At 45.1% G+C, this 72,089-nt stretch overlaps 13 non-coding genes across 13 annotated transcripts; all 13 read right to left on the bottom strand.

Moving 5' to 3' along the window:
• Positions 1–23,462: 23,462 nt before the first annotated feature.
• Positions 23,463–23,534, bottom strand: Trnat-agu (transfer RNA threonine (anticodon AGU)). Its single transcript has one exon. It is a non-coding gene; the product is annotated as a tRNA-Thr (tRNA).
• Positions 23,535–24,975: 1,441 nt separating this feature from the next.
• Trnat-agu (transfer RNA threonine (anticodon AGU)) lies at positions 24,976–25,047 on the bottom strand. The gene has a single exon. It is a non-coding gene; the product is annotated as a tRNA-Thr (tRNA).
• A 1,454-nt stretch (positions 25,048–26,501) lies between these two features.
• Positions 26,502–26,573, bottom strand: Trnat-agu (transfer RNA threonine (anticodon AGU)). The gene has a single exon. It is a non-coding gene; the product is annotated as a tRNA-Thr (tRNA).
• A 1,450-nt stretch (positions 26,574–28,023) lies between these two features.
• On the bottom strand, positions 28,024–28,095 carry Trnat-agu (transfer RNA threonine (anticodon AGU)). Its single transcript has one exon. It is a non-coding gene; the product is annotated as a tRNA-Thr (tRNA).
• A 1,450-nt stretch (positions 28,096–29,545) lies between these two features.
• On the bottom strand, positions 29,546–29,617 carry Trnat-agu (transfer RNA threonine (anticodon AGU)). Its single transcript has one exon. It is a non-coding gene; the product is annotated as a tRNA-Thr (tRNA).
• A 1,478-nt stretch (positions 29,618–31,095) lies between these two features.
• Trnat-agu (transfer RNA threonine (anticodon AGU)) lies at positions 31,096–31,167 on the bottom strand. Its single transcript has one exon. It is a non-coding gene; the product is annotated as a tRNA-Thr (tRNA).
• A 1,450-nt stretch (positions 31,168–32,617) lies between these two features.
• Positions 32,618–32,689, bottom strand: Trnat-agu (transfer RNA threonine (anticodon AGU)). The gene has a single exon. It is a non-coding gene; the product is annotated as a tRNA-Thr (tRNA).
• A 1,430-nt stretch (positions 32,690–34,119) lies between these two features.
• Positions 34,120–34,191, bottom strand: Trnat-agu (transfer RNA threonine (anticodon AGU)). Its single transcript has one exon. It is a non-coding gene; the product is annotated as a tRNA-Thr (tRNA).
• Positions 34,192–35,638: 1,447 nt separating this feature from the next.
• Trnat-agu (transfer RNA threonine (anticodon AGU)) lies at positions 35,639–35,710 on the bottom strand. Its single transcript has one exon. It is a non-coding gene; the product is annotated as a tRNA-Thr (tRNA).
• Positions 35,711–37,148: 1,438 nt separating this feature from the next.
• Trnat-agu (transfer RNA threonine (anticodon AGU)) lies at positions 37,149–37,220 on the bottom strand. Its single transcript has one exon. It is a non-coding gene; the product is annotated as a tRNA-Thr (tRNA).
• Positions 37,221–38,646: 1,426 nt separating this feature from the next.
• Positions 38,647–38,718, bottom strand: Trnat-agu (transfer RNA threonine (anticodon AGU)). The gene has a single exon. It is a non-coding gene; the product is annotated as a tRNA-Thr (tRNA).
• Positions 38,719–40,146: 1,428 nt separating this feature from the next.
• Trnat-agu (transfer RNA threonine (anticodon AGU)) lies at positions 40,147–40,218 on the bottom strand. Its single transcript has one exon. It is a non-coding gene; the product is annotated as a tRNA-Thr (tRNA).
• An 8,597-nt stretch (positions 40,219–48,815) lies between these two features.
• On the bottom strand, positions 48,816–48,887 carry Trnat-agu (transfer RNA threonine (anticodon AGU)). Its single transcript has one exon. It is a non-coding gene; the product is annotated as a tRNA-Thr (tRNA).
• Positions 48,888–72,089: the final 23,202 nt, after the last annotated feature.

The following is a 72,089-nucleotide window of genomic DNA, read 5'->3' as shown; positions in this document are numbered from 1 at the left end:
AATAATGAGAAGAGGTTAGGGACTCTGGTTTGTGAAAAAGGTTGTTGCAAACCAAGAATCATACTTTAAGAGTTATGAAATGTATGTAAATGCGTGAATGTATTACAATGCCGACGAAAATATTTTGGACACTGTTATATCAATAGGATTTTGTTTCTACACATGTGTATCGCAAATTCTTGACCTGTGAATTTTTTTTATATGACACTGCCACTTTAGCGGAAACTGGTGTAAATATTTCGATAAGACAGTTAAGTGTCCACCTGCACGTAATGCGTCGTGGGCACCCAGCTGCGCGACAACCACCTGACAAAAAGAAAGCCATTAGTGTGTGCTTTTCAGAGGCACAAGAAAAAAAGGGGAGGCCATTATCCTCGCTATTGACATTCCTTTGCAGAAAGCATTGCAAAAACGACACGCTCATTACTTGGAAAAGATAATTACTTACTTCTGCACATCTGATAATGACAAGCGTCTTTCTACAAGAGTTGAGAGAATTTGTACTAACTTATGAAATGTCACATGACTATTGAATGATATTTTTATGCTTTGCCTTTCATAGTTGCTTATTTCATTTGATATCTGGTTTCCAGCTGTGTTGCAGCATTGGTTTTATAAAATAAAATTGAATGCATTTGCTAATGTGAACACTTTCTGTCAACAGATCTATTAAATAATTATTTCATGATCCACATTCTTCAAAAAAGGAGCTCTTGGAATGGAATGAGCAATAAGAAGCGACTAATAACAGTAACTGTATATATAATTTTCTTTTCAAGTACTTGGTAATTTGTTGTAGCATTTGTTTTTGTGGTGCATGACTTTAACTGCATAGACATTAAGATGTGAATGGACATTGTCCTTATCTGCATTGTTGTCTTTAGTGTAACATTTTTTCTGCTTGAGCTTTGTCATATTTAGGTATAAGTTATAGCATTTGCTGCAGCTGTTTGCCATTCATAGTGCTACTGAATGTCACTTTGTAGTACTATTTTTATTGTTTGCTGCGCATTGCCTTATATTAGTTGTAATATTGCTGCCTTTTTTGCCAATTTCCATTTTTTTATCATTGCTGTTTGTGTTAATTGTTTTGTGCTGCTGCATTGCCTCGTCCCTTAGTTTAGCATCTGAGCTCAGTAGATTTAAGTTAGCTTAAGAGGGGTAGACTATATAAGAAACTAACTATGATGAATTGGAAGAAAAGCATTGAGAAGCTTTAAGAAAATGGTTTGGCCCAAAAAGTAGTGTACAGTGGAGGAAAACTATTTTTGAAAGAGGATGAGAGCAGAATACAGAAAGCATGCTTGGATAGGATTTTTTTTGGCTTGAGCAAATGTTGAAATAAGAGGTGCGATCTATGGAATGAAGTCTTGGGATGGACTCCAGTACCAAATGGTATCCTGAAAGCAAACCCTGTCGTTTCCTTTTGTGTTATCCCACTATGTGTTTGTGTACCCTTGTGTATTTATTTTCTTCCTGTCTCTGTGTACTGTTTCATAGAATTTTTTCTGTTCTAATACTAAGATACATTCACTATGATAAGGAATACTGTTATCCTCAAATAAAATTTGCATCAATAACATGTTATTTACTTTATAAAGACGTTTAAACATTGTTTATTCTGTTTTGTACTAATGCTCATGTGTGAAATTAATGTTTCAAAAGTTATTCTGATCTTTTATGTATGTACTTATGTCGTAATTTTGTAACATTGATGTATTTGCTATTTCGATTCTTTTGTAACGCCTGTACTACTGATAATGTTATCTGTATTGTTATGTTCTTTAATGATGTATTTTGTACCTTTGTTATTGTATTCTTATGTTATAAAATTGTAATTGACACCAGTTCATCAAATTAAGTAACTTGTAAATTACATTTCACTGCACACGTTTCTGTTGGTCATAGTATATGGACAATATGTGAGAAGTAGAGACTGATAGTGTTTGCACGTGTGTTAATAATTCAGTAAGGGACTGGATAACAGCATTGCTGGTTCTAAGGACAATTCCAAAACATCGTGAGTCGACAAGTTATGGGTTATGACCTTGCTATATTATCCGCAAGACCCTTCAGTGATGATTGTGCGCCTGCACAGTCAAACAAATGGCTGCTGGCCATCTCTACCAGGACTACAATGGGTCTACTCTGTGTTGACCTACCTACCAATTTTCTTCAAAACTTCGACTGACTCTGCTGTGGGTTTTCTCTGTAGTGGCCCATTATCTGTCTGCATGTCAAGAGTCAGCACTGTCTTTCCGTTGGAAGGACAACACTATTTCTTCAAGACTGCTTGGAAATCCACTACTCCCGTGTGCATTTTCTTTTATTGCTCAGTATTTGAGTAAAACACTGCTATTTTACTGTGATAAATGATCAGGACTGCCTGTATGGACTGTGAAAAAATTTTAGCTCTTGACCAACATTGTATCGATAAGTGTGTGCATTTCATTTCTTTGTTATTGTAATTATAAAAAATTTTATCACATCATTATTGGCAACTGCCCAAAACAATTTGTAAAAATTTTTTTGTGGGGAGCATGGGGGCTATGTAAGTAGGCTGTTTAGGTTTTTTTATTGGTAACGCCACCGCCACATAGCGCTCTGTATGAAAATCACTGGCTGTGCTTTGTGCAGTCTGTGGCTGGTTGGCATTGTTGTAATACTCGCCATTGTAGTGTCGGGCAGCGGCAGCTGGATGCTAACAGTGCGTAGCGTTGCGCAGTTGGAGGTGAGCCGCCAGCAGTGATGGACATGGGGAGAGAGAGGGCGGAGTTTTGAAATTTGTAAGAATTGGTGTCATGAACTGATATATATATATATATATATATATATATATATATATATATATTATGACTATTAAGGTAAAGACATTGTTTGTTCTCTATTAAAACCTTTCATTTGCTAACTGTGCCTCAGTAGTTAGTGACTTGAATAGTTTGAATCTTTTATTTATATGGCAGCAGTGGCGCTCGCTGTATTGCAGTAGCTTGAGTAACGAAGATTTTTGTGAGGTAAGTGATTTGTGAAACGTATAGGTTAATGTTAGTCAGGGCCATTCTTTCGTAGGGATTTTTGGAAGTCAGATTGCTTTGCGCTAAAAGTATTGTGTGTCAGTTTAAGCACAGTATTGTATAATTTTTCTAAGGGGACGTTTCATATGTCGACCCTTCGCCAAGGATACCTCACTGGAATCTTCTGATTTGTTCTTGTAGTTTGCGTAATTAATGTAGATTTTGCTTATTGCTAGCGCGTAATTGTAGAGAGAATCTCCTTTGTAGTTGTAGTCTTTCATTGTTGTACTGTAAAACGGTTGTGGCATGCATGTAGATTTGCACCAAGTATTTCGCAGCTGCGCTTGCAATTAACTAGATATTGTTTGCTATGTTAATGTGTTTTCTTATTTTTGCTCTACAAATTGTGCTTTGCTGTGTTATCGTGTGAAATATTGTGACAATAATGGCGTGTGAAAAACGTAATACTAGGCTCCAAAGTAAACTGAGAAATGACAGTGAAGACGAAAGCAGTGTGTTAACGCCACCATGTAATGAATTAACTAATGTTCAAATTAGTAATTTGGTAACTGTGCATAGGGAAATGGAGCGGGCCGCGAATAATGGTGTAGGCAATGAAACAATTAGTGAACAGGGTAGCATTATCGATCGATCGGTCGGCAACAGCTTGCCTCAGGATTCCGAAACGACAGGACACAATCTTGCAAATACTGTAGATTAAGATTTTGCGTCCTCACCGTTTTCTCAAATAAATCAAGGCACATTTTCTGATTTTCAAAATGCGAATATTGTCGGTTCAAATGCACTGCCGAAAAGAACTGAGGAACATGTTTCAGACACCAGTGCACTGTTATTACAGTTAATGGAACAAATGGGACAAAGGCTACAAAGGTTAGGCACAACGCTTGAACAAAATCAGAAATAAATGGGACAAAATCTTCAAAAGTTAGACACAATGGAAGAAAATCAGAGACTAACACAGCAAAAGCTTCAAATGTTAGACACAATGGAACAAAATCAGAGACAAGCACAGCAAAAGATAGACGCAATGGAGCAAAAGCTTCAAAAGTTAGACTCAGTGGAACATACCCTTGAACAAACACGTGAAGATTTAACTACTGAATTACATAAAATCAAATCGAAATGTCAAAAAGTCTGTAACGACGTATTAACACAAATTTGTGAGCATTTCCAACCTATAGGTTAATGTTAGTCAGGGCTATTCTTCCGTAGGGATTTTTGAAAATCAGATTGCGTTGCGCTAAAAATATTGTGTGTCAGTTTAAGCACAGTCTTGTATAATTTTTCTAAGAGGACGTCTCACCTCATTCTCTACCTACTGAGCTAGCCGCGATGCCTCGGTGAGTACGTGCCGGTTGGTCAACAGCAACATTCACACGATTTCGTACTGCTCAAGTCCTACACTAAAACGGTATGTTTCTTTTTCAGAACTGGAAAAACATCGCCGTAACAGGATTCGATACCGCAATCTTCGGATCCGAAGTCCGACGCCTTATCCATTACGCCACACGGTCATTGACGACCAAGTGGAATTAATATACGACTCATCTCGAAACGCTCTTACCCCTGAGGAATTGTGTTTTCGTTCTACACAGCCGCTGCCCATTTCTCTTTCCCACCCATTCGTTACATTCAACCTCTTACGAGACCGACCAAATATAGACTGGGAAACAAGACCACACACTTTGTGCATTCGGAATCGAAGGCAGGGCGTCCCTCGCCGCATTTGCTACGATGGTCATTTACTACTACTGCAGAAGCGGCGGCGACGACGCCGACCACCGCGAAAGGCTCTGAGATATGTAAGAAATACATCTATAAAATATAATTCAGACTTCCTCGCCTCACCTTATGCTGTACCACTTTGGCAAATGCTTTATCTGCGCCATTCGCCTTAATCACACCTGAGAGTAATTCTTAATAAAACGCCTGTCGCTAATTGTTCGTCATCCCAGATACTGTTTGGTATACGGCCACGACGCGCAACTGATTCTTTTTTTTTTTTTTTAATTTAATGACCAAATATTACAATGATACTATTTAACCTACTACCTAATACATTAGTAGTTCCTAATTTTAACTTTTACAATTTCTAACTACAGCTACTTTTCAAACACTACAGGTATCTACAATAATTCTTTACTACCATGGGTTTAGTCTACTATGCGCACTACATTGTTATTTTGGTGTTACCCTAGTTTTTCTGCTTTTAGTTACAATAGTACTTTTGCATGTTTGTTATTGTTATTACTTAAACTACACTACCTGCAGCGTTACAAGTGTGCCAGTTTGATATAAACCCAATTGTTGGCCTTTTCCACTAATCTAGTCCTAGTGCTAGTGCCCCTAGCACTGGGCTGGCCGAAGACATATCGCTGCAGTTCTATACTACGTCAGTGTCCTATTTTGACCTATAACTAACCTTAACTCTATTGTCATAGTCGGTGCGTAGTCTACTTTGGGTATTGATGTACTACCCCCCCACCTAATCCGAAGACTTGGCGGGTTCCAGCCGTGAGGCGGCTGGCCAAATCCAAGTCCCGGCGGAACTGAGGGGGTGTACTTGACTAGTTCGGTATTATTAGTGATTGATTTGTAAATATTCTTTGAGGACTTTACCTGAGATTAAGTCCGCTAGATTATTTACGATGTTAAAAGTGTTTTCGTGCCTGAGCAGGTGGTACGTGTTGTTGTTTGGCAATTGTTCTCGTAAGTGGTGTGCAACGTCGTCGAAGAGGGGACACTCATACACCACATGGTCTGGAGTGCCCTGCACTGCTCCACAGTCACACGCTGGTGTTGCCCTTTTCCCAAACCGTCACAGATACGTCGGGTAGGGTCCTTGACCTGTAAGGAAGTGCAGCATGCCTTTTGTGGGGTTGAAGTATGTGAGTTTCAGGCGTTCCTGTATATTTGGATGCAGCTCGTGTGTTCTGCGGCCAGTCTCGTCATTGTCCCAGAGCTCCTGCCACAGTTCGATTCCTCTGGTTCTAATACCCCTTTTGTCCCCAACGTGTACCCCCATGATTTCTACAATTTTTTCTCTTCTGTCCTTTTTTATCCAGTACCAGGTGGCCTGTTCCCTAATTTTTATGTCCAGTGGACATAGCCCCATGAGTAATAAGAGTGCCCCCCCAGGAGTTGTTCTGTATGCGCCCACTGACCGCAGGAGCACATTTCGCTGCACTCTTCTTACAGCCACGGCGTGCATGACCCTCGTGAGCCTGTGTGCCCAGACCGCAGACCCATAGCCTACAATTAATGTAAGATGCTGTTGTGATATAATTTAATTAATTCAGGTGGGAGGTGAAATCTCTTATGTCCTATGCCTATTAAGTTGTTTAATACTGTGAGAGATCTATGTGTAACCATTTCAATGTGTGGTGCATAGTTCCATCTCTCATCGACAATGACACCAAGATACCAGGCCTCCTTGCGCCTGAGCACTGGTAGGCCATTTATTTTCACGGTTGGGTTTCTTGTGAGTTGGCCTTTGACCAATAGGTGAGTTGACTTATTTGTCGCGACAGTCATTTTTGTTTTGTGGCACCAAGTGGTTAGTATTGCAATTGCTCTATCTACTTTAGGTTCCAACTCTTCGCGGCTGCGGCCGCCGACCAGCAGGAGGAGGTCGTCTGCGTAGGCTATGACCTCTAGCACGTCTTCACTGCTCTTCAGTTCTTCTAGGAGTGGTTCCATGTTTATATCCCGAAAGAGTGGCCCTGGGACGGATCCTTGAGGACACCCCTTGGTGATATTCTTGCTAACTTTGCCACTAGGGGCCGATAGCCAGACCTCCCTTCCTTCACAATAGCTCCTGAGACAACCATATAACGGCCCTGGGCATTCCTTTTCCCGCAAGCAGGAAAAGAGCGAAGGCCACCACAGGTTATCAAAGGCGCCACTGATGTCCACCACGATGCCGATTATATACTTGTGCGGGGCAGAGTCACAGACATCCACAGCCAGGGCGATTGCGTCGGACGACGACCGCCCTGTCCGAAAACCGAATTGTCTGTCACTCATCCCACACACGACGCGTTGTGCAGCCAGCCTGTCAGCTAGCAACCTCTCAAAAAGCTTGCCCAACAAGTCCTGTAGACATATTTGTCTGTATGACTTGGTTTCTTTGGGGTCTTTATCTGGGCCTTTTTTGATGATTACTACATTCGCCTTCTTCCATATTGAGGGGAATGTCTGTTGCCGTAGGCATTCATTGTACAGCTGAGTGAGAGGTGCCACCAGATGGGGGGCGAGGTACTGTATCATTTCCGCAGTGATGCCGTCTGGGCCAGGAGCTTTACCTTTTTTAAAGGCTTTTATTTGAGAGCTTACCTCTTCTTCAGAGAAGGGGTAGACCACTCTGTTGTTTCCGTAGACCTGTTGGTTTTCTCTTCTTGTTCTCTTCTGTTCATCAGAGTCCTCTTCCTCTATATTGTCAGGTAGCAGGGCACGGAGTAGGACCTCCGCAGTTTCCTGCCAGGTTTCCGTCATCCGGTCCCCATCCCTGACGGTAGATAGCACCATAGGTGATTTTAATTTTTCTCTGACTATTTTGTAAGGCAAACCCCATGGGTCTGTAGCCAATTGGCTCTGCACGTAGTTCTCCCAGCTCCTTATCCTGACAGCCTTAAGTTCCTGTTGGAACTGTTCTTTGGCTTCTCTGTATGCCTGCAGCCAGCGCTGCTTTTCATGCCAGACGACGCTCCACTGGTAATACCTCCTCGCCCTCCTGACTGCTTGGCGCAGTTGCCCCAGTTCGGCTGACCATGGTGAGGGGGTGGCCGCAACTGCCCTCCTCCTGGTTGGTACAGCTGCCTTCACTGCCCTGGTTATCGCGTTTGTGGTCTCTCTGGCATACTCTTCTGCATTGACATCACCCTCCGGTAACATAGGTATGTTACACTCCCTCGCCAGGCGGTCCCAATCGGTTTTATTGCAGTTGAGCTGCTTCTCCCACCCCATGTCGCCGTGGCACTCGCTGTCGCCAATGGTGAATGTTATCATGTTGTGGTCGCTGGTAGTAATTTGATTCCAAACAGTCCAATCCGATAATTTTTGTAGCCAAGTTTGGCGTTACCAGGGTAACGTCAATGTTCGTACCATGTCCTCCCCCACCCGTGTAGGTGGGCGGATTTCCCTGTTTGTTAGCGACCACTAGTTGTAACGACATGATTGTGTCGACAGCTTTTTCTCCCCTTTCGTCCTGAGTACCACTGAACCATAGGGGGGATTTAGCATTGATGTGTGCGGTCACAAGAATTTTTTGACCCCGCAAAGCCGTGGCTATCTGGACAAGCTATTCCAGGAATTCATCAATTTGTCTCCCGTACTGGAAGTACATGTTCACCACGTATAGTAATCCCGTGGGTGAATGAAGCTCCACGACCTTGCAGTGGTCGTCTGAGAATTGTGATAGAATTGTGGCTCTCAGTGCCTTGTTTATGATAATGACTGCAGCTCTAGGTTCTGCTCCACTGGAAATTCGTTGCCAATTAACTGCGGTGAATGGGATCCGTCCAGCCCGGGAGTATGGCTCCTGAATACAGAATACATCCAAACTCATCTCCTCCACCACTTTCCGGAGTTCCTGCAAGACCAGTTTACTGTTATGAGTGTTTATGTGTCCCACTCTTAATTGGCTCACGTGGAAAGTATGTATGTACGTGAGATTCCGGCCAGTTCTTGCGCCAGACGTGTGCTATTCTGCCGCTAGTGATGACAGATTGGTTATATAATTCATTAAGGTCGAACTTTTCGTTTCGCCTTTCAAACACTTTCTTAACCAGGTCTCGCAGGGCCCCGAGGTCTGTGGGGAGATTCATTGTCTTAAGCTGTATTCTGTCTACAGCCTCCATCACTGGGAAGGTGATGTCTCTGCCATATTCATGGCCAACACGCACCACATGCCTTAGGGCTGTTGTGAGGTTGGCCGGCTCTTCAAGCCTAGACAGCTGTAAGGCGTGCTCCAGGTTGGGGTAGATCCTAGCAGGATCTGTTCCTAGCCCTCGTTCAGTGGGTACACTTGTGCTGATTATTATGTTTACTAGAACTTGCTTTTTTGTTTCTTCTGTCCCTACCACAGGATGCCGAGTGGTCGTACTTGTTCTTTCATCGTCCTTTGTCCCTGAGTCAGAGGGGAGGGTGCTTCACTCAGATCACAAGGATATGTTTGAGTGCAAACATCTTTCATTGTAATCATGTGTTGTTGTGGCCTGGTGATCTTCTGAATAAATTCTTTGAATTTATTGGCCCTTATTGCATTCCCTCAGCCTCTTGCTAGGAGACTTTCTTTTGGGCTTCCTGTTCCCATTCAGGGACTCAGCCATAATCAATTCTTGCTATGAGTCTCTGCTCAAGCATCCTGTAGGTAGGGCAGTTTCTGCCAGTTGTGTTACATGTCTTTTTCCCTCTCTTTATGCATGGTATGCAAGTTGCAGCTTTGCTGCAGTTCTTCCTCGTATGGTCTTCTGCCCCACACCTGGAGCAGGCTGGCTTCCTCTCACAATGCTTGTGTACGTGATCTAAGTCTCCACAGTTGTGGCATCTGGGAACTACTAGGTAATCTCGCACGTTTACTGCGTGGAAACCTATGTAGACTCTCCCCATTGTAGTGATTTTGCGCCACATCTTTCCGGAGACCTCGGCAACGTGATGTACAACGTCACGTTCCCGGGGGCCTGTTCTGAAGCGTAATTTAAACTCGTTTTTAAAAGTTTCCCACTCCATATCATCAAAGTTCTGATTGTATAGTGTTTCGTATATGTCTGTTTCTGTCAATGCAAGCGGCACGTCATAAAGGATCACCAGCGGGTTCCGCTTTTCTGGTGGTTCACATTTTATTATTGTGTTTAGCTTGGTATTATTCAGAATTTTGTCTCTGTCTTCCTCCGTTGCTACGTCCACTACTACTACATTTTTGGTTGCCTTTACTTTATTGATTTTGATTTTGTCTTTAGCAGGGTCTATGGTTGTGGTAAATAATTCTTGCACTTTCTTGATTGTCTGACCGGGAAGGGGTCTTAAGAAGACCACCGTGTGCGGCCTTTTGGATACTTTGGCAATTGCTTCTTTGGTTGTTTGAGGTTTTGTGACTGCTTGTGCAGCCACTGCAGCACAGGTTTTAGTTGGTTGTTGTCTAAGTCTGTTATTCTCTTTTTCTAATTCCTCGAGTCGTCCCTCGAGCTTTGCACTTGCAATGGCCCAGGCGGCGAGCTCGTTTTTGATAGCCAGGACTGCAGCCAGGCTTATTTTACCATTCCCAGATCTGGTTAATTTTCGTGTGTCTTTCTAAAGTGTTAAGCTCTTTTTGTTCCCCTTCCTCCTGTGAGGTGGGAACAGTCGCTGTCGACGCCCTCAAGAACGCACTAGAATCAGCCATATTGATAGACGAGTGAAGAAAAAGATGGGAGCCCGTCTCTTGCCCCGAACCGGCTCCTCTGGCATGGGGGGGGGGACTTCTGCAGCTCACCCACCGACCTCGCCCCTAGGTCAAGGGCACTGCAGAGCTGCTGGATTCAGCGCGCCATCGCCAGCGCACTGGTCCCCGTCGTAGGCCTCGTCGTCGACGATTTCACACGACGCATCTCGGCAAGTGCACCCCACACTCCGGAGAGGCTGATGCACCCCTCGCCCTTCGCCACCTACTTGCCCGAGTTTCCACCTGAAGGCCGAGGACCCACTCCTACTCAAGTGGTGGTTCGGTCCCCCAGTGGTTCAGCGGTCTGGGCCCATCTAACCTAGCCCAGGCGATGTCACCAGCTCGTGGGTTTGGCAGAACACGCCCCGGTTACCCAGGGGCGCGGCGAAGCACCCTTGCCGATACGCGCCGTGATCCCACGCCGACAAATGAGGTCGCCGGCATGCAGAGCACCAGCTGGTCTGTGACCTGCGAACAGAGAGGGATTGTTGTTCGGTCCCTCGGCACAGCTCCCCCTGTGCCACGCAACCTTCGCTTTCGCATCGGGTTGGGTCGCAGCTCTCCCTTTTGTCGCAAGGCAGAATGCCGAGCTTGACATCTGGCACCACGGGAAGGAGGAAAGAGCCACTTGGGAAGGAGAGGCTATCAGAGACGCATCACTTCCCCTGTGAGGACTGCCGCGACACGCCCATCTGGAAGCGATATGCCCCAGTGGGAGCCTCCGTGCCTTATGGCGCGCCGACAACAGGTAGCCCGCGCCGAACGCGCCGTCAGGCGACCGACCTCATGCCAGTCTGGCGCAACTGATTTCCAAAATTCGTCTGCATCCTGTGAGGATCGAAGTCACGACTCCTGGTTTACTAGACCAATGCTCTGCCACTGAGCCAAAGAGGCGCGGCCTAGCGGTAGTTTTGCGTACTTCGTCCTTACGGTCGTCTGGATCACCAGACTTCAGCTGACAACACTTCATATTACCGTCTAATATTTGCAGCTATGGCGACCCATTACTGCTTGGCTACACATCTGACACGTAACCGATGTGCTCTCCAAACAACACCACTTGCATTTCAGAACATGTCTTTCACACATGTCTACAAAATCACCTTCACATTCAAATACAGTTTCCTTGTGAATGACAGAGACGTAGGCAAAGTTTAAAGTTGCTATTTCCATTACATCACGTTAATCAGAAAAACGGTATTTTACACCTGCAGCGGAACAAAATTCCGTTCCGCCCAACATGGGGCTCGAACCCACAACCCTGATATTAAGAGCCTCATGCTCTACCTACTGAGCTAGCCGCTCTGCCTAGGTGAATACATGCCGGTTAGCACACACACAGTACTCGTTTGGGTTGATTGGTCCCATACAGAAACTCTCCATGTTGCCTAATGTTTTCCTAACGTCACACTCGTCACGTAGTTCACTTTTATTTTATAATAATTTCTGAGAGGTAAAAGAATTGTATGACAACCTGCAGTGTTAGTTTCGTCAAAATTAACACACATACTTGATGTGACTCATAAGCCGAACGAGTTACTTTCCGACGTTGTTTTAGATGTGCAAGTGCCAGTCAAAAACCGGGGCGACAGCACTCTGCCGACCATTTCGCTAGTTAACACCGGTCTTGTTGTGTGTGTTTCAAGCTCAAGTGCATTTCCTAGCAGAAAATTGTCAACAGCAACATGCACGCGGTTTCGTACTGCTCAAGTGCTAAAATAAAACGGTATGTTTCTTTTTCAGAACTGGAAAAACACGACCAGTACAGTACTCGAACCTGCAATCTTCTGATCCGAAGTCCGACGCCTTATCCATTAGACCACACGGTCACTGACGAGGATTTATAACTAATATACCACCCATCTCGAAACGCTCACACCCCTGAAGAATTGTGTTTTCGTTCTACACAGCCGCTGACCCTTGCTCTTTCCCACCCATGCGTTACATTCAACCCCTTACGAGACCGACCAAAAATAGACTGGGAAACAAGACCACACACTTTGTGCATTCGGAATCGAAGGCAGGGCGTCCCTCACCGCAATTGCTACGATGGCCGTTTGCTACTTCTGCAGAAGCGGCGGCGACGACGACGACGACGACGACCACGATAGGCTCTGAGATATGTGAGAAATACATCTATAAAATGTAATTCAGACTTCCTCGCTCACCTTATGCCGTACCGCTTTGGCAAATGCTTTATCTGCGCCATTCGCCTCAATCACGTCCGTGAGTAATTCTTAATAAAACGCCTGTCGCCAATTGTTCGTCATTCCACATACTGTTTGGTATACATCCACGACGCGCAACTGATTTCCAAAATTCGTCTGCATCCAGTGAGATTCGAAGTCACGACCCCTGGTTTACTACAAAAGTGCTCTGCCACTGAGCCAAAGAGGCGCGGCCTAGCGATAGTACTTACGGTCGTCTGGATCAGCAGACTTCATCTGACAACACTACATATTACCGACTAATATTTGCAGCTATGGCGACCCATTACTGCTTGGCTACACATCTGACACGTAACCGATGTGCTCTCCAAACAACACCACTTGCATATCAGAACATGTCTTTCACACATGTCTACAAAATCACCTTCACCTTCAAATACAGTTTCCTTGCGACTGACGGAGACGTAGGCAAAGTTTAAAGTTGCTATTTCCATTACAACACGTTAATCAGAAAAACGGTAATTTACATCTGCAGTGGAACAAAACACAATTCCGCCCAGCGTGTTGCCCGAACCCTCGACCCTGAGATTTAAGAGCTTCATGCTCTACCTACTGAGCTAGCCGTGCCGCCTTGGTGAGTACGTGCCGGTTAGCACGTCACACAGTACTCGTTTGGGTTGATTGGTCCCATACAGAATCTCTTCATGTTGCCTAATGTTTTCCTAACGTCACACTCGTCACGTAGTTCACTTTTGTTTCATAATCGTTTCTGAGAGGTAAATAATTGCATGACAACCTGCAGAGCTAGTTTCGTCAAAATTAACACACATACTTGATGTGACTCATAAGCCGAACGAGTTACTTTCCGACGTTGTTTTAAAAGTGCAAGTGCGTGTCAAAACTCGCGGCGACGGCACTCTGCCGACCATTTCGCTAGTTAACACCGGTCTTGTTGTGCGTGTTTCAAGCTCAAGAGCATTTCCAAGTAGAAAATGGTCAACAGCAACATTCACACGGTTTCGTACTGCTCAAGTGCTACACTAAAACGGTATGTTTCTTTTCCAGAACTAGAAGAACACCACACTGACCAGATTCGAAACTGCAGTCTTTGGATCCGAAGTCCGATGCCTTATTCATTACGCCACACGGTCACTGACGGCGCAGTATAACTAATATACGACTCACCTCGAAACGCTCACACCCCTGAAGAATTGTGTTTTCGTTCTACACAGCCGCTGACGCTTGCTCTTTCCCATCCATTCGTTACATTCAACCTCTTACGAGACCGACCAAATATAGACTGGGAAACAAGACCACACACTTTGTGCATTCGGAATCGAAAGCAGGGCGTCCCTCGCCGCATTTGCTACGATGGCCATTTGCTACTTCTGCAGAAGCGTCGACGACGACGACGACGACGACGACGACGACGACGATGACGACCGCGAGAGGCTCTGAGATACGTGAGAAATACAGCTATAAAATATATTTCAGACGGCCCCGTTTCACAATATGCTGTACCTTATTTTTTCTTTATTGTTATTTTATACCTATACATAGGTAGGCCAGCAACGGCGTAACTGAGCCGCTCTTCGGCCACAGACATGAACATAGTACAAGCAGTAAGAGATACAAAGAGACATGGAGGTTAAAAAACAGTAGACAAACAGAGTAAAAGAACAGAAGCCGTTCACTGTGGAGCAGTCAAGTTGAAAGTGATTCACGCAGTACATAACGGAGAGATACAAAGTAGCATACGTGAACGATGGAGCATGGAACAAGAGACGCGGATGCATTAACGGGACGACAAAACACATAAGCACTGCGGCGACAATCTCCGGCGGTTGGTGATGCACTGGGCACACGAGTAAGGCCGGGGACATGCCAGAGGGAAGGGGCGAGGGTAGGAGGGAATGGGGGAGGGATTGATGCCAATGGGGAGAGGATGGGAGAGGGAGGGGTGGTGTGTGGAAGCCGAGGGAGAGGGGGAGGGGAGGGAAGGAGGGAGGGAGAGAGGGGAGAGAGGGTGCCCACAGGATAAGGAGAGGAGAGGGAAGGCAAGGCTCATAGTTGGTAGGAGGGGTAGATGGATGGGAGGAGGGCATCATCCAGGAGGGGGAGTTTGCGGAAGCCACCTTGGGAGAGGGTGTGGAGCGTGTGAAGATGGAGAGCAGGTGGGATACAGGAGTACAGCGCGGCAGCGGGTTGGGGTGGGAGAGGATGGGAGAGACAAGCGGGTGGGGAGGATCAAGCTTACGGGAGGTGTAGAGGATCTGTATCCGTTCGAGGAAAAGGAGGAGGTGTGGGAAGGGGATGAGGTCATAGAGGATCCTTGTGGGGGAAGGGAGGCGGATGCGATAGGCGAGGCGGAGTGCATGGCGTTCAAGGATTTGAAGGGATTGTTAAAAGGTAGGAGGGGCGGAGATCCAGACGGGATGGGCATAACAAAGGATAGGACGGATGAGGGATTTATAGGTGTGGAGGACGGTGGACGGGTCCAAAACCCATGTGCGGCCAGAGAGGAGCTTGAGGAGGCGGAGTCGGGAGCGTGCCTTGGCTTGGATTGTCCGGAGATGAGGGGTACAGGAGAGGCGACAATCAAGGGTGACGCCAAGGTACTTGAGGGTGGGGGTGAGGTTAACGGGACGGCCATAAATGGTGAGATAGAAATCAAGGAGTCGGAAGGATGGGGTGGTTTTGCCTACGATGATTGCCTGGGTCTTGGATGGATTGACATTGAGCAACCACTGGTTACACCAAGAGGTGAACCGGACAAGATGGGATTGGAGAAGGTGCTGGGAGCGTTGCAGGGTGGGGGCGAGGGCAAGGAAGGCAGTGTCATCGGCGTACTGGAGAAGGTGTAGGGGGGGGGGTGCAGGTGGAGGCATGTCCGCCGTATAAAGAAGGTAAAGAAGAGGGGAAAGGACGGAGCCTTGGGGCACACCGGCAGAGGGGTAGAAGGTGTAGGAATCCGTGTTGTGGTTGGTGACATAGGAAGGACGGTTGGAAATCAAGGAGGCGACGTGACGGACGTAGTTGATGGGAAGGGCAAAGGTTTGGAGCTTGAAGAGGAGACCAGAATGCCATGCATGGTCATACGCGCGTTCAAGGTCGAGGGAGAGGAAGATGGCAGAGCGACGGGAGTTGAGTTGTTCTGAGAGGAGGTGAGTGAGGTGAAGCAGAAGGTCATCGGCAGAGAAGGATGGCCAAAAGCCACATTGGGTGGAGGGAAGGAAGCAGTGCTGGTGGAGGTGCTGGTGGATGCGACGGGTAAGAATGGATTACAGGACCTTTCTCAAGACCGAGGTAAGGCTTATAGGACGGTAGGAGGAGACAGCGGAAGGTGGTTTATCAGGTTTGAGGAGCATTAGGATCCGGGAGGTTTTCCACAGGTCGGGGGAGAAGCCGGTGGACAAGACCACATTGTACAGTCTGGCCAGGGTGGAGAGGAAGGAGGCAGGAGCTTCACGGATGTGACAGTAAGTAACACGATGGTGACTAGGAGCGGTGTTGCGTTTGGTGTGGAGTATAGCTAGGATGTCTTGAGTAGTGATAGGGGTATTGAGTTCGGTGTGTGTAATGTTGTCCAAGTATTGGAAGCCAGGAGCGAGTGGAGGGACAGAGGTTTCAGTTCGATCGCAGACATCGGGGAAGAGGGAATAATCGAACTGGGGATCGTCAGGGACAGTAAAGATATCCGTGAGGTAGGAGGCTAAATAGTTGGCCTTACTAAGGTTGTCAGGAAAGGGACGGTCATCATGGAGGAGAGGATAGTAAGGGGGGGGTTAGATCCGGTAAGGCGGCGGAAGGCAGACCCGTACTTGGACGAGTTAAGAGGTAGGGTAGCATTAAGACGGATGAATGTCTGTCGCCAGTCCCGGCGTTTCTTAGCCGCGAGCAAGTTCCGGATGTGTCTCTGGAGTTCCCGGTGGCGTCGTAATGTGTCCCGGTCACGCGTGTGAAGGAAGGCACGGTAAAGACGACGGGATTCTCGAAGGAGGAGAACGGCCTGTGAGGGTAAAGTGGGACGGTGCGGGTGGATAGCGACGGTAGGGTTGTGGGCCTCCACGGCCTCAGACAAGGTCTGCTGGAGAAAGGACGCGGCATGGGTGATGTCATCAGGTTGGTGGTAAGTGAGAGGGTGGCTATCGACTCGGGCAATAAGGGTATCACGGTAGGCATTCCAGTCGGCACGGGAGTAATCATGGACATACTTGGGGGGTGGGTCAAGGCGAGGGTCGGGACGGGGGCGACGACCGTCAGATATGGTAAGGAGGACAGGGAGATGGTCACTGCCAATAGGATCAAGGACGTCCACCGCTATGTGGCCAAGGAGGTTGGGGGAGGCCAAGACAACATCGGGAGTGGTATTGGATTCAGGGCCGGTGTTTTGGGGAAGAGGACGGACATCTCCTTTGAGGATGACGAGGAACCGATGCCACCGCTGTAGCTGGGCAGCGGAGCCACTATGGATGTTAAGGTCGGCAGCAATCACGTAGGAGGAGAAGGTACGGTCGATGTGGGAAAGGAAGTCGAAAAGAATAGGGGCAGTGGAGCGGACATAAATGGTGGCACAGGAAAATGTGACGCCGGGGTAGAAGAGGCTGAGGATCAGATGTACTGTGGGGTCAGGAAGGAGGGTTTGGAGCCGAACAGGGATCTGGCGGTGGTGGCCAACGGCGACTCCACCACACGCTATTGGGAGGGGATTGTCGGAGCGATGAAGGAGGTAGGGGGAGGTGTGGACGGTGATGTGTGGCTGGAGAAAGGTTTCGTTCAGGAGGAAGGCATCCACACGGTGGGTTGTGAGTGTATGCAGAAGGAGGTTCTTGTTGACAGGAAGGGAGCGGATGTTATTGAACAAGATACGGTGCTGTCGCGCCATGATGGGAATTTAGACGAGGGTGTCAAGACGGGAGAAGGTGAAGTGGGCCTGGTTATGGGAGTAGGTGGCATAGGTATTGAGATGGAACACGGAGCATGAGGCGAGGGATATCTGCTGGAGGGTATGGGGGCGCTGAAAAGGATGGACGTTTTGGAGGACAATGGTGACAAAGCGGATGATATCCTCGGCAGTGGGGGGGGGGACGAAGGGATTTACCAGGGGGGGTAGGGTCATCCAGAGGGCGGACTGGGACGGTGAGTTCAGGAGTGAGAGGGGCTGGTCGAGCCTTGCATTTCTGCGAGTATTTGGGGTGAGGGAGGTTACAGGTGTTGCAGGATGGAGGGGACTGCCGGAGGAAGTGCGCTTGCTTGCAGTGCGGGCAGACAGGGGCCTCGCGGCACTCAGATGTTAGGTGTGCATTATAGCGCAGTCACCTCTGGCATCGGATGGACTGGGGAGGGGAGCGGGATGGGTCAACCTTGTAGCGGCGGTTGAAGAGGAGGGCACCCTCCTTAAGGAGAAGGTCGAACGAAGGAGCGTGCTCAGCGAAAACCCGCATAAGGTGGCTGGGGCCGGCAGGGTTGTATATCCAGCGAACGGCACGAACATTGATGTAGGGATGCGCCTTCAGCTCTGCCAACACCTCCTCCTCCGTGATCGTCGGACTAAGCCGAGTGATCAAGGCGGTGAAGGTTGGCAGGAACGCGGGGGTTGGGGTTGACGGGAAGAGGAAGGGGAAGGAGCAGGGGCGAGAGAGGTATTGGGGCCGAAGCGAGTAATGGGGATGCTTGATAGGATGTCGGTGTGGAGGGTGGGGCTAGAGGAGGTGATAAGTACGGAGTCACTACGGGGGGTGAGAAGGGAGATAGGGGCGCCAGGAAAGTTTTGGCAGAGGAGCAAGGTGAGGTTGTGGGCCTCCAGGAGAGAGGGATCCGGATGGGAAAGGAGGTATCTGTAGGAGGGTGTGGTAGAGGTGGCAGTAGAAGGGGCGGGCCGGGAGACATCCATGCCTGGGTCTTGGAAGGTTTGACCTTGAGCAACCACTGGTTACACCAAGAGGTGAACCGGTCAAGATGGGATTGGAGAAGGTGCTGGGAGCGTTGCAGGGTGGGGGTGAGGGCAAGGAAGGAGGTGTCATCGGCGTACTGGAGAAGGTGAAGGGGGAGTGCAGGTGGAGGCATTTCCGCCTTATAAAGAAGGTAAAGAAGAGGGGAAAGGACGGAGCCTTGGGGCACACCGGCAGAGGGGTAGAAGGTGTAGGAATCCGTGTTGTGGATGGTGACATAGGAAGGACGGTGGGAAATGAAGGAGGCGACCAGACGGACGTAGTTGATGGGAAGGGCAAAGGTTTGGAGCTTGAAGAGGAGACCAGAATGCCATACACGGTCATATGCGCGTTCAAGGTCGAGGGAGAGGAAGATGGCAGAGTGACAGGAGTTGAGTTGTTCTGAGAGGAGGTGAGTGAGGTGAAGGGGAAGGTCATCGGCAGAGATGGATGGCCGGAAGCCACATTGGGTGGAGGGAAGGAAGCGGTGCTGGTGGAGGTGCTGGTGGATACGGCGGGTAAGAATGGATTACAGGACCTTGCTGAAGACCGAGGTAAGGCTTATAGGACGGTAGGAGGAGACAGCGGAAGGAGGTTTATCAGGTTTGAGGAACATTAGGATCCGGGAGGTTTTCCACACGTCGGGGTAGAAGCCGGTGGACAAGACCACATTGTACAGTCTGGCCAGGGTGGAGAGGAAGGAGGCGGGAGCCTCACGGAGATGACGGTAAGTAACACGGTCGTGACAAGGAGCGGTGTTGCGTTTGGTGTGGAGTATAGCTAGGATGTCTTGAGTAGTGATAGGGGTATTGAGTTCAGTGTGTGTAATGTTGTCCAAGTATTGGAAGCCAGGAGGGACAGAGGTGTCAGTTCGATCGCGGACATCGGGCAAGAGGGAATAATCGAACGGGGGATCGTCAGGGACGGTAAAGATATCCGTGAGGTAGGAGGCAAAATGGTTGGCCTTAGTAAGGTTGTCAGAAAAGGGACGGTCATTATGGAGGAGAGGATAGTAAGAGGGGGGTTTAGATCCGGTAAGGCGGCGGAAGGCAGACCAGTACTTGGACGAGTTAAGAGGTAGGGTAGCATTAAGACGGGTGCATGTCTGCCGTCAGTCCCGGCGTTTCTTAGCCGCGAGCAAGTTCTGGATGTGTCTCTGGAGTTGCCGGTGGCGTCGTAGTGTTGGCGTCGTAGTGTGTCCCGGTCACGCGTGTGAAGGAAGGCACGGTAAAGACGACGGGATTCTCGAAAGAGGAGAACTGCCTGTGGGGGTAAAGTGGGACGGTGCGGGTGGATAGCGATGTGGGCCTCCACGGCCTCAGACAAGGTCTGCTGGAGAAAGGACGCGGCATGGGTGATGTCATCAGGTTGGTGGTAGGTGAGGGGTGGCTACCTACTCGGGCAGTAAGTGTATCTCGTTAGGCATTCCAGTCGGCACGGGAGTATTCATGGGCATACTTGGGGGGGGGGGGGGGGGTCAAGGCGAGGGTTGGGACGGGGGCGACGACCGTCAGATATGGTAAGGAGGACAGGGAGATGGTCACTGCCAATAGGATCAAGGACGTCCACCGCTATGTGGCCAAGGAGGTTGAGGGAGGCCAGGACAACATCGGGAGTGGTATTGGATTCAGGGCGGGTGTGTTGGGGAAGAGGGAGGACATCTGCTTGGAGGGTGGCGAGGACCGATGCAACCGCTGTAGCTGGGCAGCGGAGCGACTATGGATGTTAAGGTCGGCGGCAATCACGTAGGAGGAAAATATGCTGTATCGCTTTGGCAAATGCTTTATTTGCACCTTTCGCCTTAATCACATCTGAGAGTAATTCTTATAAAACGTCTGACGCTAATTGTTCGTCATTCCAGACACTGTTTGGTATTCGGCCACGACGCGCCACTGATTTCCAAATTTCGTCTACCTAATGTGAGGATCGAACTCACAATCCCTGATTTACTAGACCGGTGCTCTGCCACTGAGTCAAAGAGGCGCGGCCTAGAGGTAGTTTTGCGTACTTCGTCCTTACGTTCGTCTGGATCACCAGACTTCAGCTGACAACACTTCATATTGCCAAGTAATAATTGCAGCTATGGCGACCCATTACTGCTTGGCTACAGATCTGACACGTAACCGATGTGCTCTCCAAACAACACCACTTGCATTTCAGAACATGTTTTTCACACATGTCTACAAAATTACCTTCACCTTCAGATACAGATTCCTTGCGACTGACGGAGACGTAGGCAAAGTTTAAAGTTGCTATTTCCATTACATCACGTTAATCAGAAAAACGGTAATTTATATCTGCAGCAGAACAAAATTCCATTCCGCCCATCGTGGGGCTCGAACCAACGACCAAGAGACTAAGAGCCTCTTGCTCTACCTACTGAGCTAGCTGCGCCTTCTCTGTGCATACGTACCTGTTAGCACGTCACACAGTACTCGTTTGGGTTGATTGGTCCCACACTGAATCTCTCCATGTTGCCTAATGTTTTCCTAACGTCACACCCGTCACGTAGTTCACTTTTATTTCATAATCATTTCTGAGAGGTAAAAGAATTGCATGACAACCTGCAGAGCTAGTTTCGTCAAAATTAACACACATAGTTGATGTGACTAATAAGATGAACTAGTTACTTTCCGACGTTGTTTTAGATGTGCAAGTGCCAGTCAAAAACACGCGGCGACGGCAATATGCAACCCAATTCGCTAGTTAACACCGGTCTTGTTGTGCGTGTTTCAAGCTCAAGAGCATCTCCAAGCAGAAAATGGTCAACAGCCACATTCACACGGTTTCGTACTGCTCAAGTGCTACACTAAAACGGTATGTTTCTTTTTCAGATCTGGAAAAACACGACCGTGAGAGGAATCAAACACGCAATCTTCGGATACGAAGTCCAAAGCCTTATCCATTAGGCCACAAGGTCACTGACAAACAAGTGGAACTTATATACGACTCATCTCAAAACGCTCACACCACTGAGGAGTTGTGCTTTCGTTCTACACAGACGCTGCCCCTTGCTCTTTCCCACCCATTTGATACATTCAACCTGCTACGAGACCTACCAAATATAGACCACGCACTTTGTGCATTCGGAAATGTAAGGCAGGGCGTCCCTCGCCGCATTTGCTACGATGGCCATTCGTTACTTCTGCAGAAGTGGCGGCGACGACGACGACGACGACGACGACGACGAAAGGCTCTGAGTTATGTGAGAAATACATCTATAAAATATATTTCAGACTGCCCCGTCCCACCTTATGCTGTACCGCTTTGGCAAATGCTTTATCTGCGCCATTCGCGATAATCACATCTGAGTGTAATTCTTAATAAAACGCATCTCGCTAATTGTTCTTCATCCCAGATACTGCTTGCTATAAGGCCACGACGCGCAACTGATATCCAAAATTCGTCTGCCTCCTGTGAGGATCGAGCTCACGACCCCTGGTTTACTAGAGAAGTGCTCTGCCACTGAGCTACAGAGGCGTGGCCTAGCGGTATTATTGCGTACTTCATCCTTACGGTCGTCTGGATCATCAGACTTCAGCTGACAACACTTCATATTACCGTCTAATATTTGCAGCTATGGCGACCCATTACTGCTTGGCTACACATCTGACACGTAAACGAAGTGCTCTCCAAATAACACGACTTGCATTTCAGAACATGTCTTTCACACATGTCTACAAAATCACCTTCACCTTCAAATACAGTTTCCTTGCGACTGACGGAGACGTAGGCAAAGTTGAAAGTTGCTATTTCCATTACATCACGTTAATCAGAAAAACGGTAAGTTACATCTGCAGAGGAACAAAATTCCGTTCCTCACCGCGTGGGGCTCGAACCCACGACCCTGGGATTAGGAGCCTTATGCTCTACCGACTGAGCTGGCCGCGCTGCCTCAGTGAGTATATGCCGGTTAGCACGACACTCAGTACTCGTTTGGATTGATTGGTCCCATACAGAACCTCTCCATGTTGCCTAATGTTTTCCTAACGTCACACTCGTCACGTAGTTCACTTTTATTTCATAATCATTTCTGAGAGGTAACAGAATTGCATGACAACCTGCAGAGCTAGTTTCGTCAAAATTAACACACATCCTTGATGTGACTCATAAGCCGAACGAGTTACTTTCAGACGTTATTTTAGATGTGCAAGTGCCAGTCAAAAACACGCGGCGACGGCAATATGCATACCAATTCGCTACTTAACACCGGTCTTGTTGTGCGTGTTTAAAGCTCAAGAGCATCTCCAAGCAGAAAATGGTCAACAGCCACATTCACACGGTTTCGTACTGCTCAAGTGCTACACTAAAACGGTATGTTTCTTTTTCAGATCTGGAAAAACACGACCGTGAGAGGAATCAAACACGCAATCTTCGGATACGAAGTCCGAAGCCTTATCTATTAGGCCACATGGTCACTGACAAACAAGTGGAACTTATATACGACTCATCTCAAAACGCTCACACCACTGAGGAGTTGTGTTTTCGTTCTACACAGACGCTGCCCCTTGCCCTTTCCCACCCATTTCATACATTCAACCTGCTACAAGACCTACCTAATATAGACTGGGAAACTAAACAACACACTTTGTGCATTCGGAAATGTAAGGCCGGGCGTCCCTCGCCGCATATGCTACGATAGCCATTTGCTACTTCTGCAGAAGTGGCGACGACGACGACGACGACCGCGGAAGGCTCTGAGATATGTGAGAAATACATCTATAAAATATATTTCAGACTGTCCCGTCCCACCTTATGCTGTACCGCTTTGGCAAATGCTTTATCTGCGCCATTCGCCTTAATCACATCTGAGAGTAATTCTTAATAAAACGCCTCTCGCTAATTGTTCGTCATCCCACATACTGTTTGCTATAAGGCCACGACGCGCAACTGATATCCAAAATTCGTGTGCCTCCTGTGAGGATCGAACTCACGACCCCTGGTTTACTAGACCAGTGCTCTGCCACTGAGCTAAAGAGGCGCGGCCTAGCGGTACTTTTGCGTACTTCATCCCCACGATCGTCTGGATCATCAGACTTCAGCTGACAACACTTCATATTACCGTCTAATATTTGCAGCCATGGCGACCCATTACTGCTTGGCTACACATCTGACACGTAAACGAAGAGCTCTCCAAATAACACCACTTGCATTTCAGAACATGTCTTTCACACATGTCTACAAAATCACCTTCACCTTCAAATACAGTTTCCTTGCGACTGACGGAGACGTAGGCAAAGTTTAAAGTTGCTATTTCCATTACATCACGTTAATCAGAAAAACGGTAAGTTACATCTGCAGAGGAACAAAATTCCGTTCAACCCCACGTAGAGCTCGAACCCAAGACCCTGGGATTAAGAGCCTTATGCTATACCGTCTGAGCTGGCCGCGCTGCCTCGGTGAGTATATGCCGGTTAGCACGTCACACAGTACTCGTTTGGGTTGATTGGTCCCATACAGAACCTCTCCATGTTGCCTAATGTTTTCCTAACGTCACACTCGTCACGTAGTTCACTTTTATTTCATAATCATTTCTGAGAGGTAACAGAATTGCATGACAACCTGCAGAGCTAGTTTCGTCAAAATTAACACACATACTTGATGTGACTCATAAGCCGAACGAGTTACTTTCAGACGTTATTTTAGATGTGCAAGTGCCAGTCAACACCACGCGGCGACGGCAATATGCAAACCAATTCGCTAGTTAACACCGGTCTTGTTGTGCGTGTTTCAAGCTCAAGAGAATCTCCAAGCAGAAAATGGTCAACAGCCACATTCACACGGTTTCGTACTGCTCAAGTGCTACACTAAAACGGTATGTTTCTTTTTCAGATCTGGAAAAACACGACCGTGAGAGGAATCAAACACGCAATCTTCGGATACGAAGTCCGAAGCCTCATCCATTAGGCCACACGGTCACTGACAAACAAGTGGAACTAATATACGACTCATCTCAAAACGCTCTCACCACTGAGGAGTTGTGTTTTCGTTCTACACAGACGCTGCCCCTTGCTCTTTCCCACCCATTTCATACATTCAACTTGCTACGAGACCTACCAAATATAGACTTCGAAACTAAACCACACACTTTGTGCATTCGGAAATGTAAGGCAGGGCGACCCTCGCAGCATTTGCTACGGTGGCCATTCGGTACTTCTGCAGAAGTGGCGGCGGCGGCGGCGGCGACGACGACGACGACTGTGTAAGGCTCTGAGATATGTGAGAAATATATCTATAAAATATATTTCAGACTGTCCCGTCCCACCTTATGCTGTACCGCTTTGGCAAATGCTTTATCTGCGCCATTCGCCTTAATCACATCTGAGAGTAATTCTTAATAAAACGCCTCTCGCTAATTGTTCGTCATCCCACATACTGTTTGCTATAAGGCCACGACGCGCAACTGATATCCAAAATTCGTCTGCCTCCTGTGAGGATCGAACTCACGACCCCTGGTTTACTAGACCAGTGCTCTGCCACTGAGCTAAAGAGGCGCGGCCTAGCGGTACTTTTGCGTACTTCATCCTTACGGTCGTCTGGATCATCAGACTTCAGCTGACAACACTTCATATTACCGTCTAATATTTGCAGCTATGGCGACCCATTACTGCTTGGCTACACATCTGACACGTAAACGAAGAGCTCTCCAAATAACACCACTTGCATTTCAGAACATGTCTTTCACACATGTCTACAAAATCACCTTCACCTTCAAATACAGTTTCCTTGCGACTGACGGAGACGTAGGCAAAGTTTAAAGTTGCTATTTCCATTACATCACGTTAATCAGAAAAACGGTAAGTTACATCTGCAGAGGAACAAAATTCCGTTCAACCCCACCTGGGGCTCGAACCCAAGACCCTGGGATTAAGAGCCTTATGCTCTACCGACTGAGCTGGCCGCGCTGCCTCGGTGAGTATATGCCGGTTAGCACGTCACACAGTACTCGTTTGGGTTGATTGGTCCCATACAGAACCTCTCCATGTTGCCTAATGTTTCCCTAACGTCACACTCGTCACGTAGTTCACTTTTATTTCATAATCATTTCTGAGAGGTAACAGAATTGCATGACAACCTGCAGAGCTAATTTCGTCAAAATTAACACACATACTTGATGTGACTCATAAGCCGAACGAGTTACTTTCAGACGTTATTTTAGATGTGCAAGTGCCAGTCAACACCACGCGGCGACGGCAATATGCAAACCAATTCGCTAGTTAACACTGGTCTTGTTGTGCGTGTTTCAAGCTCAAGAGCATCTCCAAGCAGAAAATGGTCAACAGCCACATTCACACGGTTTCGTACTGCTCAAGTGCTACACTAAAACGGTATGTTTCTTTTTCAGATCTGGGAAAACACGACCGTGAGAGGAATCAAACACGCAATCTTTGGATACGAAGTCCGAAGCCTTATCCATTAGGCCACACGGTCACTGACAAAACAAGTGGAACTAATATACGGCTCATCTCAAAACGCTCCCACCACTGAGGAGTTGTGTTTTCGTTCTACACAGACGCTGCCCCTTGCTCTTTCCCACCCATTTCATACATTCAACTTGCTACGAGACCTACCAAATATAGACTGGGAAACTAAACCACACACTTTGTGCATTCGGAAATGTAAGGCAGGGCGTCCCTCGCCGCATTTGCTACAGTGGCCATTCGGTACTTCTGCAGAAGTGGCGGCGGCGGCGACGACGACGACGACGACGACGACGACGACGACCGCGGAAGGCTCTGAGATATGTGAGAAATACATCTATAAAATATATTTCAGACTGTCCCGTCCCACCTTATGCTGTACCGCTTTGGCAAATGCTTTATCTGCGCCATTCGCCTTAATCACATCTGAGAGTAATTCTTAATAAAACGCCTCTCGCTAATTGTTCGTCATCCCACATACTGTTTGCTATAAGGCCACGACGCGCAACTGATATCCAAAATTCGTCTGCCTCCTGTGAGGATCGAACTCACGAACCCTGGTTTACTAGACCAGTGCTATGCCACTGAGCTAAAGAGGCGCGGCCTAGCGGTACTTTTGCGTACTTCATCCTTACGGTCGTCTGGATCATCAGACTTCAGCTGACAACACTTCATATTACTGTCTAATATTTGCAGCTATGGCGACCCATTACTGCTTGGCTACACATCTGACACGTAAAGGAAGTGCTCTCCAAATAACACCACTTGCATTTCAGAACATGTCTTTCACACATGTCTACAAAATCACCTTCACCTTCAAACACAGTTTCCTTGCGACTGACAGAGACGTAGGCAAAGTTTGAAGTTGCTATTTCCATTACATCACGTTAATCAGAAAAACGGTAAGTTACATCTGCAGAGGAACAAAATTCCGTTCCTCCCCACGTGGGGCTCGAACCCACGACCCTGGGATTAAGAGCCTTATGCTCTACCGACTGAGCTGGCCGCGCTGCCTCGGTGAGTATATGCCGGTTAGCACGTCACACAGTACTCGTTTGGGTTGATTGGTCCCATACAGTACCTCTCCATGTTGCCTAATGTTTTCCTAACGTCACACTCGTCACGTAGTTCACTTTTATTTCATGATCATTTCTGAGAGGTAACAGAATTGCATGACAACCTGCAGAGCTAGTTTCGTCAAAATTAACACACATACTTGATGTGACTCATAAGCCGAACGAGTTACTTTCAGACGTTATTTTAGATGTGCAAGTGCCAGTCAAAAACACGCGGCGACGGCAATATGCAAACCAATTCGCTAGTTAACACCGGTCTTGTTGTGCGTGTTTCAAGCTCAAGAGCATCTCCAAGCAGAAAATGGTTAACAGCAACATTCACACGGTTTCGTACTGCTCAAGTGCTACACTAAAACGGTATGTTTCTTTTTCAGATCTGGAAAATCACGACCGTGAGAGGAATCAAACACGCAATCTTCGGATACGAAGTCCGAAGCCTTATCTATTAGGCCACACGGTCACTGACAAACAAGTGGAACTTATATACGACTCATCTCGAAACGCTCACACCACTGAGAAGTTGTGTTTTCGTTCTACACAGACGCTGCCCCTTGCCCTTTCCCACCCATTTCATACATTCAACCTGCTACGAGACCTACCAAATATAGACTGGGAAACTAAACAACACACTTTGTGCATTCGGAAATGTAAGGCCGGGCGTCCCTCGCCGCATATGCGACGATAGCCATTTGCTACTTCTGCAGAAGTGGCGGCGGCGGCGACGACGACAACGACGACGACGAAGACGACCGCGGAAATCTCTGAGATATGTTAGGAATACATCTATAAAATATATTTCAGACTGTCCCGTCCCACCTTATGCTGTACCGCTTTGGCAAATGCTTTATCTGCGCCATTCGCCTTAATCACATCTGAGAGTAATTCTTAATAAAACGCCTCTCGCTAATTGTTCGTCATCCCACATACTGTTTGCTGTAAGGCCACGACGCGCAACTGATATCCAAAATTCGTCTGCCTCCTGTGAGGATCGAACTCACGACCCCTGGTTTACTAGACCAGTGCTCTGCCACTGAGCTAAAGAGGCGCGGCCTAGCGGTACTTTTGCGTACTTCATCCTTACGGTCGTCTGGATCATCAGACTTCAGCTGACAACACTTCATATTACCGTCTAATATTTGCAGCTATGGCGACCCATTACTGCTTGGCTACACATCTGACACGTAAACGAAGTGCTCTCCAAATAACACCACTTGCATTTCAGAACATGTCTTTCACACATGTCTACAAATTCACCTTCACCTTCAAATACAGTTTCCTTGCGACTGACGGAGACGTAGGCAAAGTTTAAAGTTGCTATTTCCATTACATCACGTTAATCAGAGAAACGGTAAGTTACATCTGCAGAGGAACAAAATTCCGTTCAACCCCACGTGGGGCTCGAACCCAAGACCCTGGGATTAAGAGCCTTATGCTCTACCGACTGAGCTGGCCGCGCTGCCTCGGTGAGTATATGCCGGTTAGCACGTCACACAGTACTCGTTTGGGTTGATTGGTCCCATACAGAACCTCTCCATGTTGCCTAATGATTTCCTAACGTCACACTCGTCACGTAGTTCACTTTTATTTCATAATCATTTCTGAGAGGTAACAGAATTGCATGACAATCTGCAGAGCTAGTTTCGTCAAAATTAACACACATACTTGATGTGACTCATAAGCCGAACGAGTTACTTTCAGACGTTATTTTAGATGTGCAAGTGCCAGTCAACACCACGCGGCGACGGCAATATGCAAACCAATTCGCTAGTTAACACTGGTCTTGTTGTGCGTGTTTCAAGCTCAAGAGCATCTCCAAGCAGAAAATCGTCAACAGCCACATTCACACGGTTTCGTACTGCTCAAGTGCTACACTAAAACGGTATGTTTCTTTTTCAGATCTGGAAAAACACGATCGTGAGAGGAATCAAACACGCAATCTTCGGATACGAAGTCCGAAGCCTTATCTATTAGGCCACACGGTCACTGACAAACAAGTGGAACTTATATACGACTCATCTCGAAACGCTCACACCACTGAGAAGTTGTGTTTTCGTTCTACACAGACGCTGCCCCTTGCCCTTTCCCACCCATTTCATACATTCAACCTGCTACGAGACCTACCAAATATAGACTGGGAAACTAAACAACACACTTTGTGCATTCGGAAATGTAAGGCCGGGCGTCCCTCGCCGCATATGCGACGATAGCCATTTGCTACTTCTGCAGAAGTGGCGGCGGCGGCGACGACGACAACGACGACGACGAAGACGACCGCGGAAATCTCTGAGATATGTTAGGAATACATCTATAAAATATATTTCAGACTGTCCCGTCCCACCTTATGCTGTACCGCTTTGGCAAATGCTTTATCTGCGCCATTCGCCTTAATCACATCTGAGAGTAATTCTTAATAAAACGCCTCTCGCTAATTGTTCGTCATCCCACATACTGTTTGCTGTAAGGCCACGACGCGCAACTGATATCCAAAATTCGTCTGCCTCCTGTGAGGATCGAACTCACGACCCCTGGTTTACTAGACCAGTGCTCTGCCACTGAGCTAAAGAGGCGCGGCCTAGCGGTACTTTTGCGTACTTCATCCTTACGGTCGTCTGGATCATCAGACTTCAGCTGACAACACTTCATATTACCGTCTAATATTTGCAGCTATGGCGACCCATTACTGCTTGGCTACACATCTGACACGTAAACGAAGTGCTCTCCAAATAACACCACTTGCATTTCAGAACATGTCTTTCACACATGTCTACAAATTCACCTTCACCTTCAAATACAGTTTCCTTGCGACTGACGGAGACGTAGGCAAAGTTTAAAGTTGCTATTTCCATTACATCACGTTAATCAGAGAAACGGTAAGTTACATCTGCAGAGGAACAAAATTCCGTTCAACCCCACGTGGGGCTCGAACCCAAGACCCTGGGATTAAGAGCCTTATGCTCTACCGACTGAGCTGGCCGCGCTGCCTCGGTGAGTATATGCCGGTTAGCACGTCACACAGTACTCGTTTGGGTTGATTGGTCCCATACAGAACCTCTCCATGTTGCCTAATGATTTCCTAACGTCACACTCGTCACGTAGTTCACTTTTATTTCATAATCATTTCTGAGAGGTAACAGAATTGCATGACAATCTGCAGAGCTAGTTTCGTCAAAATTAACACACATACTTGATGTGACTCATAAGCCGAACGAGTTACTTTCAGACGTTATTTTAGATGTGCAAGTGCCAGTCAACACCACGCGGCGACGGCAATATGCAAACCAATTCGCTAGTTAACACTGGTCTTGTTGTGCGTGTTTCAAGCTCAAGAGCATCTCCAAGCAGAAAATGGTCAACAGCCACATTCACACGGTTTCGTACTGCTCAAGTGCTACACTAAAACGGTATGTTTCTTTTTCAGATCTGGAAAAACACGATCGTGAGAGGAATCAAACACGCAATCTTTGGATACGAAGTCCGAAGCCTTATTCATTAGGCCACACGGTCACTGACAAAACAAGTGGAACTAATATACGACTCATCTCAAAACGCTCTCACCACTGAGGAGTTGTGTTTTCGTTCTACACAGACGCTGCCCCTTGCTCTTTCCCACCCATTTCATACATTCAACTTGCTACGAGACCTACCAAATATAGACTGGGAAACTAAACCACACACTTTGTGCATTCGGAAATGTAAGGCAGGGCGTCCCTCGCCGCATTTGCTACGGTGGCCATTCGGTACTTCTGCAGAAGTGGCGGCGGCGGCGGCGACGACGACGACGACGACGACGACGACGACGACGACGACGACGACGACGACGACCGCGGAAGACTCTGAGATATGTGAGAAATACATCTATAAAATATATTTCAGACTGTCCCGTGCCACCTTATGCTGTACCGCTTTGGCAAATGCTTTATCTGCGCCATTCGCCTTAATCACATCTGAGAGTAATTCTTAATAAAACGCCTCTCGCTAATTGTTCGTCATCCCACATACTGTTTGCTATAAGGCCACGACGCGCAACTGATATCCAAAATTCGTCTGCCTCCTGTGAGGATCGAACTCACGAACCCTGGTTTACTAGACCAGTGCTATGCCACTGAGCTAAAGAGGCGCGGCCTAGCGGTACTTTTGCATACTTCATCCTTACGGTCGTCTGGATCATCAGACTTCAGCTGACAACACTTCATATTACTGTCTAATATTTGCAGCTATGGCGACCCATTACTGCTTGGCTACACATCTGACACGTAAAGGAAGTGCTCTCCAAATAACACCACTTGCATTTCAGAACATGTCTTTCACACATGTCTACAAAATCACCTTCACCTTCAAACACAGTTTCCTTGCGACTGACAGAGACGTAGGCAAAGTTTGAAGTTGCTATTTCCATTACATCACGTTAATCAGAAAAACGGTAAGTTAGATCTGCAGAGGAACAAAATTCCGTTCCTCCCCACGTGGGGCTCGAACCCACGACCCTGGGATTAAGAGCCTTATGTTCTACCGACTGAGCTGGCCGCGCTGCCTCGGTGAGTATATGCCGGTTAGCACGTCACACAGTACTCGTTTGGGTTGATTGGTCCCATACAGTACCTCTCCATGTTGCCTAATGTTTTCCTAACGTCACACTCGTCACGTAGTTCACTTTTATTTCATAATCATTTCTGAGAGGTAACAGAATTGCATGACAACCTGCGGAGCTAGTTTCGTCAAAATTAACAGACATACTTGATGTGACTCATAAGCCGAACGAGTTACTTTCAGACGTTATTTTAGATGTGCAAGTGCCAGTCAAAAACACGCGGCGACGGCAATATGCAAACCAATTCGCTAGTTAACACCGGTCTTGTTGTGCGTGTTTCAAGCTCAAGAGCATCTCCAAGCAGAAAACGGTTAACAGCAACATTCACACGGTTTCGTACTGCTCAAGTGCTACACTAAAACGGTATGTTTCTTTTTCAGATCTGGAAAAACACGACCGTGAGAGGAATCAAACACGCAATCTTCGGATACGAAGTGCGAAGCCTTATCTATTAGGCCACACGGTCACTGACAAACAAGTGGAACTTATATACGACTTATCTCGAAACGCTCACACCACTGAGAAGTTGTGTTTTCGTTCTACACAGACGCTGCCCCTTGCCCTTTCCCACCCATTTCATACATTCAACCTGCTACGAGACCTACCAAATATAGACTGGGAAACTAAACAACACACTTTGTGCATTCGGAAATGTAAGGCCGGGCGTCCCTCGCCGCATATGCTACGATAGCCATTTGCTACTTCTGCAGAAGTGGCGGCGGCGGCGACGACGACAACGACGACGACGAAGACGACCGCGGATATCTCTGAGATATGTTAGGAATACATCTATAAAATATATTTCAGACTGTCCCGTCCCACCTTATGCTGTACCGCTTTGGCAAATGCTTTATCTGCGCCATTCGCCTTAATCACATCTGAGAGTAATTCTTAATAAAACGCCTCTCGCTAATTGTTCGTCATCCCACATACTGTTTGCTGTAAGGCCACGACGCGCAACTGATATCCAAAATTCGTCTGCCTCCTGTGAGGATCGAACTCACGACCCCTGGTTTACTAGACCAGTGCTCAGCCAATGAGCTAAAGAGGCGCGGCCTAGCGGTACTTTTGCGTACTTCATCCCTACGGTCGTCTGGATCATCAGACTTCAGCTGACAACACTTCATATTACCGTCTAATATTTGCAGCTATGGCGACCCATTACTGCTTGGCTACACATCTGACACGTAAACGAAGAGCTCTCCAAATAACACCACTTGCATTTCAGAACATGTCTTTCACACATGTCTACAAAATCACCTTCTCCTTCAAATACAGTTTCCTTGCGACTGACGGAGACGTAGGCAAAGTTTAAAGTTGCTATTTCCATTACATCACGTTAATCAGAAAAACGGTAAGTTACATCTGCAGAGGAACAAAATTCCGTTCAACCCCACGTGGGGCTCGAACCCAAGACCCTGGGATTAAGAGCCTTATGCTCTACCGACTGAGCTGGCCGCGCTGCCTCGGTGAGTATATGCCGGTTAGCACGTCACACAGTACTCGTTTGGGTTGATTGGTCCCATACAGAACCTCTCCATGTTGCCTAATGATTTCCTAACGTCACACTCGTCACGTAGTTCACTTTTATTTCATAATCATTTCTGAGAGGTAACAGAATTGCATGACAACCTGCAGAGCTAGTTTCGTCAAAATTAACACACATACTTGATGTGACTCATAAGCCGAACGAGTTACTTTCAGACGTTATTTTAGATGTGCAAGTGCCAGTCAACACCACGCGGCGACGGCAATATGCAAACCAAATCGCTAGTTAACACTGGTCTTGTTGTGCGTGTTTCAAGCTCAAGAGCATCTCCAAGCAGAAAATGGTCAACAGCCACATTTACACGGTTTCGTACTGCTCAAGTGCTACACTAAAACGGTATGTTTCTTTTTCAGATCTGCGAAAACACGACCGTGAGAGGAATCAAACACGCAATCTTTGGATACGAAGTCCGAAGCCTTATCCATTAGGCCACACGGTCACTGACAAAACAAGTGGAACTAATATACGACTCATCTCAAAACGCTCCCACCACTGAGGAGTTGTGTTTTCGTTCTACACAGACGCTGCCCCTTGCTCTTTCCCACCCATTTCATACATTCAACTTGCTACGAGACCTACCAAATATAGACTGGGAAACTAAACCACACACTTTGTGCATTCGGAAATGTAAGGCAGGGCGTCCCTCGCCGCATTTGCTACGGTGGCCATTCGGTACTTCTGCAGAAGTGGCGGCGGCGACGACGACGACCGTGTAAGGCTCTGAGATATGTGAGAAATATATCTATAAAATATATTTCAGACTGTCCCGTCCCACCTTATGCTGTACCGCTTTGGCAAATGCTTTATCTGCGCCATTCGCCTTAATCACATCTGAGAGTAATTCTTAATAAAACGCCTCTCGCTAATTGTTCGTCATCCCATATACTGTTTGCTATAAGGCCACGACGCGCAACTGATATCCAAAATACGTCTGCCTCCTGTGAGGATCGAACTCACGACCCCTGGTTTACTAGACCAGTGCTCTGCCACTGAGCTAAAGAGGCGCGGCCTAGCGGTAGTTTTGCGTACTTCATCCTAACGGTCGTCTGGATCATCAGACTTCAGCTGACAACACTTCATATTACCGTCTAATATTTGCAGCTATGGCGACCCATTACTGCTTGGCTACACATCTGACACGTAAACGAAGTGCTCTCCAAATAACACCACTTGTATTTCAGAACATGTCTTTCACACATGTCTACAAAATCACCTTCACCTTCAAATACAGTTTCCTTGCGACTGACGGAGACGTAGGCAAAGTTTAAAGTTGCTATTTCCATTACATCACGTTAATCAGAAAAACGGTAAGTTACATCTGCAGAAGAACAAAATTCCGTCCATCCCCACGTGGGGCTCGAACCCACGACCCTGGGATTAAGGGCCTTATGCTCTACCGACTGAGCTGGCCGCGCTGCCTCGGTGAGTATATGCCGGTTAGCACGTCACACAGTACTCGTTTGGGTTGATTGGTCCCATACAGAACCTCTCCATGTTGCCTAATGTTTTCCTAACGTCACACTCGTCACGTAGTTCACTTTTATTTCACAATCATTTCTGAGAGGTAACAGAATTGCATGACAACCTGCAGAGCTAGTTTCGTCAAAATTAACACACATACTTGATGTGACTCATAAGCCGAACGAGTTACTTTCAGACGTTATTTTAGATGTGCAAGTGCCAGTCAAAAACACGCGGCGACGGCAATATGCAAACCAATTCGCTAGTTAACACTGGTCTTGTTGTGCGTGTTTCAAGCTCAAGAGCATCTCCAAGCAGAAAATGGTCAACAGCCACATTCACACGGTTTCGTACTGCTCAAGTGCTACACTAAAACGGTATGTTTCTTTTTCAGATCTGGAAAAACACGACCGTGAGGGGAATCAAACACGCAATCTTCGGGTACGAAGTCCGAAGCCTTATTCATTAGGCCACACGGTCACTGACAAACAAGTGGAACTTATATACGACTCATCTCAAAACGCTCACACCACTGAGGAGTTGTGTTTTCGTTCTACACAGACGCTGCCCCTTGCTCTTTCCCACCCATTTGATACATACAACCTGCTACGAGACCTACCAAATATAGACTGGGAAACTAAGCCACACACTTTGTGCATTCAGAAATGTAAGGCAGGGCGTCCCTCGCCGCATTTGCTACGATGGCCATTCGGTACTTCTGCAGAAGTGGCTGCGGCGGCGACGACAAAGACGACGACGACAACGACCGCGGAAGTCTCTGAGATATGTGAGGAATACATCTATAAAATATATTTCAGACTGTCCTGTCCCACCTTATGCTGTACCGCTTTGGCAAATGCTTTATCTGCGCCATTCGCCTTAATCACATCTGAGAGTAATTCTTAATAAAACGCCTCTCGCTAATTGTTCGTCATCCCACATACTGTTTGCTATAAGGCCACGACACGCAACTGATATCCAAAATTCGTCTGCCTCCTGTGAGGATCGAACTCACGACCCCTGGTTTACTAGACCATTGCTCTGCCACTGAGCTAAAGAGGCGCGGCCTAGCGGTACTTTTGCGTACTTCATCCTTACGGTCGTCTGGATCATCAGACTTCAGCTGACAACACTTCATATTACCGTCTAATATTTGCAGCTATGGCGACCCATTACTGCTTGGCTACACATCTGACACGTAAACGAAGTGCTCTCCAAATAACACCACTTGCATTTCAGAACATGTCTTTCACACATGTCTAAAAAATCACCTTCACCTTCAAATACAGTTTCCTTGCGACTGACGGAGACGTAGGCAAAGTTTAAAGTTGCTATTTCCATTACATCACGTTAATCAGAAAAACGGTAAGTTACATCTGCAGAGGAACAAAATTCCGTTCCTCCCCACGTGGGGCTCGAACCCACGACCCTGGGATTAAGAGCCTTATGCTCTACCGACTGAGCTGGCCGCGCTGCCTCGGTGAGTATGTGCCGGTTAGCACGTCACACAGTACTCGTTTGGGTTGATTGGTCCCATACAGAACCTCTCCATGTTGCCTAATGTTTTCCTAACGTCACACTCGTCACGTAGTTCACTTTTATTTCACAATCATTTCTGAGAGGTAACAGAATTGCATGACAACCTGCAGATCTAGTTTCGTCAAAATTAACACACATACTTGATGTGACTCATAAGCCGAACGAGTTACTTTCAGACGTTATTTTAGATGTGCAAGTGCCAGTCAAAAACACGCGGCGACGGCAATATGCAAACCAATTCGCTAGTTAACACTGGTCTTGTTGTGCGTGTTTCAAGCTCAAGAGCATCTCCAAGCAGAAAATGGTCAACAGCCACATTCACACGGTTTCGTACTGCTCAAGTGCTACACTAAAACAGTATGTTTCTTTTTCAGATCTGGAAAAACACGACCGTGAGAGGAATCAAACACGCAATCTTCGGATACGAAGTCCGAAGCCTTATCCATTAGGCCACACGGTCACTGACAAACAAGTGGAACTTATATACGACTCATCTCAAAACGCTCACACCACTGAGGAGTTGTGTTTTCGTTCTACACAGACGCTGCCCCTTGCTCTTTCCCACCCATTTGATACATTCAACCTGCTACGAGACCTACCAAATATAGACTGGGAAACTAAACCACACACTTTGTGCATTCGGAAATGTAAGGCAGGGCGTCCCTCGCCGCATTTGCTACGATGGCCATTCGGTACTTCTGCAGAAGTGGTGACGACGACGACGACGACGACGACGACCGCGGAAGGCTCTGAGATATGTGAGAAATACATCTATAAAATATATTTCAGACTGTCCCGTCCCACCTTATGCTGTACCGCTTTGGCAAATGCTTTATCTGCGCCATTCGCCTTAATCACATCTGAGAGTAATTCTTAATAAAACGCCTCTCGCTAATTGTTCGTCATCCCAGATACTGTTTTCTATAAGGCCACGACGCGTAACTGATATCCAAAATTCGTCTGCCTCCTGTGAGGATCGAACTCACGACCCCTGGTTTACTAGACCAGTGCTCTGCCACTGAGCTAAAGAGGCGCGTCCTAGCGGAACTTTTGCGTACTTCATCCTTACGGTCATCTGGATCATCAGACTTCAGCTGACAACACTTCATATTACCGTCTAATATTTGCAGCTATGGCGACCCATTACTGCTTGGCTACACATCTGACACGTAAAGGAAGTGCTCTCCAAATAACACCACTTGCATTTCAGAACATGTCTTTCACACATGTCTACAAAATGACCTTCACCTTCAAATACAGTTTCCTTGCGACTGACGGAGACGTAGGCAAAGTTTAAAGTTGCTATTTCCATTACATCACGTTAATCAGAAAAACGGTAAGTTACATCTGCAGAGGAACAAAATTCCGTTCCTCCTCGCCTGGGGCTCGAACCCACAACAATGGGATAAAGAGTCTTATGCTCTAACGACTGAGCTGGCCGCGCTACCTCGGTGAGTACATGCCGGTTAGCACGTCACACAGTGCTCGTTTGGGTTGATTGGTCCCATACAGAATCTCTCCATGTTGCCTAATGTTTTCCTAACGTCACACTCGTCACTTAGTTCACTTTTATTTCATAATCATTTCTGAGAGGTAACAGAATTGCATGACAACCTGCAGAGCTAGTTTCGTCAAAATTAACACACATCCTTGATGTGACTCATAAGCCGAACGAGTTACTTTCAGACGTTATTTTAGATGTGCAAGTGCCAGTCAAAAACCCGCGGCGACGGCAATATGCAAACCAATTCGCTAGTTAACACCGGTCTTGTTGTGCGTGTTTCAAGCTCAAGAGCATCTCCAAGCAGAAAATAGTCAACAGCAACATTCACACGGTTTCGTACTGCTCAAGTGTTACACTAAAAAGGTATGTTTCTTTTTCAGATCTGGAAAAACACGACCGTGAGAGGAATCAAACACGCAATCTTCGGATACGCAGTCCGACGCCTTATCCATTAGGCCACACGGTCACTGACAAACAAGTGGAACTTATATACGACTCATCTCAAAACGCTCACACCACTGAAGAGTTGTGTTTTCGTTCTACATAGACGCTGCCCCTTGCTCTTTCCCACCCATTTGATACATTCAACCTGCTACGAGACCTACCAAATATAGACTGGGAAACTAGACCACACACTTTGTGCATTCGGAAATGTAAGGCAGGGCGTCCCTCGCCGCATTTGCTACGATGGCCATTTGCTACTTCTGCAGAAGCGACGACGACGACGACGACCGCGGAAGGCTCTGAGATATGTGAGAAATACATCTATAAAATATATTTCAGACTGCCCCGTCCCACCTTATGCTGTACCGCTTTGGCAAATGCTTTATCTGCGCCATTCGCCTTAATCACATCTGAGAGTAATTCTTAATAAAACGCCTCTCGCTAATTGTTCGTCATCACAGATACTATTCGCTATAAGGCCACGACGCGCAACTGATATCCAAAATTGGTCTGCCTCCTGTGAGGATCGAACTCACGATCCCTGGTTTACTAGACCAGTGCTCTGCCACTGAGCTAAAGACGCGCGCCCTAGCAGTACTTTTGCGTACTTCATCCTTACGGTCGTCTGGATCATCAGACTTCAGCTGACAACACTTCATATTATCGTCTAATATTTGCAGCTATGGCGACCCATTACTGCTTGGCTACACATCTGACACGTAAACGAAGTTCTCTCCAAATAACACCACTTGCATTTCAGAACATGTCTTTCACACATGTCTACAAAATCACCTTCACCTTCAAATACAGTTTCCTTGCGACTGACGTAGACGTAGGCAAAGTTTAAAGTTGCTATTTCCATTACATCACGTTAATCAGAAAAACGGTAAGTTACATCTGCAGAGGAACAAAACTCCGCTCGAACCCACGACCCTGGGATTAAGAGCCTTTTGCTCTCCGACTGAGCTAACCGCGCTGCCTCGGTGAATACATGCCGGATAGAACGACAGAAGGTACTCGTTTGGGTTGATTGGTCCCATACAGAACCTCTCCATGTTGGCTAATGTTTTCCTAACGTCACACTCGTCACGTAGTTCACTTTTATTTCATAATCATTTCTGAGAGGTAACAGAATTGCATGACAACCTGCAGAGCTAGTTTCGTCAAAATTAACACACATACTTGATGTGACTCATAAGCCGAACGAGTTACTTTTCGACGTTATTTTAGATGTGCAATTGCCAGTCAAAAACACGCGGCGACGGCAATATGCAAACCAATTCGCTAGTTAACACCGGTCTTGTTGTGCGTGTTTCAAGCTCAAGAGCATCTCCAAGCAGAAAATGGTCAACAGCAACATTCACACGGTTTCGTACTGCTCGAGTGCTACACTAAAACGGTATGTTTCTTTTTCAGATCTGGAAGAACACGACCGTGAGAGGAATCAAACACGCAATCTTCGGATACGAAGTCCGACGCCTTATCCATTAGGCCACACGGTCACTGACAAACAAGTGGAACTTATATACGACTCATCTCAAAACGCACACACCACTGAGGAGTTGTGTTTTCGTTTTACACAGACGCGGCCCCTTGCTCTTTCCCACCCATTTGATACATTTAACCTGCTACGAGACCTACCAAATATAGACTGGGAAACTAGACCACACACTTTGTGCATTCGGAATCGAAGGCAGGGCGTCCCGCGCCGCATTTGCTACGATGGCCATTTGCTTCTTCTGCAGAAGCGTCGACGACGACGACGACGACGACGACGACGACGACGACCGCGGAAGGCTCTGAGATATGTGAGAAATACATCTATAAAATATATTTCGGACTGCCCCGTCTCACCTTATGCTGTACCACTTTGGCAAATGCTTTATCTGCGCCATTCGTCTTAATCACATCTGAGAGTAATTCTTAATAAAACGCCTCTCGCTAATTTTTCGTCATCCCAGATACTGTTTGCTATAAGGCCACGACGCGCAACTGGTATCCAAAATTCGTCTGCCTCCTGTGAGGATCGAACTCACGACCCCTGGTTTACTAGACCAGTGCTCTGCCACTGAGCTAAAGAGGCGCGGCCTAGCGGTACTTTTGCGTACTTCATCCTTACGGTCGTCTGGATCATCAGACTTCAGCTGACAACACTTCATATTACCGTCTAATATTTGCAGCTATGGCGACCCATTACTGCTTGCCTACACATCTGACACGTAAAGGAAGTGCTCTCCAAATAACACCACTTGCATTTCAGAACATGTCTTTCACACATGTCTACAAAATCACCTTCACCTTCAAATACAGTTCCCTTGCGACTACGGAGACGTAGGCAAAGTTTAAAGTTGCTATTTCCATTACATCACGTTAATCAGAAAAACGGTAATTTACATCTGCAGAGGAACAAAATTCCGCTCGAACCCACGACCCTGGGATTAAGAGCCTTTTGCTCTACCGACTGAGCTAGCCGCGCTGCCTCGATGAATACATGCCGGTTAGAACGACAGAAAGTACTCGTTTGGGTTGATTGGTCCCATACAGAACCTCCCCATGTTGCCTAATGTTTTCCTAACGTCACACTCGTCACGTAGTTCACTTTTATTTCATAATCATTTCTGAGATGTAACAGAATTGCATGACAACCTGCAGAGCTAGTTTCGTCAAAATTAACACACATACTTGATGTGACTCATAAGCCGAACGAGTTACTTTCCGACGTTATTTTAGATGTGCAAGTGCCAGTCAAAAACACGCGGCGACGGCAATATGCAAACCAATTCGCTAGTTAACACCGGTCTTGTTGTGCGTGTTTCAAGCTCAAGAGCATCTCCAAGCAGAAAATGGTCAACAGCAACATTCACACGGTTTCGTACTGCTCAAGTGCTACACTAAAACGGTATGTTTCTTTTTCAGATCTGGAAAAACACGACCGTGAGAGGAATCAAACACGCAATCTTCGGATACGAAGTCCGACGCCTCATCCATTTTTTTTTCTTTTTCTTTTTTCTTTTTTTTTTAAACGCTTACTTCCGGTACCGGGAATCGAACCCGGGCGTCCTGGATGAGAGCCAGGTATCGTAGCCACTTTTTTTATTTTTTTTAATTTTTTTTCTGATCCATTTTTTTTCTTCTGTTTTGTAAAATGCGGTAAACAATCAGGGAGAAGCAAAGTGGGCAGGGGTCGTGCAATCCGAGGCCTGGCCACAATGTCTCCCACCGTAACTGTCACCATGTCACCCTACCTCTTCTGCGAAATAAAGAAAAAACTGCGGCTAGACTCCGCCGCCGGTAACGGAAAAACAGATAATAATCCGAAGACGAAATGGTGCTTCCAAACGCAGTGTCAATTAATTATGTCCATTTCATATTTATGCAGGAGAATAGGGAAATCCGTGCATTTTGCACCGCATGATTGCATCTCGCTCCTCAATCAATGTTAATAATTGATGAACAAAATAAATTAAAATTCTTCTACCGTTGTTCTCTCTATCGTATCTTCTGTTATAATAAAAAAAAACTAGGAAATACAGTTTCGTGGAAGGCATCCGCCAATGAGACGTAACGCGCTACATCAAACGAGCTGTTATTTTCTGAATCCGACCAATTATCAAGATGACACACTCGTAAAGTCGTCCCCGCACTAACATCTTTTGTCTTCACTCTGGGTGGCCGATAGGAGAGTGGAATCCACCATGTCGAAAAGGGGCTGTAAGCACTCCATCCTATATTGGCTGTGAAATGATTGTGTGGCTTAAAAAGTTTGCAAAATTAGCTTTATAGCTGTTAGTCTTCTGCAGTCGGTGGTGCTGTATCATTAGATACAGAAGAAAGTCTTCTTCACTCGTTTCGTTCAGATTGAAAAGATAGTAAACTGTGTGGCCTTTAAGCCAGTTTACTGAATTTCGTTTGGTCTGCGGGTAAGGCACCACCTGCGGAGTGAGGAAGTCGGCTGGCGTTATGGTGGCAGGGCATGTTCTAGTGATGCTTGCCAACAACTGTATTATGACCGTCCAAACATCTCGCACTGTTTCGCAGACAAATCTGTGTTCCTCGCTATCTTGTACCCGGCATATGTTGCATAAGGGTGAATCGGCCAGATTAATGGAATGGAGCCTGGCATTCGTTGCTATTTTACGGTTCACCGTTAGATACCAAGACGCTCGCACGTGAGACGGTAAATGTCGTGAATGAATATTATCCCAAATGACCCGCCAATTGTGAGCTGGATATTTATCTTCGATGTTATTCCGGGATGTGGACTCGATCAAAGTCTTATACAACTTCTTCACCACCGTTATTTCCTTCTCCGGAATTCTTTGTCGAGCATAACTATATTCCAAAAGGAAGTATTTTAAATGGTAAAGGTCGTGTGGAATATGATGTACATCAATCGGGGGGTTGAGGTCCGCCGGTGATATTTCGTTGAGCAGGTGAGCAGTGAGACAATGTGGAGATTTTGTCCACACCTTATACATACTGCTTAGATAGAGCGCCTGTGCCTTCTTATAAACATCAGTGAGGTTTAATCCGCCCTTCCGAGTAGGGAGCGTCAACGTAACAAATTTAACTTTGAAGATATTGCCTCTGGTCACGAAATGGCCAAGAGCGGACAGCATTCTATTCGCAATGCCACTGGGAAGAGGCAACACTTTGGCTACATAGTTGATCTTCGAGACGATATAGGTGTTGACCAGTTCAACTTTTTGGAGAGCATTCAGTTGCCTCATACTATGCTGTTGTACACATGCCCTGACCTTGTGAAGTAAATCTCTATAATTTACAGCAATGGTATTCTGTATCTTCCGGCGAAACTCAAGTCCTAAGCACTGTATACTGGTAAGTTCCCGTAATCGGGCATGGTTGGGGAAATGTATTCCCCGTCCGACATTCATGATTCCAGATTTTTGCCAGTTCACCTTCGCCCCTGATGCCGCCGCATATCGTTGAAGTATTTCAAGTGAGGACCTCACTTCTTGCGCGTTCACGACAAGAAAGCCGACATCATCTGCGTACGCACGGCACACAATCTTCTGTCTATTGATTTCCAATCCCTGCAAACGTTCAGTTAGCGTAGCAAGCAGAGGTTCTATGGCGATGGCAAAGAGAGCCATCGACATCGGACAGCCTTGCCTCACCGAAGACGCGATATCAATCGCACCACTGAGGCGACCATTAATTTGGATTCGCGAAGTACTATTACGGATCATATTGTCGATTACTTGCGTGAACTGGTGCGGAAATCCCAATTCTCGCATGACGTGGAAAAGGAATCGGTGGCTCACTCTGTCGGATGCTTTTTTAAAGTCTATCATTAAGAGGGCGCATTTTAATTTGCAGGCCTCCGCTACGGCTATCACATCTCTGTAATCCGTGAGCGTGTGGTAAATAGATCTATTTCTACCAACACTCGTTTGATACTGTCCTGTGATTGTGGACATGACATTTTTGAGCCGTTGGCTGAGGACACGGGCGAATAGTTTATAATCACTATTTAACAACGTGAGAGGTCTTAAATTTGTTGGGTTGTCACTGCACGTGGTCTTGGGCAGTAAAACAACAATTCCCTGTCGAAATTCCTGCGGAATAACGTTACATGGGTTCATGAGTTCGTTACATAGTGCAAGTAGTTTCGATTTCATCTGTTGCCAGAAGGTTTGATATACTTCTGCTGGTAGGCCGTCCGAACCTGGAGATTTATTTTTCGGACTCCGTAGGATAATGTCTGTTAATTCATCTTCTGTCACCTCTGTAATAACCTGTTTGCCTCTGTGGGGCCGAGTCACCGTGATAAATTTGTCGTAAAATCCGCAAACACGGTATCATCTGTTATTTTATTGGACATCAGGTCTCGATAGTACTCTTCAATCGCACTCAAGATTGCACTTTGTTTAGTAACTATGGCACCGGTGCTGGTTCGGATCTGTGTAAGGATTTTCCGACGGCCTCGTCGACTTTCACGTAACATGTGATACATGGCAGCCTCTTCTTCTTGCACCGTCGTAGGAACTCGCGCCCGAACTTGAAAACCTTCCAACTGTTTCCGTTGCAGCGTAAAAATTTTTGCCTGAATTCTTTTGATCTGTGCAAAATTGCGGATATCTGTCCCGTCAAATTTATGTAACTCCCGAAGACACTGAAAATAAAATTCCATCGTCCGTTTGTGCCACTGATTTTTCTGACGGGAGTAAATCATTAAAGTTTTCCTAATTTGAGGTTTGGCGCATTGGAGCCACCACTCGATCGCGGAGTTGTAGGAATTGGATTTACGTTCACAGACCGTCCAGGTGGACAGGAAGGCTTCTCGACATGCAGTATCTTGCAAATGTGCAATGTTGAACTTCCATAACCCTCGACTCCGGTAGGTTTCCTGTTGTTTCATGTTGACGGTACAGATATAGGCAGCATGGTCGGAAAATACAGTAGGCCATATTTCGGTCTGTAGCAGGTGTTGCTTTAAATTACACGATATGTAAATTCTATCTAACCTACTTGCCGAATGACTGGTAAAATTTGTAAAACCCACTGCCATTCCGTGCGTGGACGTCCAGGTGTCAGTTAAGCGGAGTTCTTGAATGATCTGTTCTAATTCAACACACCGATTAAAGTGCGGAGTTTGATCTATTTGACTAAGCACACAAATGAAATCTCCGCCAAAAATGACATCAGTGTAGTTGGTCCCGAAGAGGGGAAGGATCTCGTGTCGGAAAAATTCTGCACGGCGTTGCCTATTACTGGACCCAGAAGGTGCGTAAATATTAATCAGTCTGATGTTATAGACAGTTACTGCTATCCCTCTGCCGGTCACAAGTTTTGCCTCACAATTGGCAATGATCCCTTCTTTTAAGAGTAATGCTGTTCCAAGTTCGAAACCGTTGCCAGGGTTTATGAACGCGTTATACCCGGCTATGTGGTCTAACTCGATATCACTCACTTCCTGAAGCATTGCTATATCTATGTCAGCTGCGTATAACAAGTCTTGTAAGTTTTTCAGATTCAAATCGCTACGAATCTTATTGATATTGAGAGTCATGATCTTGTAGGCCTGCAAGGTGGTCATTGATGTTCCGTACGAAAGGAGTAGACGTTAGGATACGTCAGCTAGCTGTCAATTGGAGGCTCTGACAGTTTCGGTCGTTTGAGTAGCCATGACAACGTGGACTTTGCTTCCATCAACTACTGAGAGAGAGGGCAAGGAGCCAGTCGCGGGTGTTGACTCCTCCTGCATCTCTACATCATCTTTATTCGTTTCACACTCGTCTGCCCAATTAGGAGAGGAAAGGGCGCCTACTGGTTCAGGAAACGTTGGATTCGTATCCGGTGGCTCAGTGTTCTGAATCGGCATCTCATCTTGTCTGCTGTAGGACGTCGCGGGCGGCTCCGACACGGTGTTGTCAGATCGTGGTGCGTTACGTGAGCGCGAAGTCGAGGCGACAGCGTCAGCTGGTCCTTCTTTTAAATTCTGGCCGATTAATTTTGCCTTTCCCCGCAAGCTCGGTGCTGTATCTTCCGCACCTTGATGAGCCATCCTCCGTTTTTTATTTTTCTTCGGAGATCTATTACCGTGTGTTACTGCGTCAGAGTTCGGCATCGTTTCAGTCACTTGTTCGGACATGGTAGCAGGAGCCAGGGACACCTCCGTTAACTCAGCACCCTGTATGGGTTGTTCTACCACCATATCACTTGTCCTGTTAGTGTCATGGGTTTCAGACACAGCCATCCCGGACGTGACTGGAGTGTCCGGTGATGCTACATTACCTGCGAGACTGGGTCCGGCAGGTGGATCACGAATCGGTTGTATTGCCGGCTCACCGCGAGCAACCGACACGTACGATGCTGGTAATGTTGACATTGCGGGAGGGCGAACACTCTCTCCGGTTGGAAGTTGAACTACACGACGCTGTAAACATTCCGCACGCACATGTCCCGTCGAGTTACATCTAGCACATGTCCTAGGTTGGCCATCATACATTACGACTGCAAGGTACCCACAAAACGTGACGTACGACGGAATATGTCGTTGCAAGTCTACTTTAAGCTGCCTGACGCCGTTCAACACCGGATATTTATGAGCCGGAGACCAACGTTCAGCAAAGTTACTCAAAACTTTGCCATATGGCGATATCGCAACATTTATCTGATCGGCTGGTACCTCAAAGGGTAGTTCAAAAATGCGAATTGTTCGAAGTCCAAGCCCTGCGTGGGAAACAGTAACTACACCCACATTGCCATCACTATGCTTAAACTTCAAACCGGAACTGAAGGAGTCAACTATTTTGTCACAAAAATCGGCATCTCTCATCTTGATATAAAGTATGCTAGACAAAATCGACAAATGTATACCAATAATCTGATCGATTCCAATTTTCATCACGTCTTCGATGAAATCCTCGATTTCGAAAGAGGTTGGTCGAGCAAATGAATTATCGAAAGTTAACTTCAAAAATCTATCCTCATAGCTTGTGTCATCACTGATTCATCAACATCATTCCTCACACGCAAGAATAACGGCTGCTAGCGAGCGACTTACCCCGCAGAAGTAAACAAGCCAGCTACAGCGCTGAGCACAGACAACCGCACGCCACGGATGCTGCAGGCAGATTGGGGGTCCATTAGGCCACACGGTCACTGACAAACAAGTGGAACTTATATACGACTCATCTCAAAACGCTCACACCACTGAGGAGTTGTGTTTTCGTTCTACATAGACGCTGCCCCTTGCTCTTTCCCACCCATTTGATACATTCAACCTGCTACGAGACCTACCAAATATAGACTGGGAAACTAGACCACACACTTTGTGCATTCGGAAATGTAAGGCAGGGCGTCCCTCGCCGCATTTGCTACGATGGCCATTTGCTACTTCTGCAGAAGTGGCGGCGGCGGCGACGACGACGACGACGACGACGACGACGACGACGACGACGACGACGACGACGACGACCGCGGAAGGCTCTGAGATATGTGATAAATACATCTATAAAATATATTTCAGACTGCCTCGTCCCAACCTTATGCTGTACCGCTTTGGCAAATGCTTTATCTGCGCCATTCGCCTTAATCACATCTGAGAGTAATTCTTAATAAAACGCCTCTCGCTAATTGTTCGTCATCACAGATACTGTTTGCTATAAGACCACGAAGGGCAACTGATATCCAAAATTCGTCTGCCTCCTGTGAGGATCGAACTCACGACCGCTGGTTCACTAGACCAGTTCCCTGCCACTGAGTTAAATAGGCGGGGCCTGGCGGTACTTTTGCGTACTTCATCCTTACGGTCGTCTGGATCATCAGACTTCAGCTGACAACACTTCATATTACCGTCTAATATTTGCAGCTATGGCGACCCATTACTGGTTGGCTACACATCTGACACGTAAACGAAGTGCTCTCCAAATAACACCACTTGCATTTCAGAACATGTCTTTCACACATGTCTACAAAATCACCTTCACCTTCAAATACAGTTTCCTTGCGACTGACGGAGACGTAGGCAAAGTTTAAAGTTGCTATTTCCATTACATCACGTTAATCAGAAAAACGGTAAGTTACATCTGCAGAGGAACAAAATTCCGTTCCTCCCCACGTGGGGCTCGAACCCACGACCCTGGGATTAAGAGCCTGATGTTCTACCGACTGAGCTAGCCGCGCTGCCTCGGTGAGTATATGCCGGTTAGCACGTCACACAGTACACGTTTGGGTTGATTGGTCCCATACAGAACCTCCCCATGTTGCCTAATGTTTTCCTAACGTCACACTCGTCACGTAGTTCACTTTTATTTCATAATCATTTCTGAGATGTAACAGAATTGCATGACAACCTGCAGAGCTAGTTTCGTTAAAATTAACACACATACTTGATGTGACTCATAAGCCGAACGAGTTACTTTCCGACGTTATTTTAGATGTGCAAGTGCCTGTCAAAAACACGCGGCGACGGCAATATGCAAACCAATTCGCTAGTTAACACCGGTCTTGTTGTGCGTGTTTCAAGCTCAAGAGCAGCTCCAAGCAGAAAATGGACAACAGTAACATTCACACGGTTTCGTACTGCTCAAGTGCTACACTAAAACGGTATGTTTCTTTTTCAGATCTGGAAAAACACGACCGTGAGAGGAATCAAACACGCAATCTTCGGATACGAAGTCCGACGCCTTATCCATTAGGCCACACGGTCACTGACAAACAAGTGGAACTTATATACGACTCATCTCAAAACGCACACACCACTGAGGAGTTGTGTTTTCGTTTTACACAGACGCGGCCCCTTGCTCTTTCCCACCCATTTGATACATTCAACCTGCTACGAGACCTACCAAATATAGACTGGGAAACTAGACCACACACTTTGTGCATTCGGAATCGAAGGCAGGGCGTCCCTCGCCGCATTTGCTACGATGGCCATTTGCTTCTTCTGCAGAAGCGTCGACGACGACGACGACGACGACGACGACGACCGCGGAAGGCTCTGAGATATGTGAGAAATACATCTATAAAATATACTTCGGACTGCCCCGTCCCACCTTATGCTGTACCGCTTTGGCAAATGCTTTATCTGCGCCATTCGTCTTAATCACATCTGAGAGTAATTCTTAATAAAACGCCTCTCGCTAATTTTTCGTCATCCCAGATACTGTTTGCTATAAGGCCACGACGCGCAACTGATATCCAAAATTGGTCTGCCTCCTGTGAGGATCGAACTCACGACCCCTGGTTTACTAGACCAGTGCTCTGCCACTGAGATAAAGAGGCGCGGCCTAGCGGTCCTTTTGCGTACTTCATCCTTACGGTCGTCTGGATCATCAGACTTCAGCTGACAACACTTCATATTACCGTCTAATATTTGCAGCTATGGCGACCCATTACTGCTTGGCTACACATCTGACACGTAAAGGAAGTGCTCTCCAAATAACACCACCTGCATTTCAGAACATGTCTTTCACACATGTCTACAAAATCACCTTCACCTTCAAATACAGTTTCCTTGCGACTACGGAGACGTAGGCAAAGTTTAAAGTTGCTATTTCCATTACATCACGTTAATCAGAAAAACGGTAATTTACATCTGCAGAGGAACAAAATTCCGCATGAACCCATGACCCTGGGATTAAGAGCCTTATGCTCTAACGACTGAGCTAGCCGCGCTGCCTCGGTGAATACATGGCGGTTAGCACATCACACAGTACTCGTTTGGGTTGATTGGTCCCATACAGAACCTCTCCATGTTGCCTAATGTTTTCCTAACGTCACACACGTCACGTAGTTCACTTTTATTTCATAATCATTTCTGAGAGGTAACAGAATTGCATGTTAACCTGCAGAGCTAGTTTCGTCAAAATTAACACACATACTTGATGTGACTCATAAGCCGAACGAGTTACTTCCTGACGTTATTTTAGATGTGCAAGTGCCAGTCAAAAACACGCGGCGAGGGCAATATGCAAACCAATTCGCTAGTTTACACCGGTCTTGTTGTGCGTGTTTCAAGCTCAATAGCATCTCCAAGCAAAAAATGGTCAACAGCAACATTCACACGGTTTCGTACTGCTCAAGTGCTACACTAAAACGGTATGTTTCTTTTTCAGGTCTGGGAAAACACGACAGTGAGAGGTATCAAACACGCAATCATTGGATACGATGTCCGACGCCTTATCCATTAGGCCACACGGTCACTGACAAACAAGTGTATCTTATATACGACTCATTTCTAAACGCTCACACCACTGAGGAGTTGTGTTTTCGTTCTACACAGACGCTGCCCCTTGCACTTTCCCACCCATTTGATACATTCAACCTGCTACGAGACCTACCAAATATAGACTGGGAAACTAAACCACACACTTTGTGCATTCGGAAATGTAAGGCAGGGCGTCCCTCGCCGCATTTGCTACGATGTCCATTTGCTACTTCTGCAGAAGTGGCGGCGGCGACGACGACGACGACGACGACGACGACGACGACGACGACGACCGCGGAAGGCTCTGAGATATGTGAGAAATACATCTATAAAATATATTTCAGACTGTCCCGTCCCACCTTATGCTGTACCGCTTTGGCAAATGCTTTATCTGCGCCATTCGCCTTATTCACATCTGAGAGTAGTTCTTAACAAAACGCCTCTCGCTAATTGTTCGTCATCCCAGATACTGTTTGCTATAAGGCCACGACACGCAACTGATATCCAAAATTGGTCTGCCTCCTGTGAGGATCGAACTCACGACCCCTGGTTTACTAGACCAGTGCTCTGCCACTTTTTTTTTTTCTTTTTTTGGGCCTCCCTTCTCCCCACACAGCCCATCCATTCGCTCTCCTTTTATGCCTTCTTCGGCGAGCTTCTATGCTATATCGACTGATTTTTTTTCAAATTTACTGTGACAGTTAGGGAAATGAAATGATGTTTGGCTTCTTCGCCATGTGAGGCTTCTCCTCCGTAGAACTGAAAATTGAAAAATTAAGGTTTCTTGGGAATTAATAAATTGTCACTCTTGCTTCATACTGAAAAAAATTAACCAAAAATAGAAAGATTGTAACTGAGGAACACGTGCAAGAAGCTTCCACTGCATTGTGTGCAACGAAACCACCTTCCGATATTACCGAGATCCTGGAAAATCATCATAGATGTAAGTAGTTGCTGGAGATATGGGGTTCATCCAGCAGTAAGTGTGAAGCCGCAGTGCCGTTTCGGGGTTCTGTCCGAGGCCTTCACGGCTACCGTAGCGGCCCTGGGGCACACGAAGTCCCCACCGTACTTCACCCTCAACAGCGATCCCCTACTTTGGCCTTTGACTACATTTTTCGTAGACGAGGGCTATTAAGATGTTTATCCAATCCCTCGTCTCTGAAACAGAATGTGTAACATGTTACCAAAAGTTTTTTTGTGGTCCCTGCGCGTACATATCTGATAATATTTTGCTTGTTCGTATAATTCGTATTCTAAAACACGGTCATTGCCGTGTTCAGATATAACGTAATGTACATAATTGCCAAACAACCACAACACAGCATTGGTTTTCTGGACAGGGAAGAAAACACCATCGGGGAAGAGTAATTTTTCAACATTGATCTCAGTACTAACAGTTCTGGTTATAAAGGCTACCCGCCGTTGGAGTCCCCTCCATATTTCGGCGTATCCGCCACAGAGAAAGCGGTGGATCAATGTGTCAACTGCGTCACATCGGGTGCACACAATCGTGTCACTAAGACCAATGGAGTGCAACTTTTCGTTAGTGGAAACTACGTTATTAACAACTCGGTACCAGGTTGCCTGAATGTCGGAAGACAGTTCACGATTACTAATATTTTTCCAAATTCTTTTCCAGTCTTTGTCGGGATATCTGCACTCCATTTTGTTGACATGTTCTTTCGTTGTTAAGAGTTCCATTAATTTCCTGCAATTCCTTGATTGTGGATTCGTGACAATACTGTCCATGTAGCTAATCTCTAAAAAGAACTGGCGAATATATTTCAATTTATAATTAATTCCGCCTATATTTATGGGTGGACGTAAATTTTCTGGCTGTAGGAGTCGATACAGCCTGGCTGTAATACTATGTGGATGTTTTTCTATAATTTGTGGGGTCCTCTTTATATATAACGCCGTAGTCTTCCGCCATATATCTGTTAAACCTAGGCCACCTTCAGCGGAAGGTAACGTAACTGTACCGACTGCTACTCTAAAAATATTCCCTGTCCATATAAATCGGCAAATGATACTCATTATACGTTTGGCAATGGGTTTCGAAACTGGCAATATTTGACCTATATATATAGCTTTTGATAAAATGGACCAATTAATTATTCTGATTCGTTGTTTAATGTTCAGATGTCTGGTCTGATTGAGTATTGTGGCTCCTCTGATTGTATCCAGTACTTTCTTCCAATTGTAGGTCATGGTCTGAAGCGGACATCGGTAAAAGGTGACACCCAGAGCGGTGTGACGATCGACGGAGCGTGCCCATTCCAAACGGACATCTTGAAGACCTTTAAGATTTAAAAACGAACTCTTCACCTCGTTAACCCTAGCGCCTGTAGCTTCACAAAAGATCTGAATATTCGTAGTTAATTTCTCTAAATCTTCGTTACTACGAATAACCACTCCAACGTCATCAGCATATGCATTGGTGACGTTGTTAACGCCAGATATCGTGATGCCCTCAAGATCGACATCGAGTCTCCTTAGTAAAGGCTCCAGTGCAACAACATACAGGAGCATTGACAAAGGACTTCCCTGCGGGACGCCGTTGCGAATTTCAATGGGTGGAGTGAAATGCCCATTTACAGACACTTGTGTTTGGATGCCTTCAACAATGTTAATTAAAACTTGCACAAAATGTTGACTAAAACCCACATAGGTCAACGTTCTGAACAAAAATAAGTGGTTGACCCTGTCAAAAGCCTTTGAGAAGTCGATAAAGGCAAGGCCTCCTGGTGAGGATGACGTTGCAAAAATTGCAGAGACATCCCTATATTCACAAACAGTTTTAAAAATATTCCGCCCCGAGAGACAGGTTTGGTGGTCACCTATGATCTTCTCCATTAGAGGTCTCAGTCTTTCCTTCAGTACACGTGCAATTATTTTATAATCCGAGTTCATCAAACATATTGGTCTCAATTGATTGAGATCTTTAACTGCCGCGTTCCTTCCCTTTGGTATTAGCACAGTTACGCTTTCTTTGAACTCGCGTGGAACAGTAACACCTTGCAACACTTCATTTATCACTTCTGTGAATTGATTACCGATGAGAGGCCAAAATTTACAATAAAACTCTACAGGCAAGCCATCAGGCCCTGGGGACTTACGGGTAGGCGAATATTTAAGTATATCAAACACCTCCTCACATGTGATCGCAGTGGTAAGGGACACATTGTCCTCGTCATTGATAACATTGTCGATACCTGTAGTTCGTAGCAAATCGTTCGCACAGTCTAGATTATACCGGGTATCAGTATATAACGTACGATAAAATCCATAAACTGCATTTAAAATGTCAGAGTGTTCCGTCAGCACCCGGTTATCGCCCACTCTAAGACAAGCAATAAACGCTCGTCTTCTATTTCTTTCATGTTCGAGTAAGTGGTACAGCGATGCGTTTTCGTCCTCCACCGTTGTCGGGACACGAGATTTAATTTTTAAACCCTCCAGCTGTTGTCGCTTGAGACTTATGAGGTGAGCCTTGATCTTCTTTATTTCAATGAAAACCTCATCAGTCATCTGCTGAGCTGATAGTTCCCTTAAGCATGTATAGTAAAATTCAACGGTATTGCGAGACCACATCGCTCGCTCCCTCCCGTAAGCTATTAGGGACGATCTCAATTTCTTCTTAGCACATGAGGTCCACCACGCAAGGCGAGAGCTGTATTTATGGCGCATACGTAGAGCAGCCTGCCATACCTCCGCTACTGTTCTTGATAGGGCACCCTCGAACAACATATGGGTATTCAGCTTCCATAAGGGGCGACCCCAATACGTTCCTTGCTTCTGAAACCGAATGCTGCATTTCACTGCGAGATGGTCCGAAAAGGTAGTGGGAATTACTTCGATACCACTGATTTTATTTTCCAGGTTTGCTGTGACGTATATTCTGTCTATTCTGCTTTGCGAGCGACTACTGATGTACGTAAATTTGACTAACGTGGGGTATTTGCTTTCCCACACGTCTGTCCACTTCATGTTTGTCACCAAAGCCGCCAGTTCCCTGGAGAAGCTAAAATTTGGTCGCTGATCCTTTTTGTGAAGTACACAATTAAAGTCACCACCGATTAAAGCTTCCGCCGGATTCCCCTTAAGTAAATAGACCATATCGTTCTTAAAAAAATTAGCCCTATCATCTCTAGCGTTGTTACCAGAGGGGACATATACATTTAAAACAGTAGTAGTAAAAATTTTACAACTGATGCCCCTCCCATTTTCTAACAGACAGATATCCTTCACATCAATACCATCTTTGACAAGGATCGCAGTCCCACATGTGGCTTCCGGTGCAATATTTAAAATCTCTTGAAAACCTGGGACATAAAAGTTGTGGACATTAAATTCCTGTAGGAGGGCTATATCAGTATCCGACTGGTAAAGGAAATCTTTTAAAGAAGCGACTTTCGTTTCACTGCGAATCCGATTTATATTGATCGTGGTCACATTATATGTCAGTTCCGTTGGCATAGGTGCAGGTAAAAGAAATTGGCTAATGAAGTATACCCCATGCAGAGTCACGTCTGTACCATTCCATTCTGTCTGTCAGAAAGAAAAATAGACATTAAAAAAAAAATTAAATGCCACTAGCATGTGTCAGGTCCATCTCCATTCCGTGGTCGGTGCGATCTTCTTGGGCATCGGCCCAATCAAGTCCTTTTCCTAAGACAGTTCGGTCTAAATCCATAGTAGTGCCGGTCTGCAAACCTGCGACGCCAAGCGGTGCGCGAGGTTGTTGTTGAAGATCATCTGCAACGGCACGACTCATCTCCGCTTCAGTACACTCGTTAACTCGTGCTACTGGGCATTGTTCTCGTAGTCGTTCATTATCCCTTAAATGTTTTAACTTTTCCAGCAATGCAGGAGCTAAACTCTCTGCTGCTTTGTGTGCCAATCTCCTCTTCTTGCCTTTCTTCGAAGATCTCTTCGGCGATCTAGCTGGAGATGAAGTTTGCGACCTGTCAGGAGAAGTACCGGATGATACGTCTGACGTCGCCTGTTCCTTTTTTCGGACAAAAGTCTGCGTATCGCATTCCACAACGGCAGAAGGAGGCGCATCTTTTTCCATGGCTCCCACTGGTAGCAACCCAGTCTCCAATTCTACACTATCGCTCGTTGTGGTTTCCTTGACGCAAGTGTCTTCTGTGGGCGCCAACGTGAAACCAATGTCCAGATTGCTATCTTCGTTCATAGTTCCCGCAGAGTGGATGCCTGGAGCGTCCACTCCTCGGAAGCTAGTGGCAATATCCTCACGTTGGTGGGAATCCTGACGACGCAAGGAAACCTCCGTTGCGGGTATTTGGGGATCTTCGGCCGAGTCCGCGGAAGAACGAGCAACCACAGTGGGAGAGTTGGAAAAAGTTGGCGTCGGCATAGATTCGAGGGGCGCGGAGCTGATCGGCAGACCATCCGCAAATCTAGAGCTTGAAGCCGGAGTATCATCGACAACCGCCCGCGAGGCAGCAGGCTCCCCGCGCACAGGCGGCACCGACTCGCCTCGGCTGCGGAAGTCAGCAGCGGCAGCGTATGACAACTTCATACCAACAACAGGGCCGGAACTCGGCATCTCGTCACGCGGTAACTGCGGGACACGCCTCCGTGAACATTCTGCACGAATGTGTTCCGTGGAATTGCATAAAGCGCAAGTCCGCGGTTGCCCATCATAGATAATCAAAGCACGATACCCACAAATATTAAGATAAGAGGGGACATGCTTCTGTAATTCAATCTTAATTTGCCTTACGCCGTTCAAGACAGGAAACATATGAGCTTCAGACCACCTTTCTGCCACATTGGAAATAATTCTGCCATAAGGCCGAAGGGCAACATTAAGTTCTTCGGGCGGAATTTCAAAAGGGAGCTCAAACACTCTGATCGTACGAATCCCGTACCCAGCATGACTAACAGCAACGTCACTCACATTCCCATCAGAATGATTAAACTTCACGCTACCTCCGCAACGATCCTCAATGGAACTACATAATTCTGGACTTTTCATTTTCAGATACACAGCATTTGTCACAAACGAGAGATAAACTCCGACAACATCATCACCGTTAATCAATACTTTTTCGATAAACCATGCTTTAATTTCAAATGCTTTAGGTCGAACGAAATTTCGATCGAAAGTAAACTTGATTGTGTCTTTCCTCAAATAATTCGACCTATTCATTCTAGAACTTCATGAATACAAGTGCAACACGAATAGCGGCTTAGCAGCACCACTAACCTCAAACGCAGCGACTCAGCCTGTGTTTACTACAGCCAGACGTCCAGCTCCGCCACACGTCCGTCCCGCTCGGCGGCTGACTCGCAACTAACACTGAGCTAAAGAGGCGCGGCCTAGCGGTGCCTTTGCGTACTTCGTCCTTACGGTCGTCTGGATCATCAGACTTCAGCTGACAACACTTCATATTACCGTCTCATATTTGCAGCTATGGCGACCCATTACTGCTTGGCTACACATCTGACACGTAAAGGAAGTGCTCTCCAAATAACACCACTTGCATTTCAGAACATGTCTTTCACACATGTCTACAAAATCACCTTCACCTTCAAATACAGTTTCGTAGCGACTGACGGAGACGTAGGCAAAGTTTAAAGTTGCTATTTCCATTACATCACGTTAATCAGAAAAACGGTAAGTTACATCTGCAGAGGAACAAAATTCCGTTCCTCCCCACGTGGGGCTCGAACCCACGACCCTGGGATTAAGAGCCTTATGTTCTGAATTGTACTGCTTCGGACTGGCTGAATACATGAACTTAAAAGCGTCTTCCCTCTTCTACTATGGTGCTTTTAGTGTCTCCGCATACCGCAGCACTCGGCATGAGCCTGCAGACGGAAAATGTAACCGTTTCAGAGAGAAAAGCTGCCAACGTGACAATCTGGCATTTGGTCGATTCGCCTACAAACGACGAAAACGGGTGGATTTCTTAGGTTTTTACTGCATACGAACGCTTTTCATATTCTCCCGTGTAACGTGGCTGCTAGACCTTGTTTCATGCAAAGTATTAAGGTCTTCGGTCGTCTCCAAGGCACCAGAGTTGGCTAATAAGTGAATGATCGATAACTGTAACACGAATTGTACTGCTTCTGAATGGCTAATTACATGAACTTAAAAGCTTCTTCCCTCTTCTACTATGGTGCTTGTAGTCTCTCCGCATACCGCAAAACACGGAATGAGTTTGCAGACGATAATTGTAACCGTTTCAGAGAGAATAGAGGCCAGTGTGACAATCTGACATTTGGATGATTCGATAACAAAGGAAGAAAACGAGCGGATATCTTAGGTTTTTACTGCATGCGAACGGTTTTCATATTCTCCCGTGTAACGTGGCTCCTAGACCTTGTTTCATGCAAAATATTAAGGTCTTCGGTCGTCTCTAAGTCACCAAAGTCGGCTAATAAGTGAATGATCGATACCTGTAACATGAATTGTACTGCTTTTGAATGGCCGAATACATGAACTTAAAAGCTCCTTCCCTTATCTACTATGGTGCTTTTAGTGTCTCCGTATACCGCAACACACGACATGAGTTTGCAGACGATAATTGTAACCGTTTCAGAGAGAATAGCGGCCAATGTGACAATCTGGCATTAGTTCCATTCGATAGCAAACGAAGATAACGAGCGGATTTCTTAGGTTTTTACTGCATACGAACGCCTTTCATATTTTCTCGTGTAACGTGGCTGCTAGACCTTGTTTCATGAAAAATATTAAGGTCGTGGATAGTCTCCACGGCACCAAAGTTGGTTAATAAATGAATGATCGATAACTATAACTTGAATTGGGCTTCTTCTGATTGGCCGAATACATGAACTTAAAAGCTTCTCTCTTCTACTATGGTGCTTTTAGTGTCTCCGCATACCGCAGCACTCGGCATGAGAATGCAGATGATAATTGTAACCGTTTCAGAGAGAATAGCGGCCAATGTGATAATCTGGAATTAGGTCGATTCGATAACAAACGATGAATAGGAGCGGATTTCTTAGGTTTTTACTGCATACGAACGGTTTTCATGTTCTCTCGTGTAACGTGGCTGCTACACTTTGTTTCACGCAAAATATTAAGGTCTTCGGTCGTCTCCAAGGCACCAGAGTTGGCTAATAAGTGAATGATCGATAACTATAACATGAATTGTACTGCTTCTGAATGGCTGAATACATGATCTTAAAAGCTTCTTCCCTCTTCTACTATGGTGCTTTTAGTGTCTCCGCATACCGTAACACACGACATGAGTTTGCAGACGATAATTGTAACCCTTTCAGAGAGAATAGTGGTCATTGTGACAATCTGGCATTAGTTCGATTCGATAGCAAACGACGATAACGAGCGGATTTCTTAGGTTTTTACTGCATACGAACGCTTTTCATATTCTCTCGTGTAACGTGGCTGCTACACTTTGTTTCACGCAAAATATTAAGGTCTTCGGTCGTCTCCAAGGCACCAGAGTTGGCTAATAAGTGAATGATCGGTAACTATAAATTGAATAGTACTGCTTCTTAATTAACGAATACATGAATTTAAGAGCTTCTTCCCTCTTCTACTATGGAGGTTTTAGTGTCTCCGCATACCGCAACACACGACATGAGTTTGCAGACGATGTACTGCGGTTTGCGGAGACACTAAAACCTCCATAGTAGAAGAGGGAAGAAGCTCTTAAATTCATGTATTCGTTAATTAAGAAGCAGTACTATTCAATTTATAGTTACCGATCATTCACTTATTAGCCAACTCTGGTGCCTTGGAGACGACCGAAGACCTTAATATTTTGCGTGAAACAAAGTGTAGCAGCCACGTTACACGAGAGAATATGAAAAGCGTTCGTATGCAGTAAAAACCTAAGAAATCCGCTCGTTATCGTCGTTTGCTATCGAATCGAACTAATGCCAGATTGTCACAATGACCATTATTCTCTCTGAAAGGGTTACAATTATCGTCTGCAAACTCATGTCGTGTGTTGCGGTATGCGGAGACACTAAAAGCACCATAGTAGAAGAGGGAAGAAGCTCTGAAGTTCATGTATTCGGCCATTCAGAAGCAGTACAATTCAAGTTACAGTTATCGATCATTCACTTATTATCCAACTTTGGTGCCTTCGAGACGACCGACGACCTTAATATTTTGCGTGAATCAAGTTGTAGTAGCCTCGTTACACGAGAAAGTATGAAAAGCGTTCGTATGCAGTAAAAACCTATAAATCCGCTCTTATTCGTCGTTTGTTTAGGAATCTACCTAATGCCAGATTGCCATTTTGGCGGCTCTTTTCTGTGAAATGTTACAATAATCATCTGCAGGCTCATGTCGAGTGCCGTGGTATGCGGAGACACTAAAAGCACCATAGTAGAAGAGGGAAGAAGCTTTTAAGTTCATGTATTCGGCCATTCAGAAGCAGCACAATTCAAGTTACACTTATCGATCATTCACTTATTAGCCAACTTTGGTGCCTTGGAGACGACCAACGACCTTAATATTTTTCATGAAACAAGGTCCAGTAGCCACGTTACATGAGAGATTATGAAAAGAGTTCGCATGCAGTAAAAACCTAATATATGCGCTCATTTTCTTCATTTGCTATCGAATCGACCAAATGCCAGATTGTCACATTGGCTGCTATTCTCTCTGAAACGGTTACATTTATCGTCTGCAGGCTGATGCCGAGTGCTGCGGTATGCGGAGACACTAAAAGCACCATAGTAGAAGAGGAAAGAAGCTTTTAAGTTCATGTATTCGGCCATTCAAAAGCAGTACAGTTCAAGTTATAGTTATCGATCATTCACTTATTGGCTAACTTTGGTTCCTTGGAGACGACCGAAGACCTTAATATTTTGCATGAAACAAGGTCTAGCAGCCACGTTACACGAGAGAATATGAAAACCGTTCGCATGCAGTAAAAACCTAAGAAATCCGCTCGTTATCGTCGTTTGCTATCGAATGGAACTAATGCCAGATTGTCACATTGGCCGCTATTCTCTCTGAAACGGTTACAATTATCGTCTGCAAACTCATGTCGTGTGTTGCGGTATACGGAGACACTAAAAGCACCATAGTAGATAAGGGAAGGAGCTTTTAAGTTCATGTAATTGGCCATTCAGAAGCAGTACAATTCATGTTACAGTTATCGATCATTCACTTATTAGCCTACTTTGGTGCCTTGGAGACGACCGACGACCTTAATATTTTGCATGAAACAAGGTCTAGCAGCCACATTACACGAGAGAATATGAAAAGCGTTCATATACAGTAAAAACCTAAGAAATCCGCTCGTTTTCATCGTTAGTTATCGAATCAACCTAATGCCAGATTGTAATATTGGCCGCTATTCTCTCTGAAACGGTTACAATTATTGTCTGCAAACTTATGTGTTGTGCTGCGGTTTGCGGAGACACTACAAGCACCAAAGTAGAAGAGGAAAGAAGCTTTTAAGTTCATGTATTCGGCCATTCAGAAGAAGCACAATTCAAGGTATAGTTATCGATCATTCATTTATTAACCAACTTTGGTGCCTTGGAGACTATCGACGACCTTAATATTTTTCATGAAACAAGGTCTAGCACCCACGTTACACGAGAGAATATGAAAACCGTTCGCATGCAGTAAAAACCTAAGAAATCCGCTCGTTATCGTCGTTTGCTATCGAATGGAACTAATGCCAGATTGTCACATTGGCCGCTATTCTCTCTGAAACGGTTACAATTATCGTCTGCAAACTCATGTCGTGTGTTGCGGTATACGGAGACACTAAAAGCACCATAGTAGATAAGGGAAGGAGTTTTTAAGTTCATGTAATTGGCCTTTCAGAGAGAATAGTGGTCATTGTGACAATCTGGCATTAGTTCGATTCGATAGCAAACGACGATAACGAGCGGATTTGTTAGGTTTTTACTGCATACGAACGCTTTTCATATTCTCTCGTGTAACGTGGCTGCTACACTTCGTTTCACGCAAAATATTAAGGTCTTCGGTCGTCTCCAAGGCACCAGAGTTGGCTAATAAGTGAATGAACGATAACTATAACATGAATTGTACTGCTTCTGAATGGCCGAATACATGAACTTAAAAGCTTCTTCCCTCTTCTACTATGGTGCTTTTAGTGTCTCCGCATACTGCAACACACGACATGATTTTGCAGACGATAATTGTAACCCTTTCAGAGAGAATAGCGGCCATTGTGACAATCTGGCATTAGTTCGATTCGATAGCAAACGACGATAACGAGCGGATTTCTTAGGTTTGTACTGCATACGAACGCTTTTCATATTTTCTCGTGTAACGTGGCTGCTAGACCTTGTTTCATGAAAAATATTAAGGTCGTCGGTAGTCTCCAAGGAACCAGAGTTGACTAATAAGTGAATGATCGATAACTGTAACATGAATTGTACTGCTTCTGAATGGCCAATTACATGAACTTAAAAGCTTCTTCCCTCTTCTACTATGGTGCTTTTAGTGTCTCCGCAAACCGCAGTACACGACATAAGTTTGCAGACGATAATTGTAACCGTTTCAGAGAGATTAGCGGCCAATATTACAATCTGGCATTAGGTCGATTCGATAACAGACGACGGAAACGAGCGGATTTCTCAGGTTTTTACTGCATACGAACGCTTTTCATATTCTCTCGTGTAACGTGGCTGCTAGACCTTTTTTCATTAAAAATATTAACGTTTTCGGTCGTCTCCAAGGCACCAAAGTTGTTAATAAGTGAATGATCGTGAACTGAAACTTGAATTGCACTGCTTCAGAATGGCCGAATACATGAACTTAAAAGCTTCTTTCCTCTTCTACTATGGTGCTTTTACTGTCTCCGCATACCGGGGCACTCGGCATAAGCCTGCAGACTGTAAAGGAACTGAAAATATTGTGATTTTATCGCAGAGGTGCTGAAAAATTGTTCCAGTGACACACCAGAGAAATATCTGGTAAACTTTTTATCTTTGAGAGACATAGGAACAATTTCGCCCTTCGTTTTTTTTTTTTCTTGTATGAACGACTACTTTTTGTTCTGATGGGCTGGTGGGATGTCGTACTGTCTAATTACTAGCGTGTGTGTGTGTGGTAATTGAATGAGTTAAAAGACGCAAGACGTGTTTTATATTATTTTCATCACACAACAAGCCTTATTCCCATGCCTATGGAGTAATTATGTTAAGCAGAGATGGCGAGTTTTAGATGGAACCGAAGATCTTCAAAACGGCGCTGCTGAAAAATAGAGGTACGTGATTGTTCTCTCTACTTTCCTTTCGTGGCCGCTAAAATCACTTCCGATTCGTTTTGCCGAGACATTCAGAACCTGCAATCTTCTTTTTCTTATAAAAATACTAGTCCGATGCAAAAGAAATACTCTTAGATTTAAATAATTGCCATTCTTTTACCCAGGCCACGGGGAATGATAGAACGTACGTGCCACAACTCTGAATGTACGTTCGCAATCTCCGAGTGTGTTACGACGAAATTATTTCACAATGAAAATTTCTCATCAGACCGCAACCACTCGCACGCGAATGTGCGTACCCTCTGAATGTATCTAGTCAGTCACGCGCGTTGTTCAAAAGCTTTACTTTTAATATTCAGTGGATTACATTTCCGAAATTAATTTTTGTTCAATTACTTCACGCGAAGTATTTATTACGTAAGTTTCAGGCTCAATTTAATAAAAAAAAAAGATTCCGAATAATAGAAATAAAGAATAACAATCAAACAAATCAAACCTAAATAAACAGAAAGAGGGAACGTTACAATGGCGACCGAGTGCCATGACCATAATTTCAGTAAAAATCAGTAGAATTGTTAGTTGAAATATTAAAGCTTTTTTTCTTGCCATCCATTATTGCCACTACAACATATTGTTTCTGTTGCATGTCATGCGAGCTACGTACCAGAAACGAAAAACCACATGGAAATTAATAATTTTCGAAAAAAAGTTTTGGACCATTTAATGTTAATGCTTCTCACTACAAAACCGTCAGAAAACACACGTAAGGTAAGAACATCAGCACTAATCCGCTTTAGTTGAAAGTAAATGTGGGACAGTTGTTTTTTTCATTTTTTCGACACCCACTGCGTAGAACGCATCAATTCCTTTTTCCAAATTCTTTTCCATTTCTTTTTAGTTTACGTAAAAATTGCATTCGTTCATTTTCTATTATATGTAAATGCATCACAAGATGGCGGACAATTTTTATTGATTGAGCGCGAAAAAAGTAAGAGTCATTTATCAGTCTTCTGTTTTGCCAGAGACATATTTTACTACGTGAATTTTCACGGACGAGTGCAAAGCCATCTGTGATCTATTTACGTGTAGTACGAGCTGTAGTGATAGTGAAGTTCGGCTGCACGCTGTTTTGTGTTGTGAATCGGCATGGTGAAACTCAGATCTCAGACAAAAACCATGGATAGTTCGTCAGATGAGGAATCAATAGTCCAACCCTTACAAAACTTTGAGGCCGAAAGTACTGCGAATACCGAAAACACAGTCGCAGCGACCGGCAGTGCTCAGTCGCAGGCGACGGGCGACAATATGTCGACTACAGAAACAAATACGAATACTGACAATACACAAGACCCAGTAGAAACAGACCTTATACGCATGTTTACAGAGATGCAGACAAATTTAATGTCGCAGTTTGCAGCTCAAGTTGTAGAAAATGTTGCAGCACAAATGCAAGCTCACACAGAAAATGTTGCAGCTCAGATAGGTACTGTTAACACACGAGTAGAAAATGTTGCAGCACAAATGCAAGCTCACACAGACAATGTCACAGCGCAGATAAACGCTGTCACTACCCAGATAGCCAGTGTAACGACACAAATGGACAAAATAGACAATGACGTGAAGAACCTGACCGACATGCAAAATAATCTGACGACTCAACTGACCCAGTTAAAAAGAGAGGTAGCAGATCAAGTGATAGAGGTAGTACGCGAAGATTTAATTTACATGAGCCAAGACATTGATAACTTAAAGTCCACAGTTAAGGATATGCCAGAACAGATCCGTACCTTAACCGAAAATTTTGAAGCTATGAGTTTTCAACAGACCGAGCTTAGTGTCAAAATGCAGGAGGCTGTAGACCAAGTTGATGACATGACGAAACAACAAAAACAGCAGTTTGACGAATTTTTAGAGGAAAAAGACAAACATATCAACCATACATTAGAAACAGAACTGAATAAAGCAATAACTAACACTGTAGAACAGGTGTACCCTACCCAAAACACGTCTGTAACTAAACTTCAAACTGACCTAGCTCAGTTACAAAAGACTCTGACACAGGACTTACCTGACTGGAAAAAACATGTAGACGAGCAACTAAAGAGTAAACATCATACACAGAACGAAAGAGAACAACATTCAGAAGAGGAATTTGATGACAGACGCACAGGTAAGAGTGACGACGCAGCAAACAGTTATCTTTATCCCGATGTACCCATGTTTTCACCAAACCAAGGTCGTTACGGTAATCAACATTACCGCGACGAACGAGAGAGACACCAGACAACCGAACCAACTTTGTCGGCTGTTCTGTTAGAGGAAAGCCTTATAAAACACAGGCAGTTTCAAGTGTTTATCCCAGAAAAAAAATCCGTCCACCCGGTAATTTTTATAAAGTCATTCAAGAATATGTTGCCTAAGACCTGGTCTGAAAAGCAAAAAATACAGTATGTAACTGGATATATTCAAGGGGATGGTGCCCTATGGGCAAAGGAAATGTCGGAAAATTGTCAGACATTAGAACAATTTGAAGCTGCATTTTTATCTAAGTATTGGTCCCATGGTGTACAAGAGAGATTGAGAAAAGCTCTGTTTAACCCGGAGCCATACAATCCAAAATTTCGATAACTCCGGAAGTATTTTGAAAAATACTTAAACAAAACGCGATTCTGGGACGAGCCCGTCACACACACAGACGTACTGCGCATCCTGAAGGCAAAATTACCGATCAGTATCAGACAAAAGTTAGTAAAAGTACCAGAGAGCAATCTCGAATATTTCCTATCTGTATTAGATTCTATCGATTTAATTAATGAGGATGCTAGGCAAAATCAAGCCTACCAAAACAATTTTCGTGGCAGCGGTAGCAACCAGCTTATACAGCGCCAGCCTCATTACGGCGTCAACAATGTAGCGTGCGCGGCTGAATCGCGACCGGCTTTTGTCTATCGCGCCCCTACAGCACAGATGCCAGGCCCGAGTTCGGGAGGAAATTACAACTGCTACTATCAGACCTGCCATCCGCAATACAATAGAAAAAGAAAAAAACGGGGATAGGAATTTTTCTGGTTATTCCGGTGACCGAAAACGTAACTGGTACAGAAATGGCAATAGGAACCAGTGGGGAAATAGTTATAATAATTTCCAGCCTGAATTTAGCCGCAACCACACGGGAGATCATCAAAGTAGGCAGTGGCAATATCCTGCTAACAGCAAAGTCTATCAATCAGAAACGCTAGGTGACACTATTCCGCTAAACTCAGGGCAAAACCACGACAGAAATACTCAACTAAGGAGCAACACGTCAGGAGTAAACATAATTGAAGTCGCAAACGAAACACAAACAGATATGAACCGTGGAGCGTTAAACTAAACATGGCCTCATTATGCTCCCCTATGTTGGCCATAGATTGTCGTGGGGGCGATCCATGCTGTCATGAAAGTAAATTGCTCAGGTACCAAGATGAAACGGATATGCGTGATTTATTGACCAAGGAGGAAGAACCACAGTCATGTGAAGGTGATGGTGTAGTACAAGCTAATTTACAGGCCGTAGTAGGAAAAGTACCTACGCATGTCCTTGTAGATACTGGTGCGAAAATTAGTGTGATGTCCAAGGCACTATTTAAAGAGATTAATATCCACACGACTTTACCGACCTATCCAGTACAAAATTGTAGGATATTAGGAGCCATAGGCGGTAAATCCAAGTTAATTAAAATGCAAACCATGGTCGAAGTGCAGATTGAAGACATTGTTTTTCAGTCAATTTTTCTAGTTGTAGAAGGGTTGACAGAACGGTGCATTTTCGGCATGGAGTTCTTAAGGGAAAAGTGTGCTAAAATTGACTTGGAATCTGGAAAGTGTCATTTATATATCAACGGAAAGAACTGTAGTGTGGATTTAATAAAAGTCAAGAGTAGGAACGACAAAGCTTGTCGAAATATACACATCCAAATCCTAAAGGTCAATACTTCACGAAATAGCGACTCGAGTGAACTGTGGTATCAGCAGGTAGAGCAGCATGAAATTGAACAGAAAATATCTGAATGCTCGGAAATCTCACAAAAACAGAAGGGTGATCTTAGAAGTGTATTGTTACGCTATGCTCGTGTGTTTGATAAAAGACCCGGGGTCATTAGGACGTATCAGTATAGCATGGATGTCCGGCCCCACGACACTTTCTGTAAGAATACCTATTCTATACCTTGGTCACAAAGAGAGGCAGTGGCTCAAGAAATAAAGAAAATGCTCTCGTGGAATATCATAGAGACTTCATTATCGCCTTATTGCAGTCCACAATTAGCGGTCAAGAAAGCCGACAATTCGGTGAGACTCGTTCTCGACGCAAGGGAAATTAATAAGATTATAGTTCCAGTAACCACCCGAGCTGAAAACCTGGAAGAACAGCTGCAGCGTTTTCATGGGGTGCAATATTTAACTAGTGTAGACCTCCGTAGTTCATATTGGCAAATCCCACTATCACCTGATAGTAGGAAGTATACAGCATTCATATTTGCAGGTAGGTCCTACCAGTATTGTGTTCTACCGTTCGGATTGAACGTTAGTGCCGGCGTTTTCATAACTGCGCTCGACACTGTTTTAGGACCTGACCTTCTTGACAAACTCACAGTTTATATAGATGACATATTAATAGCAACACCTACATGGGATGAACATATAGAGCTTATGGAAAGAATGTTACAGAGGTTTTCAGCGGCAGGTGTCACAGCAAACCTTAGCAAATCAAAATTTGTGAGAAAAGACATAAAATTTCTCGGTCACATAAGTTCGCCGGCAGGGATAAGACCCGACCAAGAAAAACTGTTAGCCATAAAAAACTTTCCCGCGCCGTGCACAAAACGACAGCTAAAGGCATTTGTAAGATTGTGTTCTTTCTTTCGCAGGTTCGTGCCGAACCAATTGCTCAATAGCCCTGCATTATTGGGCCTCTTAAAGAAGGACAAACAGTGGATCTGGACGCCTCAATGCCAGACCGAGTTTGAAAAAATAAAACATGCTTTGGTTCATTCTAAAATACTAGAACATCCTGACATGAGCAAAGATTTCTGTATAGCGGCGGATGCTTCATTTCCGGGACTAGGAGCCTGTCTATTTCAGCTCGACATAGGCGCTAGCTCCGACAATGTTAAGATAATTAGTTTTGCTAGCCGTACTCTGTCAGAATGCGAGCGCAGGTATTCCACAACAGAATTGGAAGCCCTTTCTATTTTGTGGGCTATTAAAAAATTCCACTATTATCTATTTGGCAAACATATACGAATCTACAGCGACCATCAGGCATTAAGCTTTTTACTCACTTGTAGGTTGCTACACAATCGCCTTGCGCGGTGGACGTTATTTTTGCAGTCTTATGATTTTGAAATTATATATGTGAATGGCAAGGATAACGTAATCGCCGACGCACTGTCAAGATTACCACAAGGACTACCTGAGTTCGAAGAATTGGTAGGAGAGAACACAGAATTTAAAGTTATGCTCATCAAGGACACAAAATTCAGGAAATATTTTTTGGATATGTGCAATAATATGGCCAAATTACAGGAAGAAGATGACCGGTGGAGAAAAGTTAGATTCCAGTTAAACAATAACCCCCCTTTACCCATAAGACAACATTACAAATTACACAAGGATGTATTATTTTACAGGAGGAACATGTACAGCGACACATGGTGCGTTTGTGTGCCCGAAGCATATGAGAAAAGTTTAATTTGGCATACTCACTACGCTTGGGGACACTACGGTGCCCGCAAGTGCTATAAGAAATTAAATATGTACTGTTACTTTCCCAATATGCTTCGACGCACACAACAAATTTTGAAAACTTGTATTATTTGTCAGAAGGTTAAGCCTGTCAATCTGAACTGCGAGACAGAGTTGCATCCTATTTTACCAAAAAACCCACTAGAGCTAGTATGCATAGATGCTATGGGTCCTTTACCCTCTGCCAGGGGAGGTGTAAAATATATTATTGGAGTATATGACGTATTTTCAAAGTATGTGAAATTATATGCCACGAAAACAACTGCAGCTAAGCCTATTATCAGACGTATGCTAAACGACTACTTCCCGTCTGTTGGGAAACCACAGGCGATCTTAACAGATAACGCAACCAATTTTACGTGCCATGCTTGGAAAAAATTTCTGAAAGAACAACAGGTTAAACAAATACTGATATCCCGGTATAGCCCGCAATCAAACCCTATTGAAAGAATATTCCGTGAATTGAATAGGTTTATGAGGACATACGTAGCCAACAAGCAGTCTAAATGGACTTAAACGTTTTTGAACAGGTGGTAAACAATCTCCCAATATACGACACTGCAGTTACGCCGTCAGAACTAATATGCAATAAGAAAGAAAATACTGAATGGGTAAACCCTATCCCGTCTTTTCCTAGACAACCCGTCGATCTAAATGAAAAAATAAGGCAAGTATTAATCTCTATCACACAACAGGCCCAATGCCGAAAGAAGCATTATGATAAACGGCTACATGGTGTTACCAGATTTACAATCAGAGAAAAGGTGTTACTCAAAACTCACGTGAAATCTTCCTTGCTAGCTAAGAGAAAAGCTAAGTGGCAAATGAAATATACTGGTCCGTACGTAATCGCACATATTCCGCACGACGGTTGTTATTTACTTGCATACCCTGACAGTGGTAAGATCAAAGGGCTGTATGCACACAGAGACTTAAGAAAATTCTACTATAATTAAGTATCATACGTCATATCTAATAATGCACAAGTATAAAATAAGTTACTGTAAAAAAAGGAACGAGCACGATTAGGATAAAGAAAATACATTTTATGCAGCTAAGTGAATCAGAGCATTTCACTATTTCTGTTTACATTTGTCAGTGAACGTGGACGCAAGACACAGGTAAGCTAGGACATACACGTCAGTTGGTGACTAGCGATGTTTAACACGAAGTGTACTTGTAAGTTTTGACGGAATGTTTTCTGTTTGGTCACAGTGGTATTTTAGTTTTAAGTTTATGTACGGAGGTATCTGGAGCGAACAATTGGCACAGACCTCACAGCAAAATAGATGTAAGTTATTTATTCTTTTCTTTTTTTTGCCACTTGTGTATCAAGGCAGTAAGGTACAGGGTAAGTTACAAAGAAAAATATTGGACTCCCTAAGGTACAAAGGTTAAATTTGTGACGCAAGTACACGATAGGTTACTGAGAAAGTATTTTGTGTCTTTGACGTATCCACACCACGAGTTTTATCTATAAATATATCGCACAAAACACGACCTTAAATTTTTTTGTATGCTGCAATTATAAAAAAGGATTCCTAACTGCTAATGAAAATGTAGGGTACTATATATATATATATATATATATATATATATATATATATATATATATATATACGCACAGTAACTTGATCTAAGAAAAGTGCACCTAAAGATAGGATACATGAATAACAACTTGTGTGATCTTACTGTCATACAGATAATTTTTTTTTAACTTTATATACATGTTTGAATGCAAGTACGATGTTGAGATACAATCTGTGAATGTTAACTGAAGCAAACATAACACCGTCCCTTATAAAAAGAATAAAGGAGTATGTATAAGGTAAGTTACAGGTAGCCAACTAGCCGAAAAAATGAGGTAACGCCGAAACAAACACAATTATTTACAGGTGGCGCTCGGCGAGATACTGCGAGACTTCAATCGGCGGGGAAAAGTCATGAAGTTACATTAATGTCACTATGACTGACGATTGACGTAATAAAACATTACCAAGATCACTGAGAAACACACTACGTGATACCCAGTAACGCCAAAGAATTTTAATAATCTATTTTTTAGTATGAAAATACGAAGGATGTACGCTGACTTTAGAGGGATGCAGTACATTGATTATATTTTTTTTATGTGTTTATAATATTTTGACCAATCTGAGCGGAAGATATTTGATGGAAGGAGAAGAAGTAACACAAATATGAACACAAAAAAAAAACACCATATACGCGAGCACAGACTTTAGAGGCAGTAGCGCACAGCAGCCAAGCTTCATTATTAATCTGTTGTTTGTACTACCTAGCAATTTATGTATAGTGATTTATTTATGTCTGTTTACTCATTTCCTGTTATTATTTTATTCCTTTATGTTTATGATGTGTGTGTACCATGCGTTGTTACAAACTTGGGTGACGAAATGATGAAAGAATCCCCCCTCCCACATCGTAACTCGCGGGTAGAGAATGAGCAAACTTTGCCTCATTTGGAGACAACTTCTAAAAGCACTTATAGTGCGTTCATGTCCTAGTATTGTTATTTCAATACATAAGTGCATCGGTAGCACGACATAGAGTAAAAAAGTGCTGTTGTTCTCAAACGTGTTCTCCTATGCTCTATGAGATGTCAGACAGTGTCACGATCGCGAAATATAGTATTAGAGGCACGTACTTTCTGAGAACACAATCACCTACCAATTTATGTAATAAAAATGTTATGAGCAAAAAGGTACGCCGACAAGGTTCAGTAAAAAATCGCTGGAACAAATAACGAACGTGGGCATTTATCATAAAAGACAAGCTAGTGATATCATGAGCTACAGTTTTGTTTTTGAATGGACGGGACAGTGTGACAATGTTATTCAGTGTCAGTGACCTGTGAGCTATATGCAAATAGACAAGTGAAAATACGTTTCATATCACGAACCTTTTCCTTCGAGGTAAAAGAGACATAGTGAATCGACGAAGACTGCGGCGGTACAAGTGTTTGTGCACTACATAGGACAGTGTGCCGTTGCTAGCCAAATAGTGAAGTGCAGTACTTATCTTTGTACAGTGGACTTCGGAGGCACCGAGTGGTCCCTTCCCACAGCCAAGGTGTACAGCAAGTGGAAACAAGTGCGGTAGGTATTTTTGCAAACTCTGCGAACACTGCACGAGACACTGAAAAATTTGGACCGAGACGCGCGGCATCGCTTTACGGCGGTGGGCCCGCGCAACTGCCGAGTTCCACACGGCGCGGAGCGCGCCACCAAACTGATTGTTGCGAGTGCAGTTATGTGCATATGACACATTATTGGCTAACGGCATAACATAGAAGGACAATTTAAATGCAAAGCAAAATCTACGTTTAAATGGACACCCAACGAAGTGCCAAGACATGTAGAAACACAGATTCCTGAAATCCGAAATAAAGTCTGACTACCCCAGCTCATGATTCACGCCCCACGTTACCTTTGAACAACGCCTATGTTTATATGTATGTATATGTATTAGTATTAAGTTAGACTAAGTATTAATCCATGTGAATTTTTGTTTGTTACATGTTTATATTACACATGACGAGACAATAGTAAAATACGGAAAGGATGTCACTAAGCAGATCTTGGCGTAGAAGAGAGAAGCAGTGGAAAGCAGAACCAACTCTAAGCAAGAGCTAACGCCTCTTGCTGCCCCAGACACGACTATTAACCCACAATCTAGATCCGAACACTCTAATAAATATGTGACTTTCCTGAAAATTTTTTTAATAAAAAAAAAGACTTCGGAATTATGAATTTTATGAGCAGCAAGTGTAAAAGAAGACTGTTTATATAGCGATAGACTATGTATAAAACAATGTAATACCTTTGTATAATGCGATGTACCAAGAAATAATAAAATAATTTTATGTATACAATACAAAAAAAAAGAGAGAAGAAAGAAGGTAATAGGAGGATGTAACAATTATCCAAATGTGATGATTTTGTGTCAAGAACGATGTAATAATTTTGTGTGTATAGTATGTAAGTTTATGTGTGTTTTACATGTGTTCTGTGTATCCTTATATAAATGTTTTGTCCTCATTGTCATGTGTCAAAACTGGCATCAAAACCATGTTTGTAGAATGAAGTGATCGGGAGAGAGACACTGACAGTGCAATCCCATTACGTGTGAATAACAGACAAGGACTACCAGTGTGCAAAGTGTTTGGGCTCATTGCCCGAAAAATTGACATTTCTTCAGACAATTCGCCCAAGGGGGCGATTTAAAGGAACTGAAAATATTGTGATT

The sequence above is a fragment of the Schistocerca gregaria genome, chromosome 4 (assembly GCF_023897955.1).
Source record: "Schistocerca gregaria isolate iqSchGreg1 chromosome 4, iqSchGreg1.2, whole genome shotgun sequence".
Classification (NCBI taxonomy): Eukaryota; Metazoa; Arthropoda; class Insecta; order Orthoptera; family Acrididae; genus Schistocerca; species Schistocerca gregaria.
The sequence above is the reverse complement of the archived record's forward strand: the minus strand, read 5'-3'. Positions and strand labels throughout refer to the sequence as shown.